At 43.9% G+C, this 71,562-nt stretch overlaps 3 protein-coding genes across 6 annotated transcripts; 2 read left to right on the top strand and 1 right to left on the bottom strand.

Moving 5' to 3' along the window:
- The first annotated feature begins 5,083 nt into the window (after window positions 1-5,083).
- LOC146584484 (olfactory receptor 10AC1-like) lies at window positions 5,084-6,094 on the top strand. Its single transcript, XM_085324604.1, has one exon. It carries the CDS (start codon window positions 5,084-5,086, stop codon window positions 6,092-6,094), a length of 1,011 nt encoding a protein of 336 aa, XP_085180730.1.
- Window positions 6,095-17,945: 11,851 nt separating this feature from the next.
- Window positions 17,946-53,390, top strand: EPHA1 (EPH receptor A1). Its single transcript, XM_085324709.1, has 18 exons — window positions 17,946-18,151; window positions 21,453-21,520; window positions 32,864-33,139; window positions 34,786-35,176; window positions 40,797-40,952; window positions 41,154-41,486; window positions 42,675-42,799; window positions 42,903-43,062; window positions 45,651-45,747; window positions 46,554-46,609; window positions 46,886-47,008; window positions 47,112-47,297; window positions 47,739-47,800; window positions 48,179-48,388; window positions 49,859-50,008; window positions 50,739-50,932; window positions 51,249-51,404; window positions 52,351-53,390. The coding sequence occupies exons 1-18, from the start codon at window positions 17,959-17,961 to the stop codon at window positions 52,427-52,429; spliced, it is 3,015 nt and encodes a 1,004-aa protein (XP_085180835.1). The 5' UTR covers window positions 17,946-17,958; the 3' UTR covers window positions 52,430-53,390.
- A 2,728-nt stretch (window positions 53,391-56,118) lies between these two features.
- ZYX (zyxin) lies at window positions 56,119-69,000 on the bottom strand. 4 transcript variants are annotated; one of them, XM_085324687.1, is made up of 10 exons: window positions 68,912-69,000; window positions 65,063-65,323; window positions 62,306-62,487; window positions 61,081-61,173; window positions 60,283-60,783; window positions 59,800-59,941; window positions 59,547-59,716; window positions 59,220-59,398; window positions 58,262-58,382; window positions 56,119-57,826 (listed from the first exon to the last, which is right to left on the bottom strand). In XM_085324687.1, exons 2-10 carry the CDS (start codon window positions 65,310-65,312, stop codon window positions 57,716-57,718), a joined length of 1,749 nt encoding a protein of 582 aa, XP_085180813.1. In that variant the 5' UTR covers window positions 65,313-65,323; window positions 68,912-69,000; the 3' UTR covers window positions 56,119-57,715. The 4 variants fall into 4 exon arrangements, with proteins under 4 accessions (XP_085180813.1, XP_085180815.1, XP_085180814.1 ...); XM_085324689.1 differs by lacking the exon at window positions 68,912-69,000 and adding an exon at window positions 68,637-68,754; XM_085324688.1 differs by lacking the exon at window positions 61,081-61,173.
- Window positions 69,001-71,562: the final 2,562 nt, after the last annotated feature.

The following is a 71,562-nucleotide window of genomic DNA, read 5'->3' as shown; positions in this document are numbered from 1 at the left end:
AAAATAGTGCATATTACTACTGACTGTGTGATACTGGTCAGTGAGTATGTGCTGACTCATCTAGATTCACTTCCAGTCTGGTGGTAGAAAGAGGCCAGCTGAAGATGAGGCTAAAGAAAGTTTTAACAGAGTAGTCAAATCAGTTCTTTGTAATTATTTTTATAATTTTATCAAGGTAGCATATTTCCTTCTATAGTTTATGTCAGAGAAAAGAACTGAAAGAAGAAATGGCACTCAACCCCCTAGATTTTATTTTATAACAGAAAGAGAACCTAAATCTGAGATTAATCAGCTGATGTTCTGAAATTCTCACAATATGGAGCAACCATAAGGTTGCTGGATCAACCTTACCCTGTACAGCATTTGACTGAAACAGACTTTTCACTGTTTCACTTTCATTTATATTCTACCAGATTTGTCAGGTGGAATTACAAAATAACCAGCTCCCAGTTCTTACTCCTGTTACAGCTGCAGAGACAACATGCCACAGAGAGATGCTTCAGAATTGTTGTTTTATTTGTTATTATACAATTAAGAATTTGATTTTCAAACACTGTTAGGACGTTCCCTGCCCAGAATAGTTTGCAGCATCTTAAACAGTACAAGTATAAGGGGAAAGCTGAAATAAAAAGAACATATATTGAAAATTAAGGAAGGGAATTGAGGCACAAGAAGAGACCCCACTGACATAGCTTTATTAATTCCAAGAAGTTATGTGACAGGTTTAAAAAAGAGAGTAAACTTCGGCATTTAATTTATGTCTAATATCAAAATTACGGTGCTACAGTATCCCACTTAGGGTCTTGGAGGGACCTAAACTCCAGAGGTATTCTGGTTTGTGACAATAAATTTCTTTAGTTCTGCTTCTGTCCATACTGGAAGTCTGATGAAGCTTAGGCAGAATCATAGATTCACAGAAATATTTAAGTGAGAAGGAACCTCTGGAGGTGTCTAATTCAAACCTGCTCACATCACCACTAACTCCAGAGCTAGACCAGGTTGCTAACGGCCTTGTTCAGGCAAGTTCTGAACATCTCCAAGGATAAAGACCCCCCAGCCTCTCGGAACAGCTGTTTCAGTGCTGAACCACTCTTGTGAGGAGAAATATTTTTCCTTTCCAGTAAGATTTCCCCTGATGCACATTTTCTGACTGTCTCATCRTACACCTCCGAGAGAACTCTGCTGCCTTGTCTCTGTAACTCCCCATCAGATAGCTGAAGTCATCAATTAGAGCCCGTTTTGGCCTCCTCTTCTCCGTGATGAACAAACCCAACTCCTTCTGCCTCTCCTTTGACATCATGTGCTCCAACCTTCTCCTCATCTCTGTGGCCCTCTCCTGGACTCATGCCCATTTGTCACTATCTCTCTTATAGGGAGATTCCAACAATATATTCAATATTACAGATGTGGTCTCATGTGTGCCAAGGGAGAAGAGTCACTGTCTTCACCTGCTGGCTAATGCAGCTTGGTATGCAAGTAGCCATCCCTGCTGCAAAGGCCCCTTCCTGGCTCACGTTTGTCTTACTTCCCACCAAGGACCCCAGGCTCTGTTCTGCAGAGCCTCTCCCAGTGCAGTCAGTCCTTAGACTGTACTGACACATAGGATAGCTTTGTCCCAAACTGACTATTCCATATAAATAAAATACGATAGAAAACTACTTTAAAAGGTAGCATTCTTCTCAATATATTTCAAATATTTCAGAATATCATATTTGCATACTCATGCCAAGCTGGGTTAACAGAAAATAGTTCCATTTTAGCAGTCAAAAATYTTGACTTTGCCTCTTGTTTTCTACTTACATAAGCCTACAGATCTCTTTAATGTTTTCAGTGTAAGTGGTCAGGAATGAAAGTAGCAACGGCCACAGACATAAACTGGGCCCAAATAATCTCAGTCTAATGCATTGGTGAACAGTGATTTCATCTGAGTCAGTCAAACTGGTGAAAACTCTGCACTACTTGCACAGGTTGGTTTAAAGATCTTTATATCTGTTTTCCTTTGTCTATAGAGTTACTCACAAACTATGAGTTCAACTTACCTAAAGATTGACAGAGCGATCTTGCTTTAAGAGCAGCGGTGCATTCTGCTAGGCAAATCATTGTTGTTTGGGGTATACACTTGCTTTATGAGTGATCAGCTCTTTCCAGCTGCTCCAGTGGAAGGAGCAAGAACCTTTCAAGAAAGGTTTCTCTGGAGGTGCACTTACATCCTCTTGCTTGATTTATGGAAAAACTGTAACCTCCCTTTCCTCGGGAGKGATGGAACTGCCTGTCATTCATGCAGGGAGAGTAGGGGCAGTGAGGAAGGAGGAAAGAGCTCTATTTTATATTGTATATAAGGAGCTGGTTCCTGCAGAGTAGAAGAGAGAACGTTTATGAAATGCTGACAGAAAACTTTGGCTCTAGGGAACACTCACAACCAGAGGGACCCCAGACTGGCAGAGAAACAGAACCTCAGCTGAGACTGAATCGGGCGCATCATTGGGAGGAAGAAGTCTGTAATTTCCTTGTCTTCTAACCCAGAGAAGGTAAGTTGTCATGAATTAGCTCTAAATGAAAGGAAAAGAAACTCTTGTTTCCTTCCTTCTCCTTTTTCTTCTCCTGTTTAATGGAATCCTGTTAAAATCTCATTACTTCTGCTTTCTGTCAGGACCTAYACTGTATCAAGAAAGCTTTATAACCAGAGTAGCTAAAATAGCTGTTAGCCAGAGTTCTGGAGCAGTAACAGGCCGATATAGGAGGTGGCCATGGCTTTACAACCACTGGGAAGTGTGCTGAGCCATGTTCTTGTTGAGCTACCTGCTTTTGTGGTACAACTGTTCTCTGACCAGCTCCCTTTTGGTCTTTACCGACTGTCCCTGATTTTGTCTTTTAGCTTACGACAAGGTTTCTTCCTAACTTTGTCATTTGCTGGTTTATGCTCTGCAGGACAGATATTTAAATCCTAACTTTTCACCTCTGGTAGAAGAAATGTAGACTTTTTCATTATTCTCCTGAGTCCCCAAATGTTTTGAATCCTGCTGAGATACTGGATCACAGGAGCAACTTGGGCAGAAAATTCCAGAGACTGCAGTGGCAAAAATAAAGGCAAAGGTGTGTAGGCTTATTAGATTCACTTCCACTACTTTATTGATTATTCCTTTCTGGAGCTATTTTGAGAAGTCTTCTTTCTTAGGAAAATCTCTCTCACCACCAATATTTTTTTGTCATTGACTTCCTAGTCTTTCTAGTTATCCTACATGAAATGAATATAAAATGTTCGAGATGAGAGAATCTAGAGGATTTAAATAATAGCATTGGAATATTTCATGTAATTTTCTACCTCCTTTATCCTATCATACTGCAGTGTTTTTGATGTGAGCAGAAGCCTTCAAGGAATCTCAGCTCTGATTCCTGGTTTACAGTAAAGTATAGAAAGAGTTGGAGTTATTCCTTGTAATAGGTATCGTATTACACAATGCACATATGAGTAATGAGAACTAATTTCCTGTGACCAGTAAATATAGTTTATTATCCTGTTTTTTATGTTCTTATCTTTACGAGATCTCTACAACTTACACAATTTACATCACTCTGTATTCCTGCACTTCATTGTTCACATGGTTTTTATTCAGTGCCATGAGGTCTTGCTCAGGTGCTAGCCCAGTGTTCAGATTTGGTCAGGTTTTGATCCAGGATAGAAATCTATCTCTCAACTTTGTGCCTGTTCTTAAAGGTAGATATAAACTATGCCTTAGGGCTTTTTGTCAATGTAGGCAAAAGTCAAACCTTGTAGAGGAAAACTAAAGCATGACTGGAAAGGCAGCTGAGAGGAGCAAGGTCAGGAAAAGGAAGAGGAAAATATCTGGGGTATATGGGGACCTGAGAATGGTGATGGTGGTGGGGAGTGGTTCCTGTTGGAATCTATCTATTTACTGTAGCTGCTTTAAGAAACTTCATCCCTCCTAGTTTCCATTTGTTCTGTTTTATTTTTCCACTGCTCACTTTTTTCTTCTGATTGTGAATTTCTAATTTAATCCCTTTTCAAAGAATTTCAGATGTCTCCTCAAAAATCCCTAGGAACTTTGCATCCCTCCCATGATAAGCACAGTCGCATTCTCTCTAAATCCAGGGTATTAGCTTTGTGTTTTTATAAACATTTTGTTATACAGAGTATACTGCTAAGGACATCTTTGATTTTGAGTCTGGAAACATGCTTGCTTTAAATCTGATGCCACAGTGCTCAGCAAGGCATAAAGACATAAGAAGCAAAAATGTTGAGTTAGAGTTCACAACCCTCATGGCTAATCACTGACCCCTTCCATTTGAAACTATATCCAGTGTGGACTTTGAGGCAGATCCATGATGGGGAAGAGAGGAGCCAGTGAGTGAACATCTGAAATCCCCATTAAATGCTGTCAGAATATAAAGTAAAAGCTCCAGCCCACTTTCTGCTTCTCCTTGAACATCTTTGCCACAGATATAGAGAACTGCAATAGAAATGTTAAAACTGGTGTGACTAGAGAATGAATGAGTCTGCTTGGGAGTGGAAGCAGCGGAAGGAACAGAAGCAGGAGGTGTCTAAGTATACAGGTCTGACGGCACTTAGATTAGCAGGTCAGGATCCCAGCACATCCAAAGGCAGCTTCTTAGGACACTCAGATCAGGAGAGAGAGAGAACAATGAATAAATCCTGATGACTTTCAAAGGCAGGACAGGATGGAGAARCTAATCACTGTGGGGTCCTAAAGGGTAACTAAAGCATATACAAAACCTGTATGTGGTTACCAGCCTCAGAATAACACAGAAGTGATGAAAACCCAGCAGCTGACATTCCTTGTCAACAGTGTCATGGTGAAGAATCCTGGGTAGATCATTTGAGCATAGACATCTTGCTGGTTGTAAGAATATGGGTCTGAGAGTATGAATGTGAGTGAGGGAAACCAGTTTTGTTTTTAAATAAAATAACCTTCCTCCCCATAAAGTCCCAAACTAAACTTCACTACACTGTTGCTACACTATTGCAGCATTATTTCCAACATAGAGCTGACTGCCAAGCATCAAGTCAAATTTAACTATCTTCCTTCTGTTTCTGTCCCTGTAGATGCCATGTGAAGACTGCACGGAGAGGGACAACAGAAGCACCAATGCAACTATGGGATTTCTCCTGCTCGGATTCTCTGAGCTGCTTTCTCTCCGAGCCCTCCTCTTCCTTTTTTTTCTTACTATCCATCTGGCTACATTGACAGGGAATGTGGTGATCTTCATGGCAGTAGTTATGGAGCCTTCCCGTCCTCCCATGCTTTTCTTCCTCCATCAGCTCTCTGCCATTGAATTCTGCTATACTTTAGTCATTGTTCCGAAGGCACTCCTCAGCCTGACAGCGGATGGTACCACCATTTCTTTCATAGGTTGCGCTGCCCAGATGCACCTCTTTGTGGCACTTGGTGGAACTGAATGCTTCCTTCTGGTGGCAATGTCCTATGACCGTTATGTTGCCATCTGTCAGCCTCTTCACTATGTGGCAGTGATGAGTGACGGGCTCTGCCTCAAGCTAGCTGTGGCATCCTGCCTGGGTGGCTTTGCTGTTGCCCTGGGGTTGACAGTGGCTGTTTTCCACTTACCTTTCTGTCAGTCACATCACATCAATCACTTCTTCTGTGACGTCCCTGCTGTGCTGCACCTTGCTTGTACTCAGAATTACACCCTAGAGCTGCCCTTGCTGGCTGCCTGTGTAGTCCTCCTGCTCTTCCCTTTCCTGCTAATCCTGACTTCTTATGCTTGTATTGCTACTGCTTTGCTGCATGTCCGCTCCTCTATGGGAAGAGGCAAGGCCTTTTCCACCTGCTCTTCACACTTGRCCATCACCTTTCTGCACTATGGATGTGCCACCTTCATGTACATCCGTCCTAAGTCCAGTTACTCACCAGCCCGAGATAAGATGGTATCTCTGGTCTACACTAACATCACCCCATTACTATATCCCCTCATTTACAGCCTGAGAAACCAGGAAATCAGAAAGGTCCTGAGAAAAATGTTGAAGAGGAAGAGAATAGCTCAGCTAAACTGGGGTACTGTCAGGGCTGTTATGTGTGGGTGTGATAAGTTTTGGTAGAACAAGCRTGTGCTTGGTGGAAAACAGCCTTACGACTAGGTTAGGACCAGATTCTCTCTAGACTTCATAAGGGTAAACATCCAGGCAGAATTCAGCAKGCATCCGTACATCTCTGACAAGACTACATCTCTGCTAAACATAAGGTCTCTGACATACGACTTTAGCTAAAGGGAAATATCTTTACCAACTTGTGAGGAAGAAGAGCTTTGACTAGTTTGTAATCTCATTTCTGTAATCACAGACACGCTTAGCATGATCAAAAAATCAGCATAAATTTTTTTACGCTGCTGTACTGTTTTCACTATTTTTCTGTCAAATTGAAAGTAGATTTCAAAATGAGAAGATGATAAATATTCTTTGATTGTTGTTAAGGTTTTCAGTATAGAAAACATAAAGATTGTTATTGGAAGTTTAAAAGAAGAAAGCCAATGCCTTGAAAGAAGCAGAAATTAAGCTGTGAAATGAGGCTGTATTCTAGCATCCCATCACAAGTGAAAAGATCATTAGTATAAATTCATCTTACTTTGAATTATTCAAAATAATGACATTGAAAGTGGATATGGATTTGACAAGAGTATGACTTTGGTGTCATGGAGGGAACCATCTTTTCTTGTATAGGAAGATACTTCAGATTTGTATTGTTCTTATGGCAGCATAAGGATAAGATGCTGGTCTCATCATGCGACTTTTATCATATAAATAAGGATGCCCAAAGAGTGTTAAAATCTATTAGCATATGTCCAATGTAGTTGCTGCAGTTATTGTAATTTCTTTAAGAATACCAGTGAGAGTTCTGGTGCATGCTAGACTGCAGCAGAGGCAGGAATCTGAAAGATGCTAGTCAATGTTATTTTGAGTGTTTCCTACATTTTGGCAGAACGGGATGATTCAGACAAATTAGTGAAGAACAGTTTTGGACAGGAACAGGGAAAAGAAATCAACTTCAACAGTTTATTTAATACTTCATTCCCCAGTAGCTTTTCAAAATACCAATCTCTTTATATACTAATTATTAAGAAAAAATTAAAAGGCTTTTGTTTCTCCGTCTAATCCAAAGGAAATTCAGCACCCTAGCTGCCCTCAGATCCTCCCGATGGCAGATTGAGAGAACAGAGTGATATTTGCTTTCTTTGGGCTACAACCATTAAAAGTTATGGTAAGTGGCTTTGAATAATTTAAAAAAACATTGTCACTGTAACTGAGGAAGTTAATTTGGTGCTATCTGACAAAAGAGAAATGCAGAATTTAAAACTCACATTAAAAGTGATTTTACAGTTGACAGTCTACTAGGCTAAAACATTAACACAGAATATTGGCTCTCATGTCAATGAATATTTATTAACTGCTATGAGCAAAGGTTTAGCTGCGTTATTTAAAATGAACAAAGTTGTAGAGAATATTTTAATCTCCTGCCAGGTCTGATAAAAATGAGAAGGGGAGGATCTCAGCAAACACATTAGAGAACTACTTTGAGGCAAATACTACTACAAGATTTAAAGACAGTAAATAATTGTAATGAGCATGGGACAAAACTAAAGCCTCAAATCTTGTCTAGTCCTATGGAGCTTTGAAGTTAACTCTGCTGTAAGCAATGGGCTGGACTAGGACCTCCAGAAGTCCCTTCTGAGATTGCTAGGATTCTACAGCAGAAATTTCTAACTTGCCTTCTAGAAGCTATTGATGTGTTCATACACATGACAATAAAAGTAAGGGAGGAAAAGGCACTGAGATTTGTAATGCTGATAAGGGCCTTGGAAGGGGTCCTCACATTTTTCTGTCTTCTCTGGGGATTGGATAGCAGACATGCAGATATTGGCTGCTGCTAGACAGAGAGGGTAGCTGGGCTTGTCCTGAACTAGAGAAGTTTCTCAGTGACAGATGCTGGTTGAAAGCACTTCAGCAGACCTGTCCTCACTGTGAGGATGTGGATGATGCCTTTGGGAGGGATGACATGGCTGAAACAGCAGCCAAGTTAGACTCTTGACTTCAGTTCTGAGATACTTGTGAGGAGAACAACAAGGAAAGAAAGCTTTCTGTGATAACACTGTTTCCACCCAAGGTCCTTGCAAATTAACTGAGGGAGGAAATATTCCTGAACCAAAGACTGTTCCCCCCATCCTATCCCAGCCAGTATTCCCATACCATCCACAGCATTCTCAGTCCCTCCTCCATGCCTAGCTGGGCTAAGTGGAGGGTTTTGCTATAGGTTTGCTGTGAGGATCTGAAGAGAGAGTGAGAGGAGGGAAACTCAGGATTCGAGCAGCATATAGTTTATTACCTCCAGAAACCAACGTGTATCAAAGGTCAGAACTTGTCTTTCTTTAAACATTTTCTTCACAGCCCCAGACGGCACCTGAGACCCCTTTCCTCCACCCTTCCTTTTCAAGTGGCTGATTCAGTCCTGTTGGCTTGACATAGTATGTTGAGAGCTGGAGAATGCCTAAGTGGAGTAAGGCAGCAACATCCCTCAGGTGCAGGACAAGCACAGAAAAAAAAAGAGATTTTTGAAGTCTTTTCTTAGAATTTCACAGGAAACACCAGGCTCTAATCATTCTGAGGACACTGATAAATTGGCATCCAGTCAGGCAGTGAGTCTGACTCATGGCAGTGAGACAAGTGTGTGTTCCCCTTCTAACCAAAGATGGATATGGCAGAGTTATCTGTCCATGTGCATCATAATTTTTTGAATTGGGTAGGGTCTCAAGACCCCCAAGTGTATGAGCATGGCTGGGGACCTGCATTCTATGAAAGGTCCTGTCCTTTCTTGGAAGGAGAGTGCCTACAGCTACAAATACGCAGAGGCTGGAGATCTGTCAAACACAAGTGTTATGAGATTGGCCAGTGGAACTAGCTGAAAAAAATGTGAGCCTCCCTTAATGCTTTACAGATCCATGTCAACAGAGAGTTCACCCCTGCAGTTGATTTTGTTAAGGATACCCTGGGGAAGACACTGGATAAGAACACAGATCTCATCAGCGTTTGAGCAGAAGAGCAAAGGCCTGTAAGCTCTCATCAGTGTTGTCTAAGTGTTCAAAAATGAAGAGGATTTGGAGGATGATGTCAGAGACCTTGAGTACCACTTAAAGAACTCAAGGTCCAGTACCTTGAGTGGTACTTGTAGGATACCACTGAAACTTCCTTTTCACTGATGTAAAATCCGTGAAACCTTCACCCTGCTCCCAACTTGCATATTTTACTGGTAATCCAGACAAAAAAATTCCTAAAAATATTTCCTACAAATAATCCACCTCCTAAAAGAATTACATATGCTTTGGAAAAAAAAAGAAAATTTTCTAGGAGCCTAAATACAAAAAGCTCATTAACAGGATGTGTTTCTGTTATGGGTTAGAGAAGTTGAAATTCTACAGAAAATTCAATCTGTCAAGAACACTGAGGAGATTTTAATGTAACTACCTGCCCCAGACTAAAGCATATTGTCAGGCTATCTGTCTTGGCTTACATGCAAAGGGAGTCCACCAGCCTCCCTTGTTTTGCATTCTTCAAAAACTTAGAAAACCTGCAGATAATCCTATAGTTATCCAAATAGCTTCTTTTGTCCCTTGGTCTGAAGCAGGAGGAAAGCATCAAGGTGAAAATAATCTAGCTATTTACAACAATGGAGTTGCAGCCAGTGAAAATGAATATGTGGATAGCATTAAATCTAGACAAAGGGCATTGCTACCATGAGGGGTGAAAGTTGCCAGAAATTATGATTTGCTATTTATCACAGAATCACAGAATGGGTAAGGTTGGAAGGGACTTCTGGAGATCATCTAGTCCAACCTCCYCGCTCAGCAGGGTCACCTAGAACATGTTAGACAGGCTTGCATCCAGGTGGGTTTTGAATATCTCCAGAGAAGCAGACTCCACAACCTCTCTGGGCAACCTGGTCCAGTGCTCTGTCACTCTCACAATCAAGTTCTTCCTCATATTCATGTGGAGCTTCCTGTATTTCAGTTTGTGCCCATTGCCTCTYGTCCTGYTGCTCAGCACCACTGCAAAAGAGCCTGGCCCCATCCTCTTGACATCCTCTCTTAAGGTATTTGTAGACATTAATAAGATCCCCTCTCAGTCTTCCTTCTCTGGGCTAAACAGGCCCAGCTCTCGCAACTGTTCCTCATWGGGCAGATGCTCCGGTCCTCTGATCATCTTCGTAGCCCTATGCTGAACTCTCCCCAGTACCTCCGTGTCTCTCTTGAATTGGGGAGCCCAGAACAGGACACAGTTCTCAAGATGAGGCCTCACCAGGGCTGAGTAGAGGGGCAGGATCACCWCCCTCGAYCTGCTGGCAACAGTCTTCCCAATGTACCCCAGGATAMTACTGSCCTTCTTGGCMACAAGGGCACATTGCTGRCTCATGGTCAACTTGTCATCCACCAGCACTCCCAGGTCCTTCTCTGCAGAGCTGCTTCCCAGCAGGTCAGCCCCCAGCTTGTACTGGTGCATGGGGTTATTTTTCCCTACGTGCAGGACTCTGCACTTGCCCTTGTTGAACCTCATGAGGTTCCTCTCCACCCAGCTCTCCAGTCTGTCCAGGTCTCTCTGAATGGCAGCACGGCCCTCTGGTGTATCAGCCACTCCTCCCAGCTTGGTATCATCAGCAAGCTTGCTGAGGAGGCACTCTGTCCCTTCATCCAGGTCATTGATGAAGAAGTTGAACAGGACTGGCCCCAGTACTGAGCCTTGGGGGACACCACTAGCTACAGGCCTCCAACTAGACTCTGCACCCCCGAGCGTAACCCTCTGAGCTCAGCCTTTCAGCAAGTTCACAGAATGGCTGATATTGGAAGGGACTTCTGGAGATCATTCAGTCCAAACCCCCTGCTCAAGCAGGGTCACCTGTTCTCAATRCACCTCACTGTCCACTTCTCTAGCCTGCACTTCCAGAGYTTGCCTGGGAGKGTGTGATGGGAGACAGTGTCAAAAGCCTTGCTGAAGTCATTTACACAATGTCCACTGCTCTCCCCTCATCTACCCAGCCAGTCATTCCATCATAGAGGGCTATCAGATTGGTGAAGCATGATTTCCCCTTGGTGAATCCATGCTGACTACTCCTGACCGCCTTCTTTTCCTCCATATGCTTGGAGATGACATCCAGAAGGAGCTGTCCCATCACCTTTCCAGGGATGGAGGTGAGGCTGACAAGTCTGTAGTTGCCTGGGTCCTTCTTCTTGCCCTTTTGGAAGACTGGAGTRACATTGGCTTTCTTGTAGTCCTCAGGCACCTCTYCCRTTCTCCATGACCTTTCARAGAYGATGGRGAGYRACCTAGCAATAACATCCGCCAGCTCCMTYAGTRCCCGTGGATGCATCCCRTCAGGTCCCATGGATTTGTGAATGTCAAGTTTGCCTGAAAGATCTCTAACCCGATCCTCTTCGACCAAGGGAAAGTCTTYRTTTCTCCAGACTTTCTCCCTTGTCTCCAGGCTCTGGGATTCCCRAGGGCTAGTCTTAGCAGTAAAGACTGAAACAAAGAAGGCATTCAGTAACTCTGCCTTCTCTGGATCCTTCATCCCTATYCCATTCATCAGCAAGCCCATATTTTCTCTTGTCTTCCTCTTGCTTCCAATGTATTGGAAGAAGCCCTTCTTGTTGTCCTTGACATCCCTTGCCACATTTAATTCCATACGGGCCTTAGCCTTCCTCATCRCACCCCTGCATACTCTGACAGTGCTCTTGTAATCCTCCCAGGTGGTCTGTCCYCTCTTCYACATTCTGTGTGCTTGCTTCTTCTGTCTGAGTTTTGCCAGGAGCTCCYTGCTCATCCATGCAGGTCTCCTGCCCCTTTGGCTGGACTTCTTTCTCCTGGGGATGCATTGCTCCTGAGCTTGGAGGAAATGATGCTTGAATATTATCCAGCTCTCCTGGACCCCCTTCCTTGYAGGGCCTTAACCCATGGGATTCCTCCAGGTACTTCTCTGAAGAGGCCAAAGTCTGCTCTCCTGAAGTCAAGGGTTGCGATCCTGCTTATTGCCCTGCTTCCTCCACACAGKATCCTGAACTCCACCATCTCATGGTCACTGCAGCCAAGGCTGCCCCCAACCTTCACACCTCCAACCAGTCCTTTTTATGTTAGTACAAGATCCAGTAGCACACGTTTAGAGAAAGGATCATTGTTTTCTGTATATTTATCATCTAATGTGCCAAGAGCAGTAATTATATTGGCTTTAACATGATAAAAATGAGAATGCTATAGGAGTTCCCATGAAATCTTGCATATATATAAGAGGATAGACAAGTATGTCCTGATATTTTTTGTGCCATTATGTGAAATTTTCCAGCACACAAAATCTGATATGAGCCTACATAATTTCAAAAAACAAAGTCTACACCCCTGTAAGCAGGCTAAGAAGGAACAAATACTCTTAAAGATTCTGGCTTTCCCCTCAGAATCAAAAATATCTAGACTCTAAATGCTTTTCATTTTCCAGCTGGGAGGCTGTGTCGGCCTCCAGTCTCTTAAATGAACTGCCCCAGGGAGCAACTAAGRTGGGACTAGAAATAGTCAGGAGATCAAAGTGCAGTGGAGGAAGGAGGTGAATTAAGCTCTGTGCCAGCTGGTTTGTTTCAGTTTCACCCATTTCTGCAAGGGTCTCCAGATCAAAAAGCAAACTGAACTGGTTAGTGGCAACTCCTGCATTGTATCCCTAACCTAAAGCTCTTGTCTTGAAGTTAATATGCTACCATGTTCAGCTACCTCTTAGTAGATGTGGAGATGGAAARGTCAAGATCCACCCGGTGCATACCCTGGACTTGACTTGTATAGGCTCAAAAATATGACTATCTACAGATTGATACATAAAGCTGAAGGAAGACCAGATGGCTCAGCAGTATTTGCCCTCCAACCTAGTCACTGCTAAAAACCTGGACTCCCAAAGCCTGTGTTGTGTTTTACTGTGTTTTCAGGCTGCAGGTGCTTTCAGCATTCATTTCTATTTTCATGATTTAATTAAGAGTTCAAGCCTTCAAATTGCTGAGGATGAACTGGAAAGAGAGCTGACAAAGAGTTGGGAAGATGTTACTATCACAGTCAACGCCCTCACCCCCCTGCAAGAGAACTAGGTCTCTAACTCATATATTTTCCCTTCCTGTCAACACTGAAACCATTCAGGATGAACAAAGGTTGTCAGCCCAGTGACAAGCTGCAACTATTTAAGCACAGGATAGCAAGGGTTGGCAATGCCGCAACATCAAGAAATAAGGACAAGCGTATTGTGTTTAGATTGTTGAGGCATCTGTAATTTATCAACAGAAGGACCATAAAGAAAACTGCAGATTTGAAACAGAGATAAACATAAAAAAATCTAATTAAGAAATAGAAATAAAAAGCTTCATTAGCTTGCACATTCAGTTGTCAGTGCTGAAATAAATAATTAAAAATCACACTACCAAACTGATACGGCTGCTTGCTGTATGCTGTGAACACTAATATCTTTTTCTAGTACTGGAGAGGTATTTTCACACTTACCTCTAAGTATAATTAATCTGAGAGTGGAAAAGAACAGACATAAAATATGAACAAATGACAAATTAAAGAGAAATATGTACTTACTGTGCAGAGACTACTTTTGATATAATAATCTGTAAATCAATTCACTCCACTCCTAAAAATATTATAATCCAATTTGTCTGCAATCTACTTGAAGAGTTCATGAGCATCTCTAGTAGAAATCAAAGTTCTCTGGATCAAATCTTATGTTTATGGTTCACATGCTGTTCTGTTAGTAATGCTCAAAGAAAAATTGAATTCTGTTTTTTTTTCTTTTTTTTTTCCCTACAGGCAGTAATAGAAATAATAAAATAAGAAAATGTATGCCACCAAGATAAATACATATCTTCAAATATGCCCAGAAAGTAGATGWGCTGAAAAAGAAGCGGTAAGTGCAGAACTGTACTTTATTGACTTATTTATGTCTCTCTCTCTCTCTATATATATATATACACATATATATGTGTTCTTATAATGTGCTGTAATATCTGTTAGAAAGTAACTAACTCTTGTGACCCAGATTTGTATCACTTAAGACAGTTTTATGAAAGGGAATGTGAATGTTTGTTTATCAGATTATGTTATGGTTAGATTTGGTTTGCTTTCCAATGTATATCCAAAATGTAACTACTTAACACAACTAATGCTCTGTTTTGCTTAGACTTTTATAATGGATTCCTCAGTCTCTCATAGCCTGACTGTGGCCCCAAAATGCTAACTGAACATAAAAAACAAAAATCCTAAACATCACCAGAAAAAGCTGATTACMTCACTTGTAAACTATGTGGATTAATGATTGGGTTCCGCTCTGCTCCTGACAGAGCACAGGCACATCAGGAATCTCAACGGCTCTAGATCCATTTCACCACCAGGGGGAGTAGAACTGGGATATGAAGGAAAGGTGTTTTTCTCAGGCAATTTCTGGTGAGAAGAAAGGTCCTCCTCATTATCAGGATGGTACAAAAATTGAGTTTAGTCCTGTTTTGCAAGCTCAGTAAAAGCCTAGCAGACTGGATGCAGCATAGGTTATCAAGAGACACCAACCAGGGGATATGCATTTAGCTGTACTACAGCTTTTTTTAAAAGAAGTCTGAGTTTCTGTATGAAAAAAGTCCTTGTACAAAACTTAACAGTTTAAACCACTAGATGGTAGGAGTCTATCTTCTGCAAAAAGACTATCTGAAGTCAGCTAGTTGAACCATTCTAATTACTGGTAGCAGTAGAGCCATAACAGTTTCCAAGATAAAAAAAGAAAATATTAGAAAATTAAATTGTGTTCATGAAGGTGAGAATAAGAGAGAGAGGSCACAAATTCTCTACAGTGAATGAAACCATCACACAGAGTGTGCCTTATGTTCTGTGGAACCGAGTTTTTTTGTTTTTTTGTTTTTTTTGTTTTGTTTTTTTTTTTAAGAGTTCTAGAATTAGTGGATAACAAGAATAAATCAGAGGCCAAAGAATAAGGGTCTTCTTCCTTCTCCCAGAGACACCTCTGGGAAAATTCCTCTTTTAGACTGAAGTGGGGCTTGTTGCAGAACGTGGTTGAGACCTTGACGCTCTGAGTTATTTGTTACTACACTGTCTTACTGAAAGCCAGTTCAAGACACATGGATTCAAGCTAAAAATACGAAGAACTGACTGATCTAAGGATGCTTTGTTAATCTGGGAAGTAATATCAAGGGAGTGACTCCAGAGATTGTTCCTAGGTTCAGTTTCATTCATCATCTAGGAGGGCATTTAACAGCATGTTGTTGAAATTCACAGTTCTTTTTAAAAMGTGAGGAAACAATATAAAAGAAACCTAAGAGTATTGGAGTTCAGAAGAAGCACATCCAAGTTCCTGGATCTTGGGAGTGCCTTTTGTCCCAACAGGATATAAAGGCAAGACCCTGGTGCATATTCTTCCTCSTTACTTTCCCTACCACAAGTCCACATTTCTGTACGAGGAAAGGCCAGGTGTGTTGTCTAGTGGCATATTCCAGCAAAATACCTTGCTTCAGCAATACATGAAATTGAATAGTGGGAAACAGAAGGAAGAAAATTTGCCCTGCAATACAGGAATACTCAGAGGGACTGGAAACAAAAGAGGAGATTGAACCCAAAGAAACACTGAGAGTGAGTTTACAACATGCAGCTATTCTCATATCATCAGATGGCATCTCAGAGAAGGCTAGGAAGCAGCAGTGAAAGTAGTGAAAGGATTGTGAGGTGTGATGAGGAAGATTTTTTGAAATTATTTGAAATTAAGTTATTTCAGATTTTTTGTGTTAGACACATAGAGAATTAGCTTTGCACAATAGTTTACAAGAAAATCCAACCTTTTGATGCACATGCAGAAAGATCATGCCAATGAAATACTTAACAGAGCTGCACAATGATTTCACCTATAATATTCTAATTTATTGACTAAAGCCTCTGCCTCTGTGTAGAGTGTCTACTTTTCCCATTGGAGTTGCAATTCAACGCGAGGGACAGAAGGCAAAGCAACACAGCAGAACTCTTCCAGGTATCAGTAAAGTTTCAAGCATCCAGGATTTCTATTTTGGATAATTCCCACTTGTTACAGACTTGCTGAAAATCTTGATCTGCTGTGACATTAGAACATATTTTATCAGCTACCCTTCTGCATCTTCTGAGAGGCAGCTACAGCAGGTAATAAACAAAAAGTGAATCCCAGCCCATAGAATAACAAAATGGTGCATATGATTTCTGATTCTATCAGCTGGAATACCCTATCAAACAATGCCAAAGGGGAGAGAAGAGGAAAGTAAACCTTCCTGAGGCCATCTTGTCCAATAAGCCTAATGAATCTGTCCCTGCATATTACAAAAAGCTTAGACCAAATATCCTGAATATCTTCCAACTAACGAAACAGAGATAGAAAACCCCCAGATTCTTCACCGCAAGGTTCTTGCACTTTAGATATTCTATAGAGCTATATAATTAGAGACGGATACAAACTCTGCTAGCCCTGAGGAACTGCATGCAAGACCTGAAGTTTCAAGCCTTTTGCCTTAGAAAGGATGTAAGTTCTTAAGCTGTCCTAAAACCTTCCCTTCAGATTGCAGACRGTTCTTTCCCATTCCCATGTCTCTGTGGGCCTCATCTACATTGTCTGATCATGAAGAAAAAGCTAGCTATAGGTCCATCTGCTCCAGTGCTACATCACAGAATGAAGAGGGCCCAATATTTCACAGCTGACRACTGAAATGGATATAGCCCATTACTGCAAACTTAAGCTATGGGATGTAGACAGAGAAACTTTACAYTGGTGCTATGATGGAAGTGGTTTAAATGGAGGGAGAAGGTGGGCGTAAAAATTTGAGACTAATATAGCAGTGCAGACTGAGAAAGAGCACTTTAGATAGGCTTAAACTGGAATAAATTTAAGGGATAATTACTCTGAAAGACTTCAGCATCTGAATTATTTGTATTGACTATTTTACTTCATGTGTTATGTTAAACTTAAAGCTTAGTATTTTGGCTGTTTCCTCTAAAAGGAGCCTGCATTCCTCTTGCTTGTGTTCAACCTCCTTGGGGTAGTTTTTGGTTTTCTAAGATGTGTGATTATAGAATCACAGATTCTCAGAAAGATTTAGGTATAAGGGACCTCTGGAGGTCTGTAGTACCAACTGCTGTGCCCAGCAGGGCTACTCCAGCACTAGATCAGGTTGCTCAGGGCCTTGCCCACATGACTTATGAACACCTCTAAGGATGGAGATTTCCTAGCATTTCTTGGCAACTCGACAAATTCTCTTCTTCAGTCTTCCTAGAGGAGGAGGAAGAAAAGAGCAGGTGAAATGGAGCCCAACAGCAAGTGGAGGAATGCTACCACCTCTGTTTTATGGGATGAGGTATATGGGCAGAGTAGCATCCTTTACAATAGAACAATGTCAGAACGGCAGCAGAGATACCATAAAAAGATGTCCCTCAAGGAAGAAACCTGAGGTCTCGTGAAGTTTTCCTACAGAGAAAGAGAATCCTGGTATCTCAGTTGCTAGATTAACCACAGCAGAGCTGTCCGCAGAGCCAGGAGCAGAGCACAGAGCCCTGGGCAGGACTCCAGAACCTCGGGGAGCTGTGGGGCCAGCCCCAGAGAGAGCGCTGCTCTGAGGTGTTGGATCTGAGCAGGAGTAGGGATAGTAGCAAGGGTAGTCCAGGAGATGGCAATCGGGAGCCTCCTACGGGACTGGAGCAAAGGTAGAGGGAGGCTCCCAGGAAAAAGGGTGGCTGCCTTTAAGGTGGGTTTATTTGCCTGCCAGATGGGAAGTCTGTGACCAGCCCCTTTAAAACAGGTAAAGGCAGTAAGACTTCTCCACCCACTTGCCTTGATCTTTCATCATAACTGTGGGCCAGGCAGGGAGGTTGAGCAATGCATGCGCTCCAGTCAGGAGGGTGCGGGAGAGGTTCATGCACTGGGAGCAGGAGCCAAGGCTCGAGGGCCTGAGCTAGGAGAGCAGGCAGGGGCCGGCAGCATGGAGCGGAGGATATCAAGCAGCAGCATGGAGCTCTCCCTCGGCCTCCTTCTCTTTTGGGCTCTTCTTCCTCCTGARGTGCTGGGGAAAGAAGGTAAGTGGGGGACCTGGCGGTCCCATAGCTGGGCCTGGGTGGGGAGGGACCCCTACATGAGAGCCCCCCACCAAGGAGCAGGGAGCAGGGCCTGGCCAACTCGTGTGGGATTCCAGGGGCATCACGACCCGCCTGAGCAGAGGTGGCAAAGTGCTGCAGAGGTTCTGGTGTTCAGGGAGCAGAGGTTCTGGTGTTCAGGGACAGCAGAAAGGTGTGGGGAGGAAAGGGCAGGAACAAGACCCATTTGACTCTTGGTAGCTGTGTGTATGGAACTCCCAGATGTTCCACCTCTCCTTCCACCTTCTCATAACTGAAGCACAAATGCCTTGGCATAGCTAGTGATCCAGGAGAGATCTGCCTCTGTTTGCATTTAACACAACTGTTGCAGATAACAAGCTTAAACATAAACTCAGAAAGTCCTCCCCACCTTGGCAAAACACCCCCACAATTTCCTCCAAAAACTCTCATGAAATTACCCTTATAGGTAAGGATAGTCATTTTTTTCAGAGTCTGGGAAGGTGAGACATCCTTTCTCACCCATCTCAGTGTTAGAARGTAGAGCTGGGCTGCATAATTTCCTCCTCCACCTCCTCTCTTAAACCTCCTCTGCCTCCCTTCTCTGTCCCACTTAGTCCCTTTTGTTAGACACAGTAATCTTTTTTCTTCCGTCTTGGCAATTCTGCAGTGATTGTGAAACATCTGGTGAATGAGAATTTCATTAAGGAGGTGAGGAAGAATAAATCTCTGCTGTGTTCCCCACCTTCTCGTGCAGTTAATTCCTGCCAGAGACCTATTTTCAAATTTCTGTTTTGCACAGTGAGAGGTGTCAGGGACTTTTCCATCCCAAAGATGGTTCTCTACTTTGGCTGTTCCAGGCCCTCAGTCTGGAGGACTTAGTAAGAAGTCCTAAGTAGGAACTTAGGACCGGCAGTTCAGTCATGGGCTCATCTCAGACTGTGTGTGATAAATGCTCTTTTAAAGTGTTCTTGACTAGCATGTTTGTATTAAGGATTTGGCTAAATGGATGCAGCTAGTAGACATTGTGGAGAAGGCCAACCAAGGTGAGAAGTAATACAAGGTGGTTCCACACAGACTCTGGTTTCCGAAACTGTGTGACCAGTAGTTGGCAGTAACACTCAGGGACTTCTCCCTRCCAGTTTCTCACCTGTTCCTTCAGCTACCAAGTAACTGGAAGAGTAACCATCTCATTTTGGCTGTGCCTKTGATCCGCTCTTCCTGAATGTATCTAGCAGGGAGCAGCCCATTTCTCTTGCACCCTCTTTTATCTGAAGTTTTTCGTCTTCTGGGGAGACCTCCTCCCTTTTGTGGTTCAGCAGGCACAGAGAAATTCCTAGGAGTGAAACTGTGAGCCAAAGAGCCAGTGCCCTAGAGTATTCATATTCTCTGTACTCTCATATTTGCATACTGACTTAATCTCCTTTTTTTTTTTTTTTTTTTTTTTTTTTTAGCATCCCTGCTGGGTGTTTCATTTTGAGAAAGCTCTTTCTTTTGAATGGGCTTTGCCCACTCCAGTTACTTGGTAGCTGAAGGAATAGCTGCTGGAGGTCCAGCTGCATGGCACATGGGCTGTGGGAGGTCTCCTCCCTGCCTTTCCTGAGTCTCTTTCCTTCTGCTGTATACTAGAACTTGCCATGCAGCCCCTCTCACTTCCACATCACTGCTTTAGGCCTGAAGTATGTGGAATAGATATTATCTGGGTGATTGTTCTGGAAGGACAAGCTACCTCACCCTGAGAGTTTTTTGGAGCCAACAACACAAGAATAGTATCTCAAATATCTCAGGGAGATTGAGAGAGAAGTGAGTGAAGAGCCTTGCCTGGATGGGGTGTCTGTGGCTAGGAAGGTTTTGCCATATGACCATGCCAGGTGAGCAGCGAACCTGCAAAACCTGGATTCCTGCTTTTCCCTTCTCCCAATCCTGAGCGAGTGTTTCAGAGGTGAGAACAGCAGTGCAATCCCTCTTATCTCTGATTCTGGGCCCACAGCCTGCTTCCTCATTCCACAGGATTCTTGCTGATCTGCACTTTACACTCTACTAGTTGTAGTTGGCTGGCAGTATTTGTAAAGCAGTCAGATGAGGAGGAGGAAATCTGGTTATTTAAATGCCGTTTAAATGTTACCCCTCCTACTTTTCACCCCCAAATTCTTTTCTAAGAATTTAGAAATGACCTCTCTGAATATACTCACAGGAATCCAAAAGGGAATCCAAGCATTTTTTCCTGTTTCCTACATTCCAAAGCTAGGGCTGCAAAAGTGCACGGAAATCAGTAGTCTGTGCTGGCAGCACCGTGCTTAGAGGGGACCCAAAGCTGCACATCCAGCAGTGCAACTTATCTCAACTCTTCTCTCTCTTCTCTGTTGGCCTAAAAAGCAATACATTTTTAATTTATTTTTGCATCAAGACTTCAGGGCAAACTCTGATCATATTCTGAAATTTCTTTGAGGGCAGACAACAAATAGAAAGCTGAGTTTCTCCTTTATCACACAACTCCAGGAGCCAAATCATAATACACAGGCAAGAGGTGGTAATGCTGTGTCCTGGAGGAGTTAACCCCTTGCTGTCATAGGTTGCAGCTACCCATGGGGATGGAGAGGGGGCAGGGAGTGAAAGRATTTCAAGGCTGGGATCAAATGGTGCACAGCCTTAATCAGAGCTAGAGTGGTAGGCAGTCTAAGAAACTGAGAAGCACTTTATGGCTTTTGGGTACTGTGACACAGTGGAAAATCCCTTTTACAACTTCACACAGCCTCTGTACTTTCCCATGCTTCCAGCTCCCCAGCATTGAATAATACCTCTAGGCGACACTGATTGATCTTTTGTGTTGGTAATTTATTTGATCACCCTCCTCTTTATCCATTTTTTCTGCCCCTTTCCTATTGGAAGGAAAGAAGAGTTTAGGTCCTAATATTGGGTTCCYATCTGAGTAGTTTTAATCTTCTGCCCCCATTTGGGAGCAGCTTTAGAAAGTAGAGTAGATTTCTCATGTTTTAGCATGGAGCTGTGCTTTTGACTGTGCGTAGGGACGTTACTTGCTTGAGCAGAAGATAGAAGGCAGAGCGTCTCATACATTGGGAAGAACTTTTAACTAGTTGCATTGTCGTATCTCTTCCTATCTTTCCTCTGACCATGCTTTTTGATGGTAAAAGAACACAGTGAATGTGGGGTTGTGAGATCAGAAAGCATGTGTAGGCTTTGCTTTCTGTGACAAAACTAGGATGTGGCCACTACATGGGCCATATGAATCGGGTCCCTGATTTTGTTTTCCCCTTCCGGTTTTCAGTGAATCTCCTAGACACAAGCACTGCGCAGGGTGAATTGGGCTGGCTTCCAGATCCTCCAGAAGTGGGGGTGAGTATACACATTCCCAGGAAGAGGAGCCATTGGTAATACTATGTGATGGAAAAACATAATCCATGTTGAAATTTCACCCTGCCTCCCAGAATCAGCCTTCTTCTGCAGCTCTTCTGGGGGTTGCTTGCTTTGTAAGTCCTGCCTCCCTTGCAGCCCCTTCACCTCTGCAGTCTCACCTCTGGCTCTTCAAGGTCTGTAAATCTTCTGATGCATATTTCCATTCAACAGCTTTTAGCGATTCAACATGTCCTTGAAATATATTGTTTTCATGAAATAATAAACTTGAGTGGAGAAAGAGGAAAAATCCAATCATCATCCAGTTATTCATCCTCTAGTATGTTACAAATATAGCTTATGCCTCTTCCTCCTGGCAAATAACCATGGCAGAAACATTTCTGTGCATAAGCCTCTGAGGATTTAGAATCTTTGTCTGTTTAAGATTATTCTGTCTTTTTCCTCTTGAGTATTAAATTGAATGATTCAATTACAARTTTTTTCTTAATTCTTATGATCAGCAGCTGACTGAATAAATAATTGTAAACTGATGGGGCAGCAATCTGGCCTATCAGGTAGGTGTCAGCATTCCAGGACTTCATGTCCAGCCCTGATGCTGTGTCTGACCCACACAACTGATGAGTTAAGCATTTCCCTTTGTTTCYGGGCTGTAAAACTGAGTTGATGGAAGTGCTTCAAAATCTATTCCTGAAAGCCCAGCAAATTTGAATCCAAAAAGGAAGCTGAGCTTTCAGCTATTTTTTGTCAAGCAGAGATGAATGGTCCATCTAGCGCTGTAATTTATGTTAGTGAAAAGTTTGAAGATAGCCTTGCTGTGAGCAGAGGTTTGGAGTAGAGGTCCAGATGTTCCTTCCCACATAAATCTTTCTTTGTTTTTGTGAYAGTTTTGCATTTGTTTGTTCATTAGAATTGTGAGTTTTCATTTTTAGCCCAGGCACAAAAGAACCTCCCAGTTCTATCTGAGCATACATTTTAAACTGTATGTAGTATCTATCCCTATGGATTTGCTAAATCAATTTATATAGGTCTATGATAAAAAACATTGGGCAATACAATATTTGTGTTTAGTTGCTGCAATTATGCCACCCTTGTCTTGTGTGCCTATCTTGAAGTTTTCCTTTCATCTGCTTATTTCCAATTTCTTTCTTTTGGGGGAGGGGGAGGGAAATAGTATTTGCATAATCCAGTCGTATGTTCATGAGTATGTGTGACCAATTAAGTTCCCCATTTGTACTACAGGATGCTGTGTTGTGCCTTTCAAGATGGCATTCTGTCTCTAATTAGTTGTATGGACTGTAAATTAAACAAATTTATATTCCTTGGTGGCTAATAAGTTTTCTTGGGAGGCATGCTGTCACCTGCAACAGCCTTTGCTTGCAGAAGAGTCTTTTTTCCCAGTAACTTTAACATTGGATATCCATTTTTCAGAAACCACATGATCTCTGCTGCTCCTACTAATTGCCAAATCATGCCATCCTTATCTTATCAATGCGTATAAGTATCTGAAGGGAGGGTGCCAAGGGGATGGGGTGAACTCTTTTCAGTAGTGCTATGTGACAGGACAAGAGGCCACGGGCAAAAACTGAAACACAGGAAGTTCTGCCTGAATCTGAGGAGGAATTTCTTTACTGTGAGAGTGACAGAGCACTGGAAGAGGTTGTCCCAAGTGGTTGTGGAGTCTCCTTCTCTGGAGATATTCAAGGCCCGCCTGGATGCAATCCTGTCTAACATGCTCTAGGTGACCCTGCTTGAGGAGGGAGGGTGGACTAGATGATCTGCAGAGGTTCCTTCCAACCTTACCTATTCTCTGATTCTGTGATTTTTATTATATATTTAAGATTCAGCAATGCTTAGTTGTCAGCTTGTAGCTAGTTTATGGAGTTTATTTTTCCCAAACGATATATTGCATGGATCATAGCATTATTAAAGTTTCCAGATGATTTCCTAATCTCCTTTCTAGACTGCCATTTTTCTCTGCTTACCATGCATAGCGAGGTGAAGGACATACTTTTTTCTGCTTATTCCATACTCTTGCCTGCTTCCATACATACTTGAAAGCGTGGCTACCACTTAAAAACTTTCTACTAAATTTCCCAGTGTGAATGGCATCTGACCTGCTCAACTTCTCCAAAGCCTAGCTTCACACAGGACTAAGGATGTGCATGTAATCCTAGGGACCTAAAGTATCCCAGAGGCTACACATAAATTTGCTGTTGACTGGGGAAGAGAAGACTGAGGGGGGATCTTATCAATGTGTACAAGTACCTGAAGGGAGGGTGCCAAGGGGACGGGGACAAACTCTTTTCAGTTGTGTCATGTGACAAGACAAGAGGCAATGGGCAGAAATTGAAGCACAGGAAGTTCCGCCTGAATGTGAGGGGGAATTTCTTCACAGTGAGAGTGACAGAGCAGTGGAACAGGTTGCCCAGAGAGGTTGTGGAGTCTCCTTCTCTGGAGATATTCAAGGCCCACCTGGATGCAACCCTGTCTACCATGCTCTAGGTGACCCTGCTGAGCAGGGGGGTTGGACTAGTTGATCTCCAGATGACCCTTCCAACCTTACTGATTCTATGATTCTATGATTCTACAGTTATCATGGCTCCAAAAACACTTGAAAAACTTTAGTCTTGATGGAAAATCCCCTTGCGTATTCTGTGGCCCATAGTTTCACAGGAGGTTTGATTTTGATTGCAGCAGCTGCTAAAACTATGTGGATGCAACTCCAGCGAGCCGGTGCTCATATATACGTGTGTGTGTGTGTGTGTGTGTGTGCGTGTGCATATATCTCTATACACACACACACACACACACACACATACATGTATGTATGCATGTATATATATGCTTATATATACATACATATGTATATATTTGTATTTTTTGCATCTCTTATTTTTGTATTATATCCTAGGTATAGTAAAAATTATATTGGTCAATTATTTTTCTTTAGGTAACAGAATAGATAAATACCCATGACCTGTCAGCAACTTTTATATCATTGGCCACAAGATATTGTTTAAATGCCTTCAGGTTTTAGCAAGGCTAGGTAGTCCTCAGCTGAATTAAGATTTCCCAGAAGATGACTAGGTTCTGTTTTCACTATTCCTATTCAGACGCATATGCCTAGCCATGAAGGAAATAGGTGTTATGGCCCACAAAGCCCTCAGTTTGCAAGTGATAACAGCTTGGCACTTCTATTTCATTAAACCTAGGCAGCTTGCTTAATTAGACTTCTTCATATCTTACCCAGATAGCCCTACCTGGAACAAGCCTCAGACAGTCACCTTTTTGTAGCATCTAAAGACAGTGCAAAAAATAATCATCATAAACACTGCTGTGTGCATCTGTCCCACAGCTGCTGAGAATGAATATTCTTTAGGATCTAACTCAAAGGGATATTAGCACCTCTGAGATTCTGGAATAGAGTAGCATTATATACCTCAGCCTGCTCTCAACTTAAGTATCAGTAACAGCTTTGCTGTTGTTGATACACAGATTGGTGGGGAGACATGCTGATGATAATTCTGTTAAGTGGAAAAAAAAGTTATCTTTCGTGGATTTGGGAGAGAAAGAAAAAAATGTTACTCATGTCCAGGTATACTTTAGTTTACTCAAATATTGATCAGAGAGGTGAGAGAGGGAGTATGAAAAGTGAGATGAGAAGAAGTAAACTATAAATTAATAACTGCATAGTGGGCCATATTGCAGAAGCCGTAACAGATAGCTCAGGATGAATTTACTGCTCCAGAACCAAGTAGCAATCTCAGCTACTCAACTCAATTCTGTGACTTGAAGGGGCAGAAAAGACCATGCTCTGAGCCAAAGTGAGGATCCTGTACAACCATTACATCATCACCATAAAATCTCAGGCACTGAAATGATGACAGCCATGTTGCCTAGCAACTTCAGCAAGCTGATTCACCCTTTTATAGCTGTTGAATGAGAGTGGACAGAGTTCACTGAACTTCCCTAGATCAACAGGAAAACACCACAAGGCAGCTGGAGCTTAAGACCAAAGACTATTTAAAGTTAACCCCCCAAAAAAMTTTTTATTTCAATATTGAGTGGAACACTTGATATAAAATAGTCATGGCTGAGTTTGCAGGCAGGCAGATTACAAAGGAAAATGCCTTATATCTCTTGTTGCCTGCTGTGTCCTTGCTGGGTGAGCCCTTGCACTGAAGTGTGATTCTTACCACCTTAGGAACTGAGTTGTAGAAAATGTTGCACTTTCACTCTGATTTCTTAACGGGTTATTTCCACTTCTAAGGCCTGATTCCTGGCTTCTCCGTGCTTGAGGTGCAGGCTGCCAGCTCCTCACTGTGACTTCCATGCTACCACCTGCAGCTTCTCTTCCCTAAGCATATCTGATCATCCCACAGAAAATGCAGAATTATGCTATGCCTGTGTGGAATTCCACCCGATCTGTTGCTCATCTTTAACAGACACTAATATAAACGGAGAACGTACTGTCCATAACAAGCAGACTTGTGTCCTATTTTCTCTAGAAATATTAGAAGCGTACTTGACAGTAAAAGTGACAAGTTATATTGATATTTTGACACCATACAAGGCCTTTTCCTTGAAAAAAAAAGTCACTTCCATTTATGGTAGATACTATACAACATACACCACAATGCATGAGTAACTTGAAAGGTATCAATTGCTTTATTGGAAATATGACTTTAGCTATCAATTCTGAAATCTTAAGATGTACCATGTGGTTTTTGCCTCCTCTCATTTTTGCAGTTATTGAAATCGTCAGTGGTATTACCAGAACAGGTACATGAGACTTCTAAACTACCTAGATGAAATCTGCCTCACTGAGTAGCGTCTGTTGCAAGCAGAATTGTTTTCCTTAATGCAGCCAGACAGTTCAGAGAATCAGCAGACAACAGAACCTGAATTTGATAAACATGTTATATAATCAATGCACTGGAGTCTGTATGCTTTCCACAGGGGCATAAATACAAGTTAAATTTGAAGCAGATGAGTGGGATGGAGACCTATGTACTAGTGCCCTGAAGGACAATTAATTACCTAACAAAGTTGCTCCTCCCCGAAAATAATCAATTGTCAGAAAAAATAACATCTCACCCAGAAAGATATTGCAAACATTGTAAACATCACTTCTATGTTCAGTTATATCAAAGGCTCCAGGATGATGTGATGAAATCAAACTTTCTTGACCATTGTCAAAAGACCAAAGAAATAAAAGCAGACTCTCTGCTGTTCTCAGATCTAAAGTTATACGACTCATAAAGTAGATAAGCTCAGGAAGTGTGGGTTAGGTGAGAGGACAGTGAGGTGGATTGAGAACTGGCTGAAAGGCAGAGCTCAGAGGGTTGTCCTCAGTGGCGTGGAGTCTAGTTGGAGGTCTGTGGCTAGTGGTGTCCCCCAAGGCTCAGTACTGGGGCCAGTCCTGTTCAGTTTATTCATCAATGACCTGGATGAGGGGACAGAGTGCCTCCTCAGCAAGTTTGCTGATGATACCAAACTGGGAGGAGTGGCTGATRCACCAGAGGGCTGTGCTGCCATTCAGAGAGACCTGGACAGGCTGGACAGGCTGGGTGGAGAGGAACCTCATGAAGTTCAACAAGGGCAAGTGCAGAGTCCTGCACGTAGGGARAAATAACCCCATGCACCAGTACAGGCTAGGGTCTGACCTGCTGGAGAACAGCTCTGCAGAGAAGGACCTGGGAGTGCTGGTGGATGACAAGTTGACCATGAGCCAGCAATGTGCCCTTGTGGCCAAGAAGGCCAGTATTATCCTGGGGTGCATTAGGAAGACTGTTGCCAGCAGGTCGAGGGAGGTGATCCTGCCCCTCTACTCAGCCCTGGTGAGGCCTCATCTCGAGTACTGTGTCCAATTCTGGGCTCCCCAGTACAACAGAGACACGGAGGTACTGGGGAGAGTCCAGTGTAGGGCTACGAAGATGATCAGAGGACTGGAGTACCTGCCCTATGAGAAACAGCTGCAAGAGCTGGGCCTGTTTAGCCTAGGGAAGAGAAGACTGAGGGGGGATCTTATCAATGTGTACAAGTACCTGAAGGGAGGGTGTCAAGAGGACGGGGACAAACTCTTTTCAGTTGTCCCGTGTGACAGGACAAGAGGCAATGGGCAGAAATTGAAGCACAGGAAGTTCCGCCTGAATGTGAGGGGGAATTTCTTCACAGTGAGAGTGACAGAGCACTGGRCCAGGTTGCCCAGAGAGSTTGTGGAGTCTCCTTCTCTGGAGATATTCAARRCCYGCCTGGATGCAACCCTGTCTACCATGCTCTAGRTGACCCTGCTGAGCAGGGGGGTTGGACTAGTTGATCTCCAGATGACCCTTCCAACCTTACTGATTTTATGATTCTATGATTCTAAGTGTCACCACACTTCTTTTATCATCAATATCTAAATTGTCTTCTATACCAGCTAGGAATGTGCAAGAGCATTGAGAAACTTAGGATGAAGGGTCACAGCAACTTAATTCTGAAATATTTTTGTGACACCAGTGTTGTGATGGTATTTTTGACTTGCTGGTCTAGCATTATCGACTGACAGATTTTTGTGAGATCTATTCAGCTAAAGAGGAGCTGTTCACTGTATCAGAGTAGGTATCAGCAATATGCCTCTATTGTCACAGTCTTTTTCTCTGAGACACTGAGGTAGTATAGCAGGGTCTGTAATGTATGGTTGGCCTTCAACCCTGAATCTCTCCCAAGAAGTAGAGTTAATGCAACTGTTTTTTTGTCATGATGTTATGCAAATGCCATACAAAATTCAAAGACACTCTATAGGCAAAATGCAGCCATTTCTCTCCTGTTTCTGTGCAAGCAGGCGAAGGAGATTGGAGCTCTTACGTAATGTGTGTTCTGTTAGGGGGTTGCAGGCTTGAGACAGAGCGATGTATCATTGCTGAGAAAGATCGTTCTGAGAGTTTTCTTAGGGAAGAAAGTTCATGGATTAAAATAGTCCTTTGAATTCTGTGGCAAATTAAATGGKAAAGATGTAGTTTGATAAGCCTAGGTAAATTGTAGCAGGCTGCCCTACCTCAGACTGTCTTTTGATCTTAGTACTACTCTCTAACCCAAAGTCAGACAAGTCAGTGTTTTTCAGTATATGAACTCCTAATTTTTCCAGACATGCATCTTAGTTTAGTAACTTTAGCTCACTCTCAAGATATTTCCTTTGTTCTTACCTTTTGTAAGTCCCTTAAAAATATCTCTGTGCCTCTCCCCAGGGGTCTGCAGGCAACAGCTGGGTCATATGAGGCAGGACCTTATCTGAAAGGAGACAGGGCAAGTTCCTGGGAAGCCAGAGATGCAGACAGCATTACTGTGGCAATGCACAAGCTCTTGTGACTCCCATCTGAGTCTGTAAAGATTAACAGTACTGTCACAATCATCTGCTGCCTTTGTCACTGGTAGCCTAACACTTTATATCAATGATGAAATTTTTATTCACCTTCATAAAAGTCTTTTTTCCGTAAAAAAGACTACAACCAAAAGAGACCACCTTACTGATGCCTGCAGAGACTCAGACAGTTGCCCCAACACATATGAACTGTCTCAGTTCATTTCCATCTTACTGCATACCCTAAAAACAATAGCTCTCAGATGGACGGAGGAATGATAGGTTGTCTTATACAGGCTCGTTGACCCAGTCCTAATCTACAGAAAGCTCATAGTTAGAAGAAATAGAGTAGCCCTTCCTTTGGTTTCAGAACTTCAAACTGTATTGTCAGTTCAGAGTCAATCAAGACAGATATTAAAAGGTATGCACAGGGCCCTCTCTTATCTTTGGACCTTTACTCACAAGGCAGACCAAACAGATACTGTTTACACCACATGTCCATTGATGCCCTTCCAGTTTATTATTCAACTCATTCTGAACTGGCCTCATAAAGACAGCTCCTCTTCTCTATTTCTTTCTTCATATTGAATCTGACCTAGCCATGGAAGAAAGTGGCCTTCCTTTTCCCTAAATTTATGGTACTCTGAGGTCATTGAGATAGCACTTTTGCTAAACTATCTTTGAGGTTTTTCATTCACTTACTGCTAATTGCTGTACTAAGTTGTTTTAGCCTGATTTGCTACTAGAATTGTTTTACTCTGTATTATACCATCAGATTGTGACTATTAAGAAAACATCTCTGGAATTAAGTGCCTGTGTTAGTGTATGGATTGATGAGAAGCACAAAGCACCCTTTTAACCTCAAATCCAATGGCCACATTTTTAGGTTTTTTAGAAAGTCAACCTACTAATTTATGACCCTTTTGAATGCATTGGCCTTCGTTTTCTTAGCAGCTCTTTAAGAATTCTAAAAGTTTAAGAAGGTAAAGAGCAGTTTAAAGGCAGTTTAAATTTGAACTTAAGAAAGAATTTCAATTTAAAAGAGTTTAAGAGGAGTTTTAAAGAATAGAATTTAAAGAGGTTTAAGAACTTGTTAGCTGGCTTGGAGAAGGGGATTGGACTAGATGATCTCTAAGGGTCCTTTCCAACCCAGATCTTTCTATGATTCTGAGTCTCATGAGAAAGTTTTCTGTAGCATCATAAATCCACAGTTCACTCACTGCTAAATTTCCCATCTGATGACAAAATTGTGGCAATTCAAGTAAGGATACAGTCTGGAATGAAATGGGTATAAAGTTATATTTTCAAGGGAGATGGATTCAATATCATTGGCAGAAAAGCTGGAGAGTCAGGCAATTCATACTGACTGAGCCAAACTGCCACACACTTTCATTAAGAATATTACATTAAAAATGAGAGGTATCCATTTTGATTTTGCAGCAGATTCTTTGAGGATGTGAGACAGTTGCCTAGCAACTTCTGGACTCATCACTCTTTCATTAAGTCTTGTATGTAACAGTTCTTCTCTACTACTTTGAATTTAAAAGCTTCACTGATGAATGAATAGAAGTCACAGGCATATTTAACTATCATTCTGTATTGTTAGCATAAATAATATCCTCTTTTTACTTCCTATATCCATCAGTAGCAGAGTCTAAAAGAACCAAGTCTGACTACTGTATTATTTGTTTGCACCACGCTGCATATGAGACTGTACAAGTGGACAGTGGTAAGACTCTGCCTGAAGAGCTCAATTTGGAAGAAGTTGAGCTGAGATGAGCTAAGAAACGCAGGAGTTAGCTGCTAGATTTTTTCCAGTACAGAGTTTACAGTAAATTTTTCTGCTAGAGATGTAAGTCACTATTGAAAATGAAACTTTGATCTCATGTCACTTTTGAAAGAGGTATGTTCAGGACATGCATCACATCAGCTCACATTTTTGATAAGTGATATTTGTTACAAGACCAGACATTCTTCTTTCTATGTAACATATTTCCAGTTTGGACTGAGGTTTAATGCCTTTCTAGTCTAGTGTTCAAAACATACAAAATCACTCAGCTTTCTGGTGGCTCTTCTCTGTGGCACTGCCTTAGGACAACTTGCTAATGGCAACTTGTCTAACTCTAGGCCTTAAAATGCAACCATGCATTTCCCATCAGCTTGGTGGAGGCAGACATCCATGGAAAAATGCTTCTAAAAGACAGTGTTAACATCAGCAATTTCTTGTGAAAGCTACTTTTTTCTTGTACACCTTTATAATTTCATCTTCTCTTCTATTTCAACATACTTAAGAATGTCTTCTAAATTCAATTCTGTAGCACTTTCCAGACTTTTTACTGTGAAATGATGCAACGAGTAATTAACTGATTACCTCTTCTGACAGATCAATTTAGATCAGTCTATTTCTCTCTTGTGGTATCATAAGTCCTATGATCTATGTAGGTAAAATAGGTGCAAATCCCATGTAGTGCAGATCGTATTAACAGGGCGGGATAACACTGGAGATTAATTACATGGGGAAAGACGAAACAAGAAGGGACACATAGATACCATCTGCAGAACTTCCTGGGAGGAGATTGCTAGTATGCATTTAGGTAAACGGCTGTAAACAGCTAGATATGAGCCTATGCTATGATCAGGGCTTGCAAGCTTGGACAAAGCACTAGCAATTTTCAGAGTGGGGCTGCACAGGAGGTATGCTCTAAGTCATGGCATAAAACCAGAGCCTTTTTTGCCACTCGGTAGCTCCATCTCTCAGACTCCACTAGTCAGCAGAGTGACCTACGGGCCTGCATCTGGTCTGCGCGATAGCAAGCACGGTGAGAGGCTATAGGGCTGTGCTGTGAGTGCAGGAGGTCATGGTGCTAGAGAAAAGAAATGTGTGAATCTCACGCTCAGCCCATGAGACTCGATAAGCCTGAAGTAATATAGAGACTGAGGCCTTGTTTAAATTGCATCTAACCTGGGGTGCAATTTAAAATTAAGAAGTTTAAACTTGTGCCAGCACTTATGTAGGTACTTGTTTCAATTTAATTTGATTAAACATTTAAAACATAATGAAAAAAGCACTCTTCATATGGAGGTAAAAAGAGGATCTAAGTTATTTTTCCTGTTGACAAACCTTCCTTTCCAAGTTTTGAGTTCTCATGTGTAACTTTACAGTGAACACTCCTTCCATTTCATACCTGATCTGTAATGAGGAAACAAAACTAGAAGCATACAAAATTGAGCAAAAGTGTATATTAAAATACTTATCAAACTCTACTGGACTCATACAAATAATAACAGCAAGGTCATGTGACTGGCTGTGCCTATGTCTTCCTCCCAGCCAATATTTACCTGGAGTAGAGGCAGAGCCTAGTATGAAGTTAGGAAAATCAACTGAATTTTAACAGGTAAATTAGGGTTTGCAAAATCTCAGACTTAATGAGTACCTGCTCTGGCATGGTCCTCCCAGAACTGACCTACCCATTGTGGCAGGCCATCTCTTCCCTTACCTCAAAGTGTTGTTGTCTTTAGAAGATGCTTTTACACCTGGTCCTTCTGCAACATTATTTTCAGAGGCAGATAAGAATTCTGCTCTGGCATTTCCTATCATATCCTTTGAATGTAAACAATGGGAGAAAGATGCTGCCAATACATAGAAGCAGGTGGATCTTTTTCTAGTCCTAGAATGAGAAGAAATAAGCCAAGGTAGGATGAAGGGATAGATGAGGGTCCATGCACTGTGGTCCCTTTCAGTTTGTCATGAGTCAGGTTCTAATCACAGTGTCCCCTCTGCTCCTTGTGTAAAGAGTTTAGGCAGGTTTGGGCTCTGGACTAGATGAAGCTTTTGCTCAGCATAAGAGACTATTCAGCTAGACAGACTTTGAGCCCAGGATGCTATGGGAATGGATCTTGTAGGCTGCATTTTGTCATATTTGAAGCGCAACTTGTCTCAGATCTGTCTAACAATGTGTGTTTTTTTTCTGCCCTGGGAACAGTGGAGTGAAGTGCAGCAGATGATAAATGGTACCCCTGTCTATATGTACCAGGACTGCAGTGTGCTTTCTGAGGGCGATACTGATCACTGGCTTCGCACAAATTGGATCTATCGGGGTGAGGCAGCCTCCCGCATTTATGTGGAGCTAAAGTTCACTGTGAGGGACTGCAAGAGCTTCAAAGGTGAAGTGATCACCTGCAAAGAGACCTTCAATCTCTACTACATGGAATCTGAGCAAGATGTTGGGATCCAGTTCCGACGACCCCTGTTCATCAAGGTCTGTAGTGCTGGGGGTGAAGACTGTTTCAAATCTTTCAGCTTAAACTAGGTGTGTCTTGCTGACCAGAAGAGGCCAAGGGAACCAGAGTTGGAGAGTGGTAGGGGAATGGATTGTGAGCATTGTTCTTATAATAAGCTCTGTCACCAATGCCTCACTGTTATACTCAGAGCAGTCTTTGCCACAGGAGGTAATAGTTTTCAAATGAGATCAGACTTCTGTTCCACTTAACCACTTGTTTAATTTGACACACTTTATGTAAGGATTCTAAAGAGTTATAACAACGTTAAATTTTTACATCAATTTTTACAGATAGAAAGCAGAGACCAAAGAAATTTGACTTGCTTTAGGTAATAAAATAAGATTAGACCAAGAGAACCAAACCCAATTCAGGTCTCTGGACTCCTGATCATTTGCTGAGATTGTTATAAGATATAGGGTGTTTTCTATAAAACTGGAGCTGACAGCTTGTTATAATGAAATTCTCCCTTGTGTAAAAGTATTTAGCTCCCCTATATTCTACTTGCTGTACTTGCTGCCCTGATGTGGCCTCTTGCACAGAAACATTTAAATTCCAGAACAGGGAACCTCAGCTTTTTTTCTAGAACACAGTTCTGTCCTAAAAGAAGCCACAAACCTAAATTATTTGACTGCCATTTCCTCTGTAGTTTAAAAGACATGTTATGAAAACAAAAAGCTCTAAAGGCTAACACAGGAAGAGCAAGACTCTTGCATCTGATGCCCCTCCTTCCCCAGTGCTTCCATCACCTCCCCTGCAGCAGGGGCCTACCATGTGAATTTGTGTGATACTTCCACAACACCTAAAACTACTCTGTGATCCCACTGCCAGATGCAGCTGCTGAACAAATCCTTTAATCTGCTACCCAGCTATGGAGAGCAGGTGGTGTTATGTAATGAGGAGTGGAGTGGCTCTRTTAGCAAGCTGGCTGAGAAGGAAGGCCTCTCCATTTGCAGCCCAACTCTTCCACATAACATGATGCCGTTGAGGCATTCCCCTCTCACCCCAGCATATGAAGCGTATCTCACTCATTCTCATTCTTTCTTTGCTGAGGAATGTAAGAGCTTAGAAGCATTTTTCACCTAAGTGAGAAATTATCTTAGTGATAAAATGTGTTGAACACTGCATGACAACTGCCTTGGTGCAGAAGACCTGATCTTCATGAAGTGCAGTCTGGAAACAGATGGCTGTAATTCACTGGTCAACTCAACACAACTTTAATGGTTGTTGCGATTTTACTGTAAACAATTTGTAAACGAAGAATAAAAATGTAGCAGAAGAGAGATGTACTGCTAATTTGGTCATTTCTGCTGAGGCAGTTCCTAAAGACCTCTGAGATCAGAAATCCAGAATATGGAATACTCTGTAAGACCAAAGAATGATTGCATAGCAATTGAAAGTAAATGGTGGAAATTATGGATGCAAGAGAGCATGGAGACCCATTGATATATTAACGTTTCTTCCAAGTGCAAAGAAAGACAGCATGCAGTGCATTGGCATTAGAAGTAGTTKATCATGCAACCTCTAAAGGGCCTTAGCATAAAAGAAGTTTGACAGTCATTGCTATCTTAGAGCTGCTGTTGCCTGCTCAGATGCTGAAGTTGCTTTCTTTTTCTCTTCTGCTTAGCTCAACACCGTGGCAGCAGATCGGAGTTTCACAAGCAGAGACATTGAATCAGGTGCCATGCAACTGAACACTGAAGTGTGTCCCATTGGGAAGCTGTCTCGACGGGGTTTCTACTTGGCTTTCCAGAACTCTGGAGCTTGTGTGGCAATGGTGTCCGTTCGAGTGTATTATAAGACCTGCCCAGACACAGTGCGGGGCCTTGCCCATTTTCCAGAGACTCTGGCAGGTTCAGAAGGGCTCACAGAGGTGTCTGGTACCTGCGTGGAGTTTGCAGCTGAAGAAATGGGATCTCCCCCCAGGATGCACTGCAGCACCGATGGGGAATGGCTGGTACCAATGGGTCGATGCCTCTGTGCTGTGGGGTTTGAGGAAGTCGACGGGACCTGCGTAGGTGAGTTAGCAGACAGACACTGGCTGAGGGCCATGAAAGAGATTCTAGGAAGCCAGAGATCAGAGCATCTGTGAGCATAAAGTGGGATCGGGGGGTTAGTGTGGTCTACCTCTCTTTTTTGCCAGTCCTCTGTGCTTGCCAGACATTTCTCACACCTTTTCTTCTCCTTTAGATTCTCTTTCTCARTTGTGATGAGAATGAGATCCTCCTATGTCAGGTGTAAGACCTGCACACACCTCTCCACTCCTCTTGGGCTTCATCCAGGAGCCTTCAGCTCTGGAGCTGTTTCTATGAATTGTAACCGTGTGATTGACACTGACTCACTCAAAAACTGGTTCCCAACCCTTAAATGGCAGCCTTGTTCTCCCAGGGCAGATGGGTCAGATGCACAGAACAGTATATTTTTCCCATGACTAGAAAGCTGAGAGCTGGAGCAGGATAAGGGCAAAGTTTCTCCTCTGTATCGCCTTCTGCTTGGACTGGGATGGTTCCTCTGCCATGGGAAACTATGTAAAGCACATTGCACAATACCATYGGTGCCTGGCTCATTTCTGAGGAAAAGCAATTAGCAGGCTTTAGGACTCACCACACTGCTGGAGCCACAGGGTGAGCCAGGGTTGTTTGAGCAAGCAGCACAGGGTTCTCCTTTTGCCACAGAGAGGAGAGGATCCAGCTACATACTGCAGATTGATGGGTATGTCAGGGGAGAGGATGTGTGGTGTTATTTGGAATATGTATTACTGCAGAAAGGGAGGTAAAAGGATGGCACATCTCTGCTCTTGCTGTCAGAGCCATATGGCACAAGGTGGGTTAGTTCAGAATACAGAAAAAGGAATCTGTGCATCGTTCTCAAGGTCAACGGCGGGGAGAGGGGGCTGTCTCTGCTTTATCCTATCTTTGCTTCAGTACAAGGATCTGGTGTCTCTTTCAAACCGTACTGCTTGCTCATTGTGCTTGGAGAGCTGGCAAAAGCTGAAGTACAAGATCCTTGGCCATCTCCAGCAATCCCCTTTCCTTCCACAGCTCAGCCAGTTTTTCCACTTAGGCACCGTAGAACTATCCCCGCCCTCCTGAAGGGCTTCCCTGCCCCATCCCTGCCTGGGAAGGGGCAGAGAAGCAGTCATGCCTGGACAGGCCCTGACTGCTATCACAGGACAGGTTCATTCTGCATCTGTGCTTTTCTCTCACTCCGCCCAAGTACAGCTGCAGCCGGAAGTATCTTTTGTAGGATGAGTAAGGACTGAGGAGGTCTCCCAGGAGAGGAAGGGAAGAGGGGAGAACCTAGGTAGGGTAGGGAGAGTCAACCTCATAACCAGAGCGGTGTCCTACTGCAGAATCAGAGAAGAAGGTGAATGTAGATTGCCTATTGAAGGACATCTTGGGACCCTCTCTAGGGGAAAGACCATGCCCTGTGCAAAGGACTGGGAACAATCTAGGTCAGGATAAAGGCTGAGATCAGGGCTTCTACTTCTGTGTTCAGAAGATAAAGGGCTTCCCCAGGAAACATGAAAAGGGGGAAAGGGTGGAGGACACAGACTGTCTGGCAGAGTCCTTTCATTCAGATTTTTGCCCTGAGCAGGAACAGGAAAAAAAAAAAAAGAAGAGAGAGAGAGTGAGCGAGCGAGCGAGCTGAGCTATGACCTTTGCCCCATAATAGGCAGGACAGTCTGACCTCTGTCAGGGACAGGACAGGACAGGGAGCAGTGGAAAGCCAGAAGTCCCAATTCTGAACTAGTTTGCTCAACCTCTGGGTAAATTTCCAAGCACATAAACCTCTACTGGGTTTATGGATTTAATGGCTTGGCTGTCCCATGCTTGCAGAAAAACTGTGCCTGCCCACAGGGTTAAATCTCAGCTTCTCAAAGTATTGCAGACTTTGCTGCTGACGAACCCAGCTCTCTGTGATTAGCTTCCCCAAGTCACGTAATTTACCTAGAACAGAGACTGGCTGTGCCCCGGCCTAACTGCAGGTATCTTGATGGGCTCTGCCAGTGGGTGAGTGGGTTGTTCACACTGAACTCTCCCTTAGTTCAGCTCTGGTGTCTGAAGGCTGCCTACTGCTTGCTGGCATCTCCAGATGAACACCTACAGGAATAACAAATAAAGGGAAGGCCCCAGCCATCCTCTTTGCCCTCTGGTACCTGGGGAAAGCAGTGCTGAAGAGGCCCTTTCCTAGGCCTGTTTTTCTCGTGTTTCCTGGGAGGAGAAGGTCCTTGGGACCGAGTGCCTGGGGCGAGAGAGGGGCTCAGCTGCTGCTGAGGCTGCCGACTTGCAGCTTTGCTGCCTGGGTGAATGCTTGGGCTCACTCCTGCCTGGGTGAGCTGAGGGCACAGGCTGCTTTCCCTTCTGCCTAATGAGCCTCGTTAAAGGAACTGCAGGGTGGGACAGAGCAGCATGGGAAGGAAACCGGGCTCTCTGGCCCGCGGCCGGCCCCCGCCCCCCGCCAAAGAGGGCAACTTGCCAGCGCGGCAGGCGCACCCCGGGGGAGCGCGTCGCCCTGCGGCTACCGCTCCCGCCGGCCCCGGGCCTGGCGCGCGGAAGCCGGACCCGGCCGGAGCGGCTGCCTCGCCGGCGCAGTGCAGCCCCCTGGCGGCGGCGAGCGCTGCGGCGGCGGGCGCGGGGAAAGCGGGGCGCGCGGCGGCGGCAGGACGGCAGCGTGGCCCCGGCGCCGGCGCCCGCGCAGGACTCGCCTCGGGGAGCCGCGGCGCCGGGGTGGGGGTTCCACCTGTGGGCGCCACAGCTGCTCCCTCTGCAATCCCGGGGGGCTCCTCTGGGCTCTGGGGTTCTGCTGTGTCCTCTGCTCCACTGGCCTAGGTGGGCTTGTAGGCTCAGCTGCTTGTCCATTCTAAACTGCTTGTTCATCACTCCAAACTGAGCRGCCTCATTGCCTGGTGGAACAGTCACTGACTGTCATGTTCCTCCAAAAATACCTGGGCCAGAAGCTGGCTGTCCACAAACAGAAATGTACTAGAGGCATGCAGTGCCTAGACAGTACAGACAGTTGTGTGCTATGACTGCAGCCTGCAGCTTTCAGCCTGGTTCTAGTTTACCTTAGTTTGCTCTAGACATAGCCTAAGGTGACATGAGCCTGTCAGGCTGGCTAGTGTGTTCTCTGTTACCTCCTAGGTTTACCCCTCACTCAGATGTCCCCCACACAATTCCCTCTCACTGCTAGGCTTGTTGTCTTCCTCTAAGTTAGCTCTCCCACTTAAAGAAATTCACCAACTCTGCTGGGTGAGGCAGAGGCCCAACAGAGGCTGTTTTTACTCTGTGCAACAGATGTGAGCTGAGGGCCTGTAATGGCATCGATATTCAGGCCAAGTGGAACAGAGGAAAATTTTGAAGGATATCTTGGGGTAGGAGCTAGGAGCTTGGAAAGGTCCCTAGCCCCAAATTGCCTTGCCAAGTTTGGCTTAGCTGGATAATAAACAGGTGTGTAAGCTGCCCTATATTCATGGCAGGCACTATTGTCCAGGGAACACCAAAGTAGCTGTGTTATATTTATCGTTGGCTCTTTTCATTTTGTTGCTGTCTAAACTCTTCCAATCCAGACTGATCCACTGTCAGGAAATTTGAAATCTTATACTGGAGCAGTTGTATAGAAGGTCACAGAGTTTTCATCTTGACTCCACCRTGTACAAATACTCTCAGTCATGAGCACTTTAGAGACCAAAGTAATTTTTCTTTTTCCTGCCTATTTCTGAAGGAGGTAATTTGATATTAAATAGAATATAAATGATTCTTTGGGCTAGTGATCCTTTGGCAGTGGAAATGTGTGGAGGAAAGGGAAAGAATGAAGACTGTCACCGGTGAGCTTCAGCCTGTTGGTATCTATCAGTCCCACACCCACCAAGCAAACTCTCAGTGTTGATGGCCCATCTTCTTGCCATAGCTCCTTTGTAAGCAGAAAGAAGAGATTAAGAGTGTGCATTTTTTACTTTTTAGGCCTCAGATTTTTCTAATCCCCATCCTCTGAAATATTTTGTTCAAAGAAAGGACTGTGCTGTTTTCACTGGTAGGCTGCCTACCAGCGAGAATTAATGTTTCAGCCTTTTAGATGTTTTAACAGCCTTTTTTATCACTAGCCACATAGTTGCATGATTCCTTTCCAGTTTGTAGGTAAGGATGATAGTCTCTTTCATAAGTGGTCTGTTATTTCCTGAGCTCAGAAGGTACAGGTTGCTTATACTTCTTGAGATTATTTCTTATTTCTGTGCTCTTCAGGGTTCAAATCCTTTTGGTCTATATGTATTGGCCAGATAGTTGTGTGACRGCATAAATATGTAACCAGTAGGCCAGTCAGCATCATCCAGTGCAATGGCACAGTTTTCCTGCCATTCCAGAGCAAAATAGGAGACCAATAGGAATGAGGTGTAACCACTTCTCCGGTGCTAATCTAGAGAGAGGTCTCCACGTAATGTGAGGATAATGACCCTTCCTGAGACTAATAGAGAGGAGTCGTGTTTGGCCTTTGTTAATAGAAATGTTTTTAGGTTCCTCTATTGTTCCTCTTTGTCGTAAGAGTAGGAATAGCTGGAGGTTTTTTTAATCTTCTGCATAAAAGATTATTTTCTATGCTATGCACCAACACAGTAAAATTTCTCTCTGGCTTCTAAGCAGATGGATTTGGGATGGTCTCCATTGGGTCTGGTGAGGGATTACACAGAATATTGTTGCTGTCATGGTGCAATGTGAAAAAGTTCGTTCCCTCTATGCTGACGTTAAATGCAAGGCTGTAGCCTGCACAGAATATCGGTTTATCTGTCCCTCTGCCATCTGATTAGTGATAGTTTTTGYTTGTTTTTAGTTTAATAACATTTGATAGATTCATTTAGTTACTGTTCACAGGTTGATAGAACATTAAATTGGCAGGATGCTGCAACTTGCYTCATTCATTCCTTCCTTGTCACACTCCCACAGAGGTGGAGCATTATCCTTAAGATGACTGAATAGAGAGGCAGACAGATCAGAGCTTCTGTAGCTGAGGCTAGTAACACCGTAGTAAAGACTGAGCATCAGATGTTACAGGTAGAAAAGGATGTGGCTGCTTACTTTTTCAGGAAKCACGTGGCATTTGTCCTCTGTGATCTGTACTGGCACTTCATTCAGTGCTGTTAGGCAAACTGACACTTACCTGGACATTCTCCAGGGCCCTGCTGGGTGATGTCCTGGTACAACACTTGAAAAATCAGGAAAGATGCTTCTGCTATATAGTTCCTAGGCTAGCACATGTGACATCAGTATGCAGAGGATTCTCAGGAGTACAAGGAAMGCTTGAAGGGGTAAGTTGAAGAACAGTCTGGGTTTAGGTTGTAAGGACTCTCTAGGACTGGCCAGCTTCTGTTTTTGTATAGCACCCTTGAGGAATGAGACCCCTGATCTGCAGTCTACAGATCCTACCATAATGTTGATCCTACCTTGAGTTTGCACCTCCTATCTATCTGCTCTGAGCAGGAGGCTTCTCTAGGTAACCTCCAGGAGTCACTTCCAACCTAAATATTTCTGTGATCTAAGAGAATGGAAAAGGAGAGCAGGAAAATAAAGGMGTGCTTAAGAAGTTGACCAAAACTGGCGGATTGTTTCTTGCTAATCTTAAATTGATTCATCTATCTCTCCATAGCTTGCCAGCGAGGATTCTACCGTCACTTCCTGGAGACTAAACGCTGCCTGAAGTGCCCCCCAAACAGCTCATCCAATGAGTCAGGGGCTACATCTTGTTCCTGCAATGCAGGCTTCTACCGGGCACCTTCAGAGGGACAGAACATTGCTTGCACCCGTGAGTCAAGGCTATAAAGAAAAAATAAAAAAAAAGAGAAAATTGGGAAAATGGAGATTGGGAAATGGAGATAGGAGATCAGGGAAGGAGAGATTGGGAGGACAGAGGGCATGATTTGAAATGCATCAGCAGAAGGGAAACTGCCTCAGTACTTTGGGTATTAACATCTGGATCTAATACTTTCTTCTGTGCTTCTTGTAGGCCCTCCCTCAGCTCCCCGTAATGTCAGCTTCTCCCTCATTGGCACACAGCTCAGTCTGTGGTGGCAGCCTCCCAGTGATCATGGTGGGCGGAAGGACCTGACTTACACAGTCTTCTGTCAGCGCTGTCTTTTCCTGGCATGTGAGCCATGTGAGGCTGGTGTGGTCTTCTCCCCCAGTGCTTCTGGTCTCACTAAACCTACTGTGGATGTGGACGGCCTAGAAGCTTACACCAACTACACATTTGCTGTGGAAGCTCATAATGGTGTCTCAGGAATGGGCCCTGCTCCACAGAGGACTACTCCAGCTGTCTGGGTTGCAGTTGGACATGCAGGTTAGCAAAAGCAGAGAGAAGTTCTTCTTGCGCATCAGGAAAAGAGGAATCTCTGAATTTCTTAAGTTTTTCCCATCTTCTTCTGTCTTCCATGGTGTGCCTCTGCCTCTGGCATTTAAAGTCCATCAGTCATTTTCCTTGCTAGTCAAAGTAGCAGAACAAATAGCTCACCAAGAGCTATAAATCCACCAAGAACTTCACAAAGGCAAGGAGGACAAAGCCCTTCCTGTGATACACTGGTGTAGTCCAACTGGCTTGTTCCTGTGACAGAAGGAACAGGGCCTATGGCAAGAAATATTTCTTGTGACTCAGATTTTATAAAAAATGAAATGAAGGAAAATAGAAATCCTGATGTAGTGGAAAAGAAAAGCTTTTTAAGCAGAGAGAAGTGAGGATGCTAAAAAAATGCAAGTTCTCCCTGACAGATGTGTGTATAGTTTAGCTTGAAGTTGGCTAGTCTGACTCTCTCGTGAATACTTTCCATGTGCTGCAAAATGCAATTGTGGAGAAGTGTCATGTCAGTGCTCAACAGGCCTTGATGCTTTACCCAATTTTGATTTACTGACAAAATAAGACTTTTTCTGACTTTTCTTTCTGACTCTAAACAGAAGCAGCACAACTCAGAGCTAGGAAAGCTACTTTTGATTCACTTCCTAGTGATTATGAAAAAAAAAGGAGAGAACCAGGCTTGACTCTTCAATCCCTGCAGATCATTAAGAATTACCTTTTTATTCATGAACAGTCCATCGAGAGATTTTGAATGTGGAATCTCATAGTCAGCACCTTTCTGAAATGGAGTTGCATTCATAAATCTTACAGGACAGTTGTGCTACAGCTGCTTTAAGAGCTGAAAATATTTACATCTTGTTTTCAGACTGAACCCTTTCAATACAGTGTTGCATTAAATATAATTCCTTGGAACTGTGATCTTGTTTTGGAGGCCAAACAGAGTTATGCTTCTACTATTGGGGTATTTGTGCAATACAATTATTTACAACTGGAGACCTCATTTACCTTTCACTGTAGTCAAGAAAGATAATGGAGTAGAAATTCAGCAGTGGCAGTAAGAGTCAGTTCCAGTTGCACGATATGGCCAGAGTAGGAAGGATAGAGCCTCAGGTGAAGAGAGGGCCTAATTTGCATTACATTTGTATCTGCTCCTGATATTCTCTGTTCTCCTCCCTGCAGCTCCAGTGACAGTGTCCCAGTTTATCCTGACACAGAGAGATGACAGTAGTCTGTCTGTTTCTTGGCTTGCTCCACGGCAGCGCAGCCGGACTTCAGTGGAGTACGAGGTCATGTTCTTTGAGAAGGTGAGACCTGCTTCATCTGTTCTTCCCCTTTCACTTAGAGGGGTAGAGAGAAACCTATTTGTTCCATATRTGTCTGTTACATGACCCTATTTGATTCCTGTAGGGAGAGGAGGCACGGTACACAGTGAAGCACCTTCTTGAGCCAAATGTCACTCTGACAGATCTGCAGCCGGACACAGCCTATCTTCTTCGTGTGAGATCCATCACACCCCTTGGGCCTGGGCCATACTCCCAGGAACAAGAATTCCGTACCCTTCCACCAGGTGAAGTACAACCTCTGGTATCTCATTTGTGATAAACTCACAACCCTATCATTGTATATGTACATGGTACATGGATCTCTTTTGGTATCCTACCAGCTGTAAGGCAAAGAAACTATACTGTTGAGTTCCTTATCAACTGGGCCAAGCCTCTTGCTTTGTCAAAAATGCAGAACAGGGAAAAGTTAGCCTGTTCCCTTACTGTGATACAAAATACTCCCCTATTCGGTGCTGACTGGTCCCAGGTTTGTGTAATGTACTGTTAAATTACATACTGTCCCTTCATCTAGTTCTCTTGAATGATTTTTTGATTCTGGCTAGTTGTGTTTCTAATTTTGAGTGTTAGCRAAATGATTTGCAAATGTGCCTTTTTGCATAGAAGTTACTAATGAAAAGAAAGGGAGACCTCAAAGAACTTCATTGCAATTTTTTTCCAGCTTTCTCATTTCCGCTATATATAATCAAGCCCTTGAATGTAATTCTAGTGATGACTCTGCCTAAAAGATGGTATATGCTGCTGAAAAAAGTAGTTCTCCCCCAAGTACAAAGTGTAGGCCAAGTTACTGAAGCCACCAGAAAGACCTCTCTCCTCTTTCAAAACCAGCTCATAGAGCCCCCACATCCAACCTCCTCTATCCCAGGGTTACAATGGAAATATTCTTTTAAATCTCTTCTCCAGAGATTTCTCCACTATTAAAAGTCTTTTATAATGGAGTTTCCTCTGTCTTCATTCCATGAATTCACAGATTCTGCTGTTGACCCTATGGATGTTCCTAGCAATTGTAGAAATATGTTAATTGGAATGATGCCTAAGAAAGGCTAGTTTTATTTTAATGAACAAGGACACAGAAGAAAACAAAAGCATAATTTAACGTGACTAAATAGTTATGTTATCTGAGTAAAAGATAATAAGGATTGTGTCACTGTAATTGGAATTAAATTTAAGATTGTTTTTTTTGACACCAGGAGTTTCTGTTCTTGATATTCTTCAAGATGTTCTTGAAGTCACAGTACCTGTAGTGATGACWTAAATGATATTTAACCAATAAAATAATTCTGTGGAAACATTCTGTGGAAAATATGTAAATTAAAAAATAATGTAGATGGGTTTGATTTTAGGACACATTAGAAGATTTTTTGCAGCTTTTCCCAAGATGATGCTTTTTTTAAACAAATCTGAATAATCTCATCCTACCAAGACAAGGGTATTTTGAATATGAAAGGGATAAAAAAGCTTACAGGCAAAGTTTCATTTCGTAGGAGTGCTTCTTTGATTATAGCGGAAGCATTATTTAGTTGTAATGGCCTAGGAATATTAGTGGAACAAGATTTGTAGGAAGAGGCAATACTTTTTTATCTGAATTTGAGAATTTAGATCCCTTAATTTCCTGCAAAAGAACTATGTAYCTAAAAGCTCATTGATTTTTTTGAGTTGGTTTAGTAAAAGATACTACCTCACCTTCCAATTCTTGCCTCTTTGGTTTTAGCAAAAAGGAATGTTAACTTTACCTCTTGATTTCTACTTAGCTAAGCTGGTTATTTTTAATAATTTTGGTGGGATGAGTCAGCATCAAATTGAGCAAGGATAATGAGGTAATCAGTGAAGCTGACTATTCCATTGAACTGGATGTTAGGATGTTAGGACAAATTGTTATGCAGTTATTCTTTATGAAACAATTTCTTTATGAGTTTTCTTTCTTCTGGATATTTCTCTAAATGTCTTCAGYGAAAATATTAAAAAATGTAGATGGACATTAGATAAGTATAAAAAAACTTTTTTTGTATTTTGAAAATATTTTAAAATTTTCTTTAAAGCTATGAGAAATAAAAGAGAATACACACTTCACCAACTGAGGTTATTTAGCATTAGTTCTGATAAATTCAAATATACAATATGGAAGTTAATGGCTTTAGCTTGAGAATATAATTGAAAGAACACAACACAAGTTATCTGAACACTATCCTCTCATAAAATGAACCCATCTGAGGCTTAGTTTTGAGAAAGTAGGATCATGACATTAGATTTTAAGTTCTTAAGTCAGTACCTGCTAAGCAGCCAGTGTTTTCTATCAGATTTTGGTAAGTGAGGAAAGGGGAAAACAGAATGAATTGCATAAACAAGAAATGAGGCAAGTTAAACTGCCAGGAAAACTCATGTTTTGTTTATGGTAGTCTGAAATCAGCTACTGAACAAGAGAAGGCCTGATCTGAAGGAGTAGTTGGAGAGGAATGGGAGGGAAGAAACAGCAGTTCTTGGTTTTTGAAAGTGTCACAGATTTATGTGGAATGGACCTCTGGTGTTCTCTAGTTCAGCCCACATGGGGCTTATTTGGAAGCTAAATCAGGTATAGGGATAAATTATTCAAGTTTAGGATCAGCATCATAGATAAGTCAACCACATACCCACCTGAAAATGCACAATGCACATGAATAACAATGCCAATAGGAATCAAATCTAGTGGCTCCACTACCTGGAGGGTCAATGGCAATAGCTTGTCTAATATTATTGGCTGGTAGAAGCTGGTGGCTACATTCCAGCAAAATAGTTCTTAGTCTTTTGCATGATATGGCCTGTCTCTTTGTCTCTGCAGATACAGGAGCTYTGTCTGGTGGAGTCATAGTTTCCATTGCTTTTGGAGTTCTACTATTTATGGGGCTGCTTATGGGACTTTTCATCTTTCGGCGAAAGTAAGTGCTTTTTTGGAGTTGAAAAAAGTGCAGATGTAAGGGTAGGAAAAGCTGAGCTATGGGAGCTTGAGAAGGAGTTAGGAAAGGAGGACCTGATTTATCACTGGAAAATAGGATGGGTGGAGGTTAGAGAAGAAAGAGGAAGACCAGCATGCTGCAGCTAGATGGAATGAGTCTCAGTCAAGAACTCTGATTTGCAGGACTGGAGGGGCTCCTATGTCTGTAAGATCATACTTGCTGCCGAGGACAGAGGAAAATATGGTGATTTCTCATTTTTTTTTATAATCCAGCACTGTCATACCATTGTCATCACAGATTAATCAAAAATATTCTTATGACACAATTGTTTGTATAGCTACTGGTCAGTTAAGCAGGTAATATGTATATCTAGTCATATCTAACCATTTTCCATATACTGTTACTTTAGTAGTTCTCTACCCAGATTTGAAATTCTTCTACATCCTTTCTAATTATCTACAAGGCTGTTATTGTTTTAAGAGGATCAGATATTGTGTTGARAGTGTATAGAAAACATTAAATGAATAGAACTTCATTTGTAACTCAACAAGCACAGGAATGAACAAAACAAACTACATGGAGGCAAAGCTCCATCTTAACTGTAACTGAAACCACAGATTTTCTTGCCAGCTATACCCTATCACGTAGGTGCAGGACCTGGTTCTACTTTGCTCTGAACTACTGAGAACTCTGATCCTGACCGACTAGGGCAGACATTCTGAAAGTTTTGCTTTTCTCTTTGCTGTTTGTTGGTCATTCTAGTTTCCTGATTATTTCATGACTTCCAGGCAGGCTCGTCGGAGACAATCACGGCCAGATTACAGTACTTCAGGCTTTGATCGAGGTGAGCTCAAAGTGGATGTGCTACTTGCTAGGGACAGTGGAACCAGGGAAAAGCCTGGAGTGGATTGGAGGAAATGAAAAGAAATAGTAGTTTCAAACAAGACACTGGTTTGGATTTTCTGATGTGATTTATCTCTTTCCATAACATATTTGGTAGATTTGTCCACTGCTCTTGTAGCAAATCTATGGATTCAGCTCTACTTCTGTAGCCTTGCCCTGCAAAGCTTGTCCAAAAAGTTGGCYGGTTAATTTGCTCTTTTGTTTCCATTTGCCGTAGAGAAAGTCTGGCTAAAGCCATATGTGGACCTGCAACCATATGATGACCCAAGCAGAGGGGTACTGGAATTCATTAAGGAACTGGATGTCTCTTGTGTCACCATAGAGAATGTAATTGGGGAGGGTGAGTTCATTGTCTCTCTCCCCATCTTTCAGCTCACCTACACTACTATCTGGCTTCCAGTTCCTGGGTTCCTTTGTGACTTTGTGTCTCTGCTTGTCTGCAGGGGAGTTTGGGGAAGTCTATCGTGGGTCCTTACGGCTTCCAGGGAAAGAACGCATTGTGGTTGCCATCAAGACCCTGAAGTCAACGTATTCAGACTCACAGTGGTGGAACTTTCTGCGTGAGGCAACAATTATGGGGCAGTTTAATCACCCAAACATTGTGCGTCTGGAAGGGGTTGTCACCAAAAGTAAGAGTTCATAGGAGAGAGTTCTGGAATAAGAGCAGAAGGTAGCACATTCCTAAAGCCTTTCCTAGATAGGGTGCTGTCAAGGAGGCTATGCTGGGAGAAGACAGGCATTGTCATGTGGCAGAGAATGAGGAGGGGAGGAGAGGTACAGATTTCCAACAGAATCATGAGGCTCTGTTAGGAGAGGTTTTCTTGGGCTGGTGAGTGGATGAGGAGATGAGATAATTTAAGGGGTGATTTTAGGTCATTCGTGTGACAGAGAGAGAGAGTACAAAATCATTTTAGGAGGTCTAAGGAGGAGAGGGCTGCCAGCTGTGCGCCTGGAATGGGTATGTTGGCTGGGGCTGGATGTGGTTCTCTGTTTTRGGGGATTGTGGAGAGTGCTGAAAGGCAAGAGCAGGAGAAATGCAAAAAAGATGATGTCTTCTTGTCTTCCTCAAGGGAGGCCAATGATGATCATCACTGAGTACATGGAGAATGGAGCGCTGGATACCTTCCTCCGGGTGAGAGACCCCAATCTGTAATAGGCCTGTATGCTGCTGGAACTTATACTTGACCTGTGTTTAGGTCCCTGGGAGAAGACTAGAAATAATATCCTGACCGCCACTTAATTTCTGCTCACTAGCAATTGCATTTCCAATTTCATCAGCTGAAGCTTAATGCCTTCCCATTTGCTCAGTGTCCAGAGTGCTATCTTTGATAGCTGCAGTACAGGTGCCTACAGATGATTCTCCTAGTGAGAACCTGTGGGGTCCTTGTAGAACAAGCCTTTCTGCTTGTTCATCAGTGTCCTCTTTTGCAAGTTGATAAGGCCAATAACAAGAAATCAGCAGATTGATGTCACTTGACTAGAGTCTTCTCTCATTTCTTCTTCCTTGCAGGAGAATGAGGAGAAATTCAGCCCTGTGCAGCTTGTGGGCATGCTGCAGGGAATAGCCTCTGGCATGACCTACCTTTCAGAACACAACTATGTGCACCGGGATCTGGCTGCTCGCAACATCCTCGTAACACGCAGCCTTCAGTGCAAGGTTTCTGACTTTGGCCTCTCCCGAATATTGGAGAATGATGCAGAAGGAACCTATGAAACCAAGGTAATGAAAAAACAGTCTCTGGAGAGATAAGATCTCAGTCTTGTAAGTGAAATTACAGTCTCAGAGGGATTGGAATTCTGCCAGGTAAGAATGACAGTGTAAGTAAGTTAGGCCAAGTCCACCTCAAGTGTCTGTTCTCCAGGTTGAACAGTCCTGGCTCTCTCAGCCTTTCCTGGTATGAAAGATGTTCCAATCCCTTAATCATTTTGGTGGCCCTTTGCTGGACTTGTTCCAGTAGCTCCATTTCTCTGTTGTACTGGGGAGCCTACAACTGGATGCGGTACTCCAGGTGTGGCCTCACTAGGTCTGAGCARAGGGAGAGGATCACCTCCCTTGACCTGCTGGCAATGCTCTGCCTGATGCACCCCAGGATACCACTAGCCTTCTTGGCCACMAGGCCACATTCCTGGCTCATGGTCAACTTGTYRTCCACCAGMRCTCCCAGGTCCCTTCTYTGCAGAGCTGCTTTCCAGCAGGTCAGCCCCCAATCTGTACTGGTGCATGGGGTTATTCCTTCCTAGGTGCAGGACTCTGCATTTCCCTTTATTAAACTTTAAGAAGATTCTCTCCACCCAACTCTCCAGCCTGTCCAGATCTCTCTGAATGGCAGCACAGCCCTCTGGTGTATCAGCCACTCCTCCCAGTTTTGTATCATCAGCAAACTTGCTGAGGAGGCACTCTGTCCCTTCATCCACATCATTGATGAATAAATTGAACAGGATTGGATGCAATATTGACCACTGGGGTACACTGCAAGTTACTGGCTTCCAACTAGACTTTGTGCCATTGATCACAACCCTCTGAGCTCTGCCGTTCAGCCAGTTTTCAGTCCTCCTCCCTGTCTGCTCATCTGACTCATACTTCCTGAGCTTGTTTATGAGGATGCTATGGGAGACAGTGTCAAAGGCCTTGCTGAAGTCAAGGTAGACAACATCTACTACTCTCCCCTCACCTACCCAGCCAGTAATTCCGTCAGAGAAGACCATCAGGTTGGTGAGGCATAATTTCCCCTTAGTGAATCCATGCTGACTATTCACGATCACCTTCTTGTCCTTCATATGCTTAGAGATGGCATCCGGGATGAGCTGCACCATCACCTTTCAGGGATTGAGGTGAGGCTGACTGGCCTTTAGTTCCCTGGGTGTGTAGTTCCCTGAGTTGAGCTTTCAACCAAAGCTCCTGTGATTCTAATATCTGGTGTCATTTGAAGGAGGACTTTGATCAGTACCAGGCTCTTATTCCTACAGTAGTGCTTAAGTGTAGCATTTGACAGAAGACAGGGCTTAAACTCATTTATTTTCCAAAACTCTTTCTGTCCTATTGAGAAACTTCCCTAGAGATGATTACACATCACTTGGAATGACATGGTCCCAATCTGTGGAATACTTTGCAAGCTCCTTGTATGAAAGCACTGGAAAAATACAGCTCAGTGATAAGTGCTGAGTAWGCTGTGTCTCTGCTCTTTCACAGGGTGGTAAGATTCCCATCCGATGGACTGCCCCAGAGGCCATCGCCCATAGGATTTTCACCTCAGCCAGTGATGTCTGGAGCTTCGGAATTGTCATGTGGGAAGTGCTGTCTTTTGGTGACAAGCCATATGGGAACATGACCAATCAAGAGGTAACAGACATTGAGCTGAAGTGTGGATTTAAGGGGATAAAAAAAAAGCATGTAGGCCCAACTTTTGTAGACTTCCCTCTGCCTAAAGGCTTGCCATCCTTCTGAATGTAAGACTGTTCTATCTCCCTTTCTGCTAAAAATCAGTGCAGCCAAGCTGAGAGTGGTAAGTTTCTTGGCCCCTAAACCAGGTTCAGGTTTTGACAGCAATAAGCCAAATTAAAGGCTGAGTATACCAGCCAAGGCCTTTAGGCCTGGAGTTGTTCTCTACTGGTTTCTTTCTTGCCTCTTCTTCTGTGCTCTATAGTATTATCTCTAGCCTCATACTMCTCCCAGTTAGGTTCAGCACATCTGTGAAGTTAGGATATGCTGCTGAAATTAATTCCCAGAACCTGGTTCCCCTTTCTCACTGGGCCAGTGACAGGCTCTCTTGGTCCTCACTTCTCATGAACGGCTTTTTGCCTGAATGGCAAAAAAAAATATATATATATATATATATATATAAAAGGACTGAAACCAGTTCTGTCTGCTGCTTAACTTTCTGACATCCCCTAAGTGTCCTGAACCTTTGCTGTACTGCCCAATATCTTACTTTATACGCATGTAATCTGCTTCAATCTGCTTCCTCACTGCAGACTGCAAAATGTTACTGTCTGCTCCTYGCCCCTGAGCTCTCTGATTCCTCTTTCTTACCTGCTCTTCTTGTCCATTGTTCACTCTATCCTTTGTTCAGGTGATGAAAAGTTTAGAGGATGGGTACCGGCTCCCTCCACCTGTGGACTGTCCATCTATCCTGTACGAGCTCATGAAGAGCTGCTGGTCACATGATCGGTCAAGGAGGCCTCATTTTCAGGAGATACGAGCACAGCTGCAACACTTTGTCTCTAGTCCACAGCTCCTCCGACCTGTTGCAGACTTTGATCCCAGGTAACCATGCTGGCATTGAGGAGGAGAGGTTAACTGAGAGATTTTCATCTCCCTGGCTCCAACAGAAGAAAAGATAATGCTGGCAATGCAGGCTGGCAAGAGGCACCCTGAATGCTCTGTGTGAAGAAGGTGGTAGTAATCTCTCTCCTGTGATGACGCAGGGCACAGCCATTGCCCTGGGCAGTCTGATCTCCTGTACAGAAAGCAGATAAGTTGGCCTAGCCCTGACAAAAGCCGTTTGCTCTCTAGCTACTGTCTCATAGTATTGGCCATTTAAGGTAGTTGCCTGGCTAATGAGCACTTTCTCTGTCTCCAGGGTAACGCTTCGGCTCCCTAGCTGCAGCGGATCAGATGGCATCCCCTATAGATCCATTCCTGAGTGGCTGGAATCCATTCGCATGAAACGTTACATCTCCAACTTTCGTACTGCTGGCCTTGACACAATGGAGTCTATCCTGGAACTCACTGCTGAGTAAGGGCAAGCTAGGGTCCTGCAGGGCACCCTAGGCTATGCCAATAGCTGTGTTCTGTCTGAACAGACACTCATAGTTACCTGTAAAGTTTCATCCYACATCCTCTGTGGAGTAAAATGGAAGTAGACTGGCCTCTTGCTCTTAAAGGGAAGAACCACAGAACCATAGAATCATAGAATCAGTAAGGTTGGAAGGGACCTCTGGAGATCATCTAGTCCAACCCCTTGCTCAAGCAGGATCACCCCAAGCTGTGGGACTAATTCTTTAAATATCTATGCTTGAGGCTCTCCAGGGGCCTGAGCTGCTTTGCGCTCACATCAAACACAAATAGTAACAGGAAGCAATAGACGGCAGGCAGTTCTCTAACCTGACCATCTGCTCACCCTAGTAGAGCTTTATAAAGAGAAACTGCTTCCCTTGAACTCCAGATTGGCATTGACATTCACCCATATCAGCCTGGCACTGTTCCATCCTACAGTCCAGTCCTTCTGGACTTCTTCAGAAGAATTCAAGTCATATATTTATCAATACARCTCTTAATATGTTATTTGGTCAAGGATGTATGGCTAGCTCCAACCAGGGCAGCCACATAAAAGAAAAGTGAGCAGGCACAGCTTAGGGGCTGACACTACTAAAGAGTTGAGATGTGGCCCGTATCACAGCTGAACTGGATGCAATCCTAATTTACTGGGAGCATAGGCTTAGCTTCAGAGGCAGCAGAAACCAGCTGACTGGATCTAGAGAGACAGCTATTCTCTAAGGAAGTAGAGGAACACATGGAGGTTTCTTCCCTCCAGGGAAAAAGTAGGAGGTAGTAGGTACTGAGGGGATGAAACTGTCTGAATTAATGCTTGATAAATGTTTCTGTCCTTCCCCACATCCTAGTCTCCAGGAAATAAGAACAGCTATTCATTTTTTCTTTCTTTCTTTYCCTATTTCCTTCAGGGACTTGAAACAGATGGGAGTGTCACTTCCAGGCCATCAGAAGAGGATCCTTTGTAGTATACAAGGCTTCAAAGAGTGATCTGTCATTGCTCTCTTAGGCTTCACAAATGTCCAGTCCTAGCAGATATCACTTGGAATCATTCCTATGGCAATTGTTTCCAAATGAGTGACTGAAACAAGCAAGGCAAAACAACCAGGACTGAAAGGACTCATGGGACAACACGACCTGCTCTCGTTTCTGTTCTCCTTGCTTTAGCGCTACAGCAGCTGTCAGTGTCTTTTCAGGGCACTGGTCTTAGAATCCGTTCCTGGACCTGTCTTCTGTAATCTGGTCTGTGCAGCACTAAATAATCCCTGTAGTCCACATACTGGAGTTTCAACGCTTCAGTGAATCATACAGAAACATAATACTATAAGCAATTAAAGGGAATAATGTTTTAAGATGGGAGATGAGGGTTCAGATAGAATGGACCTTCAGGGAATATGCACAAGAACACAGACCTGTGGAGACTGGGCCCGTTCACTTCCTAGCGTCCTTTCTTCTTCATTTCAGCAGCCTTCCATCTTATTTCACAATGGGAATATCATAGTCTTGCACAAGGCTGCTGATAAGGGATATATTTTTATATTTTTAAATTCGGTTATTATTGCTTTAAATACCACCAACTCATGCTGTACTGCTATTATTTTATTTTATTTTATTGGAACGAAGAGAAGACAGGAAGTAGCAGCGCACCCTGCTGTAACTCAAGTGATCATGTAACCTCAGCATGTTGCTGTCTTGCACATGTACACTTCACCAGAGAGATTTGCATCTCTCTAACTGCTTAATATCTTTACTTGTGCCRTGACACAGGAACCTTTAAGTACCCRTTTTTCTCTGCCCCCTTTTAAAAGAGGGAATAGCATTGTTTGGCTGCATAGGGTATTTGTAACACATGCATAGGTAGTCTGTACTATTCCTYCTCTATGGAGGAAAAGTTATTATTTATCAGAGCTCAAGACAGAGATTCTATAGACTGTAAATAGTATTTTGTAAATAAACTTGTGGCAGAGCAAGCTGTGTTAGAGTTCTTTGGCTTATCTCAAGTACAATTGGGAACTTTGCTTTAGTATATATATAATAAGCTCTAGTGGGGTGCTTACATCCACATTTAGGTTGTGCAGCCAAGCTTGTGTCTGACAGCCATTTTAACTGCAGTTTTAATGTGCAAATGAAGTTGCAATAGGACTAAAGGATGCATGTGCAGCTGATCGCTTTAGGGTTTTTTTTTTTAAACTCAGTTACAGTTGAATCCATCCATTAGCCCAGTCCATCTTTGTTTAGCACTTGTATTTACCTCTAAACATTGATAATACTTCCAGCTGTTGCAGAAGAGACTCTTCAGGGGGAAGGGGAAAAAATTATCACTCTTTAGTTCCTAAGACTGTTTCAAAAAAAACCCAAACTAGGTGTTCATATCCTACCTAGGAAAAGTCAGCTGCACTCACCTAGAGAATCATTTTCCAGCACTTGAGCTAAGTCTAGGCTGGTGAAGAGGGTGAGTACATCACAGTGTTAGTCATTCAGCAGTCAGTCACTGYTGTAGATGCATGTCAGTGATTTCATAATTGAATAATGCTCCAAAGCCTTAAGGGCATAAATTAACATTCTTGCTCCTGGGAAGATCTTGCTTACCCAGAAAAGATAAGAAGTAACTTAAAGCAAGAAGGAGKTTTTTTTCTATTCACCAGAAGAAGGGCATACACAAGGAACCATTGGCTACATGCTCTAGCTCAGCTATTCAAATCACTGCAACTACAGTAAGAAACACAGCTGATGAGATTTGCTATTATTATAAGTCTTGTCAGTGTATCAGTAAGTTCAATCTTGCTAATAGGTGTCTTGAACATGAAGTATAAAGCGGCTGCATGGGAGATACCAAGGCTAGGAGATAAGCTCCAATGGCACTAACGCAAGATATGAGCATGACTCACACATATATAAACTTTGCCCTAGCCTTGCAGATGATACAATATTGGGAGGAGTGGCTGATAGACCAGAGGGTTGTGGTGCCTTTCAGAGGGGCCTYAACAGATAGGAGAATTGGGCAGACAGGAATCACATGAAGAAAATGCAAAGTCCTGCACCTGGGAAGTAACTCTGCAGAAGAAGACCTGAAGGTCCTGGTGGACAACTTGAACACGAGTCAGCAATGGGCCCTTGAAGCAAAGAAGGCCAACAGTATCCTGAGCTGCCTTACAAAAATCATCTCCAGCAGGCCTAAGAAYGTGATTCTTCCCCTCTGTTCAGCACTGGTGAGACACAGCACCTGGAATGCTGTTCCCAGTTCTGGGCTCCCCAAKATAAGGGAGACATGCACTCACTGGAGTGAGCCCAGCAAAAGGCCACTAAGATGRTTAAAGGACTGGAGCATCTGCCATACAAGGAGAGGCAGGTATATTCTAGGATTGAGAAGAGAAGGCTGTGTGTGTGTGTCTTACCACTGTGTACAAACACCTGATGGGAGGGAGTGAGGAAGACAGAGGCTGACTCTTCTCAGTGGTATCCCATGAAAGGAAAAGAATCAGTGGGTCCACACTGAAATGCAAGAAATTCCATTTGAACTTAAGAAAAAAAACTTTACTATGAGGCTGTTTGARCACTGTAACAAGTTGCCTGGTGATGTTGTAGTGACTCTGTCCTTGGAGATACTGAATTCTGACTGCACCTGCTGAGAAGGGGTGTTGGGCTGGTAGGTCATCAGAGGTCCCTTCCAACTTTTGACTGTTAGGAGCTGCTAAATCCATAGCTGATAGAGTTGAACCTGCCCAGCTCCATGCCCTCAGGTCCAGCCAGTAGCAAGTCTGAGCATGTATTCCCAATGGGCACATATGCACACACTCATATATTCATATACTCAGATGTATATGCACACACACACACAGCTGGCCACATAGAAGATGCAGCACTCATGCAAATACAGAGAGCACAAATAATCTGTAATCTATTCCTTTCTCTAGCTGATCAGGATGAAGGCCTGTTGGTGGAAAATATATACAATATGCGTCCCTCTGAGTAGCTAGACACTCAGTCTATCCAGTGGCTGGCACCCGGACCCCCGGTCTACCCAACTGCTAGCATCTCGACATAYAAACCCTTGAGGCCTACAACCCCACTCAAGTAGCTGGTACTCAGACCCCCTCATGCATGCATACGCACACACACTATGGAGCCATCCAGTAACTGGTCTTAATCATTCATTCTACCCAGTACTGGCCCCGTAATTCCCTGGACTCCCAGATGCTGCTTGCATGCACGCACGCGCGCGCGCACACACACACACACACAGTCTTCCTGGTAGCTGATCCAGACTAGTGACCTTACCAGTAGCCAAACTTCAGACCCCAATGTAACTGGCTTGGATCTCCTGGCCTTTCCAGCAGTTGACTCAGACTGTCTGGTGTTCCCAGCATCTGTCCCCAGACTTATGGCCACTCCAGTACATGGCTTTTCCTACATCTCATAAGCAGTTTCATACCCATGTGAGCAGTAACTCCCCCTCAGTCTGCAAGGTGAGCCTCTCCCACTAACTGAGCTTAATGGGATTTRCAGGCAAGTAAGGGAGCTGACAGTACTTCTGCAATAAAGCTGGGAGGTGGGTCAGGATGCTTCTCCTCCCAMTTGTTAGTGTCTTTCACTGCACCTTTGTGGCTCTAGATACCGGCCTCTAATCACATAACCTAATATCAACCATTCTAGGTAACAACAAGAATTCAGAGAATAAATTAAAATGAAAGCAAATACACAAATCTGTTTATTGTTCGCTCATCCTATAGGGAATTTCCAGGCATTTACTGGATAAATTTGCAGCATCATTAAAGACTGCTCAAAAAAAATGGCAAGAGAACAAGAGTAGGGCACAGTAATGTCTGTTTGGTAAGCTTCAATGCTCCTACACTCCAAAAAAATGAATTTCACATGCAGTTATGGAGATAGTAACATGCTTAAAACATAAGACTGAGTAAATATCAAGCACAAACTTTCTGTCTGAGTAGCAATAGTTAAGGCAAAGCAAGCAAAAATCAGTACTCCTGATTACTTGGTTCCAGTCTGGTGCAAATGGATTGTAATAACTCGTCTCCCAGTGATGCACCAAGCAGACGACGGTCTTGCTGTACTGACATGTAGTCTTCCATTTATTTAATTGAGGAAAGCTACTCTCCAGGCACAGGAAGTTAAGAAGGAAACTAAACAACTTGCAAAGGAGACCAAGAGATGTAGACAGAAAAGCTATTTTCTGATTCATAATACCCCTGGAGGCTGGGTAAAATAGCAACTATAAATTCTCTACTGCCTAAACTAACAGTTCTCATGGGCAATTGTATGAATACAGAATAAAGTCACATTAATGAAAAAAACAACCCCTACCACACCCACATTTTATTAAATGCACACAGTGATTGGACAGTATATTCATCCAGAAACTTGTTCAGTTTGAGAGGTTCTAACCCAGGAAATGGGGCTCCATACAGTAAAAAGTAGAGCCAGACAAGCATGTTGCTATACTGAAGCTTTCATTGACAGCAGTGAAAGTACGCCCACATTGGGAAGAGGAGGCATTCTTCAGTCTGCTGATTTTTCATCCATATATTAGGCATCTCCTTACCATGTGCTGCCAGCTCTTTTGACAGTCTTTATTTGTAAACACATACATTCTTTGGACTGTTTTTCTACTCTGGTGCTCAGCCTGGCTGTCCAGAAAACCACACTGGGAAATAATTCACTTCTGGAGAGAAAAAATAGAAAAGCTACTGGAGGTTAGCTTTTTCCAGCAACTAGAACAGAGATTCCCAGTATGCTCTGCCTCCAACAGAAAAGACAAAAAAAAAAAAAAAAAAAAAAAAAAAAAATCAAGAAAAGGCATCCTGCTAATGAGGTGGTAGAAGAAAAAGAAAAGCAAAGACAGAAGCAGTGCTGAGACATTAGCAGTGCTAATGTCAAATAACCAGTCTTGGCTCCACGGAGTACAAGAACGCCCAGCCCTGCCCAGCACCTGCCATTCTACTTCCACCAGGTGGTGGTAGAGATCTGGTCTTGGAGCAAGACCTTTAACACTCCAAGAGTGTTAAAGGAACGGAGGTCTCTTGTCCACCTCACTCAGTCCCCAGCTTTGAATACACTGAGGCCAAGGATGTGGTGACTGGAAAAAGAGTGCTTCCTTGGCAGGTGTGCAGAGTGAAGTCTAGGATTGGTGAATCCTACATGAGGAAAGGTACCTCCATAAGGTAGGATCTGCCTTGCCAGGCAGAGGAACAGGACAGTGGTGGGGAGGGGAAGAGTATTGGGTGCAGGGGTCTAATGGGTACACCCACTCCAAGCTCCTCAGCGTGCTGTTTTGGCACGAGCAGTGTGACATTTCATACACAGTACATGCCCATCCAGTGGAAAGCAGCCATTCTCATCTGCCTCGATGGACAAGGGCCTCCCACAGTCCTAAAGAGGGAAGAGAAAGAAACACACAGAACTCAATGATAGGCAACAGTAGYGTAAATGTGGTCATGGATGTAAAAATGCCCTATCAGGCCAGGCTAATGGCCCACGTAGCTCAGGTTTCTCTGACAGTGCTAATGGAAGATGCTATTATGAGAGAGCACATGAGTACAGCCCCTTTTGTGATCCATTCCCTTCATGCCTTCCCTGCATAAACAACTGTTATACTAGGGATGTTAAAGACTATGCAGGTTTCTAGCCTCTGTTTATGGACCTGAGGTATGCAAATGTTTAATCCTTTTCTGAACCTGCTTCAAAATGTTCCTAGGTAAAAGGGACCTGACGCAGGGTAGACAAGATCAAAGGTGTCCAGTTGGTGAGGCTGGGGATGGGGGGACGAGGGAATGAGAGATATAGGAGAAGTGGGACCAGGGTTACCTCGCACTTGTAACATTTCATGTGGAAATTTTTCTCCAGTGCTACCACACGCACTGTCTCATCCTTTCCAGGCTCTGGCATGATAGGCTCGCTACAGACTGAGCAGCGTGGAGCATATTTCCTGCAACACACACAAATGCAGAGACCATGATCACCATGATGGCATTCAACGCAGGTTTCTCACCCTGATACAAAAGGACCACCAGAAGCAGAATAATAAATCAAAGATTTAAATGGAAAAAAACTCTCCATATGTCTCTAGTCCAACCCCCTGCCCACAATAGGGCAAACTTCAGAGCTAGATCAGGTTGCTCAGAGCCTTGCCCAGGTGATTTCTGAACATGCCCAAGGCTGCAGATTCCCCAGTCTCCTGGCACTTGCACCAGTGCTGAATGACCTTCAGCAGGGAGAAGTTTTTATTTATGTSCAGTAAAAATTTCCTTTGCAACTTGTGTCTGTTGTCTCTTGCCCTCCTATGAAGGAATCTGGCTCCATCTTCTTTACCATTCCACTACTCAGCAGCTGAAGACAACAATTAAGAGCCTCACTTCAGTGTCCTCTTCTGCAGGCTGAAAAAACCCATCTCCTTAAACCTCTCCTCACATATCAGGTGCTTCAGTCCCCATGGTCACTGCAGCCCTTTGCTAGAATACCTGCAGGTCATCAACATCTCACCTGAACTGTAGAGCTTCATTTGGGAATAGCCTTCCAGACACAGCCTCACTAGTGCTAACTAGAGGGCAATAATCACTTTCCTCACTCTGAAGACTTTACTAATACAGCCTTGTATATGGTTAACTTTCATTGCTACAGGGCACAGTGCTCACTCATTTTCAACTTGATGTCCAACAAATCACAGGGACAACGCAGCCCAAGTCAGTTATTTCTGCAGCAAATTTAAACAAGTCTGAGAAAATCAACCCTCTTTAGACACCTCACGTGTGAGTTCTCTCCATACCTGTGGTAGTCATCCACACAATGAGGTTGGTTGGCCTGGTCCACAATAAAGGAGGCCCCTTCAAGAGGAGTGTGGCACATCACACAYGTGAAACACTGAGGATGGTATGAATTACCGGTGGCTTTCAGCATACGGTCTGTAATGGTCTGTTTGCAGACACTGCACTTTTCCAAGGTCCCCTGGGCCCAAAGGAAACAAGCAAGACATTAGTACACTCTCCCACCTCCAGAATACCACACCACAGACAACTGAAAGGTGGAAAGGAAAACAAAAGAGATCAGCCACAGTGAGCTTAGCTCTCCAACAACCCCCATGCTAGTTACTCACAGCATAGCAGTCCTCGCAAAAGGGCTTCTCATCCACATTGTAGAACTGTTGCCCCTGCAGCTGCTTCTCACATTTGAAGCAGGTGAAACACTCCACATGGAAAAGGCAGTCCAGGGCTCTCACAGCTGGCTGGGTTCGTGATAGGGGCTTCTGGCAGAAACCACAGAGCTCTGCCAGTGGAAGGAGAGAGGGATAAGAGATAGGAAAACCCACCATAGTCTTGGTCCTGCTGCTGTCTACTGAGGGAACGCACCAGAAATAGTGGCTTCTGCAGGAGGTGGCTGCTCCATATCCTTCATTAGTTTCTGAGTCAACATCTCCAGTTCTTCTACCTCTTTCATGGTCAGAGAAGAATTTCCCCTAGGGGGATCTGCATTGGAGCCTATGGGTTTATGCTAAAGAAAGAAGAGGCATTCAATCCCAAAGATACATATGAACAGGCCCYCTCCTACCCTTTTCCTAGTAAACCTATTTCTCTCTCCTTTACACCTCCTCCCTCTCCAGAACAATCTGCCATCCACTATGCCTGTTTCTTTCCACCTTCATATAAAGCTATGTCCTCTTCCACCACTGTGCCTAGTTCCACCTCTCAAAAAGCTAATGAAAAGTGCCATCTTTCAGATGGAGAACAACTCCCCCTAACCAGCAACAGACCCTCCATCCTTCTCCTCTAACCTCACCCCCCAGTGACACTGTGCTTATCCAAAGATGCTAGTCCTATGGCTCTGCCCCTTACCATGTTTTTTGCAGCAGCAGGCTGTTCTGCAGGACGTGGTTTCTCCTGCACTTGGGGTCTTTCCCACTGCTGGGCATAGTTGAAACTGGGAGGCTGTGAGGAAGGACCTGTAGGTGGAGGGGCTGTGAACTGAGTCTGAAAGGAGGTAGGGTATCTTGTAGAGTTTGGGAGAGCAATGGGAATGCTGGCACCTGGTTTGGACCCAGGCTTAGGAGAGCCAGCAACAGGAGGTGGGGTGTACTTAGGGGTAGGCTGAGGAGGAGGAAGAGAGGGGGGTGGAGAGACTGGTGCCAGGGGCTCTCTGTGCTGCTGTGGGGCTGCCCAAGGGGCTGGGGCAGGGACTGCATCTACTCCGAGGGACTTGGAAGATAAGTTTCCACTTGGCTTTGGAGTGAACTTGGAGGGAATGGAATGAGGAGGATCTTTGGGTGCAGATGGAGTTTCCACATGGCCTTTTGGGGCAGACTGTTTCTCCAGAGAACCCATGGATCCTGGAGACACCTGTAAATGGAATAACCACAAAGAAACAGGCAGTCATCGACAAGGAGGAAGATAAAAGAAGCCCTCTACAGCAGCAAGTCAGTAATTATCCCAGACCCATGATAAGAGCTCCCACACTGCTACTTATTTAGCAGTTCTGACAAGTTGCAAGATCTAGGCTTTCCAGTCCTTCAGGTAGGCTTCTCATTATGATTTATCTAGACATTTGAATCTGCAGTAGAACCTTGTCCACTACCTCTGTTCAGCAAACCAATCATCTCTCCTTCAACCTGCAACACACTCTGGAGAGCAGCTCACCCGGGATTTGAAGGGGTCATTCTTCTCCATGTCATCCAACATTAAGGACAGTGAGTCAATCTCAAGATCAATGCTGCTCATCTTGCCACGTACCTATACCACCATCCATGAGGAAAGAGGGAGCAGAGCATATTACAGGCACAGCCAGAGAYGCAAGTGTACCCCTGCAACAACAGCTTTTGACTTCTGGCGCTCTGGTACAGATCTCCTGGCCTTCAGCAGATATCAAATGGGCAAGAATGAACAAGCATAATCACCAGAGCCTACAAGTAGCAGGGAAYGTACAGTCTGAAGAGGCTCATAGAAAGATTTATATGGAGATCTACATTTCCCTAGAGATCTGTATTCCCCTGATCACGGTAGGGTTAACCTTTCAAATCTAGGTCATGTTACTCAGGGCCTAGTCCAGGTGTTTTCCTAGCATCTCCAAGGATGCAGATTCCGCAGCCTCTCTTGGCACCTGTGTCATGTGAACTGCCCTTAGAAAGAACAGGCTTTTCTTCTGTCCATCAGGAATTTCCCATACTGCAACTTGTGTTCATTGTCTCTTGTTCTGCTATGCCTCGGTAAGGATATGCCTCTGTCTTCTCTTAACCCTCTTTTAGGTATTGAAGGCTGCAATTAGATCCTACCTCAACCTTCTCTTCTGCAGGCTGAGTAAATCCAGCTCCCACATAACATGCTCCAGCCCCCCAAAGATCTCTATCATCCTTTGCTGGACTGCTTCTAGTTCAATATTCCTCTGTGGGTATTATAAAGAGACACTCACCTAGAAACAATCTTCCAGATGCAGCCTCACTAGTGAGGAAGAGGGGGGAAATAATCACATCCCTTGCTCTGCTGACTATACTTTTGCTAATGTAGCCTAGCCTCTCACTGGCCTGCAGTGCCACAAGGATGGATTTCTGGCTCACGTTCAACTTCCAGTTCACTAGGCCTTATCTGCAAAGCTGTTCCCTGGCCAGCTGACCCCAGCCTCTACTGATACACAGGACAGTTCCATCCCAGACACAGAACTTCACATTTGTCTTTGCTGAACTTCCGCAGCTTACTCCACAGCATCCTACGGAAAAGGACATTGCAGACCATGAGAGGGTGAGTAAACTGGTAGCACCTTCCCAGATCTCATGCTTCCTGCGGCTGAGTTTAGAGACTATTGAGCAACTGTTCCAACTTACACATCCAGAGCATCACAAGTAATTACACTTCCCCAGACATCACTCACCTGTGGGGCTGCTACCTTGCTCATAGGCCCTTCATCAAACATTGGTGGAGGAGGAGAAGGAAAAATATCTTCTGGGGCTGGGGGAAAAGGCTCCTCAAAGGGTGGTGGAGGTGGGGGAAATGCAGTGTTTGAGGAAAGACTTGCCTCATCTCCTGGAGGGGGAGGAGGTGGCAGTGGTAGCTCTATAGGGAAAAATGAGAATAAAAGCAGGTTTGAATAACTTCTTACTGAGTCAGTCTCAAAAGAATTACTGGAAGTATTACAGCAAGGGGTCCTCAGTACTCATAAAGAACCGAACTCTATAGCCTGGATTTCACCTTGTCCAAGCTATATGCCATCACACAAGCTTTCTGAAACAGCTGTTGCAGTTAGTCACTAGAACCAGTCAGCATTGTATACATTCTTTATTTGGGATATATGCCTTAATGTGCCCTTCCCTACTCCTCCTCTCATCCTTTGGTCCTTAGCCATGTGCTTCTCACAAGTGAGTGCCTCAGATTGCTGAATCCATAGCAGCACTTGAAGGAATGACAGCTGACAATACAAGGGCCAGAAGAGCCTATATTATTATGGAGAAACAATCTGGTACTTTGCAGCTGGCTACTAAGCACTGCAAGGAACAAATGGGGAGGGGGAAGGACCCAAACAAATCACATCAACTGCCCCTCCTGCATATAGAGGATCTTTGAAGCCACTTCATTCTTCTAGCAGATGAAAGCAGCTTTCCTTTTGGAGACTAAAATGTCCATATGCCTGGTATAGATTAGGACATGAGAAAAATTTTCGGACTCCTTTCAAGCAGTCTGAAAAGCATCAGAGTGCCTCTGCCTCCTATAGAAAAGGACCTCTGTTGCTTCCAGCTATTTGTATTAGCTTTCCACAACACAGTCAAATTCATATATGGTGAAGGGAAGAGGATTCATATGTGAGGAATGTGTTCTCTTATCATCCAAGCAGCAAAGAACGGTGAAGACAAGCAGGTAACTCCTATATTCCTTCTCCTAGATACATGGGAACACTACTCTTCCCAGCTAACCCTGAGCAGCAGAATGGTAAGAGTTCAGCACTATTAATGCTCCATATAAGCCTCCTGACAGCAGACATCAGATTGTCTCATTTTTATAACCACTTGTTGACCAYAGATTTCAACAGGACTTCTCATCTGTAGCCTGAGGGAGAGGATATTGCCTGTTTCAGAAAATGAAAGCTTAAATCTTATTAGCYAGTGGAATGCATAAACTGCACTAGTATACAGCACTTCTTTTTGTTTCACCTAATTTCTGTTTATGGGGGAAAAAATGTAAATAAGGCTAGTATTCCTTATTTGAAACTACAGTTTTAGATCAAGTTTGTATATTTTTGGTTTTTTGGTCTATTTAAAATAAATCTGCAAAAATGAAACCCTAATCTGCTGACATAGTTTCAAACAGATGTGCTACAAGCCTGTTTCATGAATTATTCACATTCACAAAAGCTTCCCATAAAGTTAGTGTACCAAATTTATAGAATGATCAGTATTAAACATGGCATTCATACAGTGATATTAACTCTGCCATTCAATACAGAGAGACCAATTACTACGGCTTTACATTATACTACATAAAACCTAAGATGTGACCTTGGATTACAGATGTAAGATTCTAGCTAAAAGCACAAAATAGAAAGGTTACCCAAGTTAGCACTTGGGCCTCAGTGGGTTGAGGCCTCTGTCTCCTAGAAATGCCCAGGTGACTTGTGCAATGGAAATAATGGCGTAATTGTTTGCCGCCTCTGAGTGCAGGACCAGCCTTTCTAACATCACATCAGCTGCCTGCTAACTTAACTCACTAACCTGAAAAACATTAGTGTTGCATGGTCTACACTAGACAATGAAAGAGAAGACATTTAATACAGCAGTTCCATTATCCGAATATATCTGTCCTGGCTGAGATGCTTGCTGACAGGGTCCAGAGGTAACATGCAGCATTAAGCACGAGCAATAGGTCCCTACTGAGACTTCCAGTGGCCCCACACTGACCCATTCCAACCAGGTGGCTATGCCACCAGGACCCTTCTGCTCTTCGGAGGTCACAAAGAGGAAGAGCTTTTTTTTTTTTTTTTTTTTTAAAAAAAAAAAAAAAAAAAAAAAAAAAAAAAAAGCAAGAAGTCCCGCTACACAGGAAAACACACCCAACCCAAACCGCTAGCAAAAAATACAAAACTCAGCCATGCAAACACTAAGTCTCACTTCCTGTTTATGAAAGCTTCAACCCTCTTTTCATGCAATTACTTCTTCCCCACCTCCAGCAGAGAAGATGGTAAGCGCAGAAAAGGATCTCCACAGTCAGAGACAAACAACTTGTGTTGAGATGAATCAACAAGAAAGGAACAGTGTGATTCATCACCACCAGGGAACAACTTCCCTGCAACATATTTGCTCGTAGATATGCTGGCCAGAATCTGACTGCAGTTACACAATTGTACACTTAGTAATACCACTAAATACCCATTTAATTCCTCCAGCCTTATTAAAACACCAGTGCAATACAGGATCATCTTCCCCACTCCTTCCCTAATGGAGACATAATGTATTTTGAGACGAAAGAGGATGGAATTATTTTGTCCACTTCACAATCCTTTTATCTCTGGACTCTGCTAGCATCTACAGGAAAACTATCCTTCATTTATAGCTGTTATGCCCCTATTTTCATGTTTAGCCTAGTTACAGATCGCATATTTTGAAACACATTCACACCTGTCATTCCAGATCTCACCTACCTTCTGCCAGCATGGATGTAGCAGCTGATGGAATCTCCCCCACCTTCCCTATYTGAGCACGCTGGGCACCAGCTCCAGGAGGCTGTGGCAACGATGACTCTGATACACTCCCAGTCTTGAAGGGGTTTACCTTGGGTTTTGGGGCAACCACAGGTGCAAACTTCTTCTGTGGGTTGTAGAAGGATGGGGTAGAAATGTTGATACTGACTGTGGATGTCATGCGGGTCCCTGGGGCACCTGAGGAGGCCATCTTCTCAGCACCTGGTGCAAGAAATGAGAAAAGAAACAGATATGAAGTCATCCTCAGGACAGAGTGGAAATTAATACACAGGAATATGTGAAACAGAGGGATAAAGGAGTTTATATCAGGGCAAAGAGTAAGGGGCCTAAGCAGAACAGTACTTCAGGATCAGCACAGGAGGAAAAAAAAAGGGGGAGGGGGGGAGAATAGAAACTACAGATAACTCAAACTGAACCAGAACATCTTACTATCTCTACTCAATATAGCACTGACCACAGAGAAGTCCTTGTCAGACACACAGTCATAGAGAAAACCAAGCACTTTGCTGAATGAGAAATCCCCATGCATATGCAGAATGAAGCTTGTCACCAGCAAGTCAGTCATCTCCTGAGCCAGCCTGAGTTGTACACCTAGCTCCACACACCTTAAGGAGGGCACCCTCGCACACACTGTCTCAAGGCTCACTCTACTCCCCCACCCACCTGACTGTGTCACCTATTTCCTCCTGACCTCATCTGTGACACCTCTGGTAACATCCTCCTCAACTCTTCCAACCATGGCATGGCATCTGCCTCCTCCATCTCAGCCCCTTTACCTTGAGCCCCTTGCATGCTGGGGAAGCACAGGCAGCTGTGACAGAAGCAGAATGGAAGGTAGGCTATGGGGCTTCCTGGTGTCACACTCCCTGGCACAGCCTTCTGCTATCTTGCTAGTCCCAGTGCCTTGCTCTCCTTCCTGTCACTAGAGTCAGTGACAGAGGCTCCCTCTGCTCCTCACTGGCTGAGCCAGCCACGTGCTCCGACTCTACCAGGAAGCAATTCTTAGATGTCTGGCCAACACTTCTGGAGTCATCCCCTCAGCAGCCTCTGCCGTGCACACAGCGCCTTCAGATCACTCCCTTTTGCTTTGCAATCTGTTCAGCGAGCGTTACTGCAGAGAGTGCTCAGTTCAGGCACAGCAGAACTGTAAGCRATGCAGCCACAGTCCAGCTGTGTGCAAGGACAGCCTGTAGGATGCAAGAATAACTCAGCTGAGTGTGTGTGAGGGTGTGGAAGGGTGTTAAGTACTCCACTCACTACATGCAGGCATGTAAACTCCCCCTCCTTTCTACCACCAAACTCGAATAGCCAGTGGGCAGCCCCAACAAGCTGGCCACTGCAGAAGCCACAGGTCTCATGACAAGAACAACGTTTCTAGGATTCCTACATCCTGGAATCCAGAACAGAAATCTCATCTGCACTAAAAATCTCCATGAAGCCAAATGCTTTGTTGTAACCTCCAGCATGCCTATAGCCTTCCTAACATCCAGGCACAATAGTGCTTCCGCCAGCATGGGAGCTCTGTGCCAGTATTTTGAGTTGGCATGTTTGAATCTGTATCCTTCCACAATGCCAGCCTCTCTCACACAGACAATAACAGCTGCTAGGACAGCCTTGGCACTACAAACAACTGCCCACTGCTAATTCACCCATTGCTGCTGAGACCTGCATGCCCATTTCCAAGTATGTAGCTACCTGTAACAAGTACTCCAGATTGCAAGTGTGTGAAGACAAACTAACGTTAAACCCACGATGCTGCATTTTTTGTTTCCTCTGGGCAGGGCTGGTGAGTTAAATGCAGCTTGACAAATTGTGCTGCGCTACTCAGAGTGTGAGAGATTGTAATAGAAAGCAGCAGCCAAAGATCAGTGCTCAGCATACCCTGCATGACCCAGCATGGAACAGGAGCCAAGGCAGAAGGGTAATTAGCAAGCTCTGTCCCCGATCCCTCAGAGTGCCAAGGGATCAGACGTGCACATCAGAAGGCACAGACTCCCTCCCTCAAGCCTGCAGCTTCCATGCAAGCTAGAGTTGTTCTCCCTCTCAAGAAGACCTTCAGCATTTCTTCAGAGACTCCAACTGATGGAGGCACTTACTCTATCTTGTGTTATCCTCTTCCACTGTGCAGTAATGAACCACTTAGCAGTTCTAGTGGAACTAGCTGTCTTATGTTCTTGCCTGCCTGTGATCGGAACATCACAGCAACCGTCACTTCTGATCACAATGTATACAGGTGTCAGTCAATGCAAAGACAATCTRGGGACATCAGCTGCTTCACAAAAAAAGTGCTGTCTTCACTACCAGCAGCTGCTATCTCCCTGACCCCAAAGCAACTCATTTCTCYGTATGCTGTCAGGCTTAAGGGCCTTTCTGCTCAGAGCTGTCTCCATCCAGCAGCTGCCCCTGCTCATCCTCACTTCAGTTTGTCTGTCCACCCCCGCACAGACCAGACAGGCTGATGAAGGCTGGCCTTGCTGAGCTTTCCCCCACTGCCAATACCATCTAAGCCTTGCCAGAAAATCACATTTTACACGAGTCTTGTGGCACTGTTTGTAAAACATAGTAGAGGAGTGTAACACAGGCAAACCTAACCTCAAATCCACCTCCTCACACTTTCCCTGAGGGGAGAGATTTCTTTTTGCTGCAATGGCATTTAGATGACTCAAGTGGAGCTATGAAGAGAAGCGAAGAATGCAGTGAGAATACCCAACTGCTTGATGCACTAGTTCTCTCTAGCAGAGAGCAGAGATGAACCAGGGCAGAATCAAGCACCACCTTCCTCAGCCAAGTAGGGTCACCACTTAAAAGGTCCCCAATGCGTTGGCCACCTGTTGTACACCCAGGCAACTTCACTTTTCCTGCCCCAAGATTCAATTCCAAAAGCTCAGCTCCTTCCCTAGGGTAGGGAAAGGAGAAGAAACACAAGGAAAGAGAGTGCTGAGTGTTGTTTTCCAGCCATGCATTTGAGTTACATTTATTTTCACTGTCTCATACAGGCTAATTCTGGAAAGTTCTCTCAGCCTGACCACAAGTTACAGAGCTTCAAAGAGAGCAAAGTCCTACCTTATAGCTTGCATAGCTGATAGAGCCTGAACARAACTGGGAGGGGGTGGGGGACATTCAAGCTCCAAGCTTTTGCAGCTATCCTGGGCTTGCCTCCTCCCTGGGCTCCCTCTGTACAGGGAAGGCAGGTAACCCCAAAGCTATGCAAACATATTTAAAATGCTAGGAAGTTCCGGGAATTTGCAAGCATTTCCTTCTTCACCTTCTCAAGGTGCTCCCAGAGAGAAAGAAACTTACAAGTTAAACAAATTTCATGCACAAAGGCTCCCAGATTTCTTCCTCTTAAGCACATCTGGAAAAAGGCTCCATAGGTGTCTCACTGATCCATAGGCACACAAAAGAGGGATTGTCCCGACTAAAACCAGGCAACACCCCCTCCCTCTTCCTCAATGCTAGAGCTCTACAAGAATGCTTAACTAACTCAGTTTCACCGGGAGGGAAGAAAACTCACCACGCACACGTAAACCCCTCAAAGCTGAGCAGCTCTCTGCAGAAGAGAGAGGGGAAAACTGGGAGGAACGGAGGGTACGACCACAGATCAGTGCTAAAGTCACCAAGCGACTTTGTACAAGGCAGGCAACTATGCCGGCAGGAGAGGCAGCCTCCGAGCCCCAGTGGGAGTGTCAGGAAGTCAGCATCTCCCCCACGCTCACCGCAAGTGCATTCCGGGCTTGAAGGCACGATTGCAAACAAAGGCTTTTCTCTAAGCAAAAAGAAGAGACTCACCTTTGGGGACGGGGCTGCGAGGGAGCACGAAGGGGAAATACCACCCCTAGGACAACAGGTCACCCCGGCCGGAGGGTGCGCGTCTTCGGGTGCGCAACCGCTGCTCCAGGGGGTCGGCGCCTGGCTCCCTCTGCCCTCCGCAGGGCCGGCTGCCCTCGGCCTGGCTGCCAGAGAGCCCGAAGAAAAGAAGGWTGGGGGAGCTGCTGAGCCCAAACACTTCCTACCAACTCGCAAAAAAGCCTCGCCCAGGCAAAGTTGTTTGACCATATAAGGAGAGAGGCTGTGTGAACAGCTGAGCTCACTCGTTAGGGAATGTGGCAATGAGGTAACGGGGGAATGAGCGCGCACCGAAAGGGGGACGGGGTTTGCGCAGGCAGCAGTGGGAGCCCTCGGCTGGTATCTCATGTGCCCCCCGCTGTGTTTTACACGGAAGGGGTTTTACTTGTCTTCCCGCCAGCAATCACGAAGGAGAAGTATTTCTTCGGGTTTTCCCACTCGCCCCACTCTCGCCGCCTTACTGTGGCCTCGCAGCGCGGACCTGCGCCCAACGCCTCTCCCGTCCCTTCCCGTCCCGTCCGGGCCACCCGCACCGCGCCCCGGCCCGGCCCGGGCTCGCTTTCTCTGGCTCTCGCAAACCCGGCGCTCCTCCCTCTTTCCCTACCTCCAGAGCGACCCCCACCCCGTGACTTCACTTCCAGTCACTGAGCTGGAGTTCAGGAAGAAAACTGGCAACCCTGGTGAGTCAGGGTTCCTGCTGGTCTGTTGCTCGCATGGACCAGCTGCAAAAGCATCTGACTCACGCTCCCCCGATCCTGCAGAAAGTAAAGCAAACCACAACTCCACAGCACAAAAAAGTTGCTTGTTCTTCTCATACTGACTGCAAGGCAAAAGACTGAACTCATTTATTTTAAAGATTAGCCACTTGAGCTTCTTCACAGGGTTGCCTATGCTGCACTTTGGTTTGATTTCCAGYGCTAGCTCGGATCTCAGTCCTGCTTTAGAGCCAAGAGAGCTAGACCCGGCAAAACAGGGCATATGATTTCTAATGCCAGCCTTGGTTGCTTATCCTAGCTTCTCAGCCTATTAGGAAATAGGAGCATCAAAGAGGGTAGAATTCCTGTGCTTTGTGTAATCGTTATACTTTGGAATTTGGCCTTAATATTGGGGTTAATACCCCTATTCTTGCAAATTCCCTGGAGAAATATTTTATTTGGTAATGTTCAGGAGATTTGGCATTTGTCTATTTCTAAGATTTACCTACCAACGTAGGTACGTAAACCCTCCAGTACTGGTAATTTACTTGCAGATGGGTGAGCAAGCCATACCTGTTATACTCCCAGTGTGCACTACTGCAAAATGTCTACTTGAGAGAATTATAAAAAATACAGGTTCAACAAGGTTTAAGAAATCCAATGTAAATAAATCTTTAATTTTACAAGCAGGCTTTGTACAAAGAGATAATATATTTTATTTAACCAGCTGACAGTTAGAAAAATTGGGCCCTCTGTGAAGTTTTTTATTTTTACATACCATATGAAAATGCCACCCATCGCATTGCATATCACTGAGCTCACTGTTTTGCTAGCTGTAATTGTAGGGGAACGATATCAGTGCAAAATGAAAAAGATGCTGTTGTAGAATCACTCACCATCCTCTGGAATATCACAGCATACCTCACACATCAGCTTGACCTCACAGTAGTCTAGTGCTATTCCATGGGTTACYTTTGACTTCAAAGAAAATAAAGAGTGTCTCAGGCTGAGATTTAAAAAGAGATAATGTGAATATATTATCCCCCCCCCTCTTCTTTCTGGACACCTCTCCATAAATCCAGATGCTTGTGCATTTGATTTGTGCAACATGGTGTATGTTTATTGCTGGCTGAATAGAAATGCTTTTTATCCAGTGGTATGGATATTTTTTCTAAAAAGAAAATGAAAAAAGAAAAGAGTCATTTTAACTAGGATCATTTCAATTATCTGATTTGCTGTTCAGTCTCACATACAATTTTAATGTAAAGACCGACAGGGCAGCAAACTGTAGTATGAATATGAACAGCAGAAACAGGCAATGAGGGCAAGCAGGATGGTGTGGGACAGACTTCTGAGTCAGCTTTGCTGCTGAAACCAGTGCACTGTGTAACTACACTCCAAATTCTTTCATGACCTCATGGCTCCCACAGGGATCTGCTCATGCACCAGATCAAGCAAAATGGGAATAAGATAAAGGAAAAGCACAACCTCTTAGACATTTGCATTWACTTGTCATATGAGCACTGATTCTCAAATCAGAATACATACAAGCAAAAGATGTTAAATTTGATTTCATGCTAGCCAGACACCTGATTTAAAGTTTGTGCTTTTGTCATTGGAAATTAAGCAGAGCTACCTTCCCTATGTTAGTTCTCATTACTCTAGAAGCAAAATAAGAATCTCCCTTATGCTAATAACCTTCCTTCATGCAACTCCTTCCTTGCTTGGAAAGGTGGACATTTTTCTGCTGCGAACTGAAGTTAGCACCTTGATACATATTCCATTGCAGTGAAACTCATTAATTGAAGCAAACTATGAATTCTGAGTAGGAGCTTAGCTGTCTGGGTACAGGGATGGATCAGCAGGTACACTCAGCTGCTTGTGCCAGAGGACATGTGT

The sequence above is a fragment of the Rhea americana genome, unplaced genomic scaffold (genome assembly GCF_003343005.1).
Source record: "Rhea americana isolate MKP2758 unplaced genomic scaffold, rheAme1 scaffold_92, whole genome shotgun sequence".
Lineage (NCBI taxonomy): Eukaryota > Metazoa > Chordata > Aves > Rheiformes > Rheidae > Rhea > Rhea americana.
The sequence above is the reverse complement of the archived record's forward strand: the minus strand, read 5'-3'. Positions and strand labels throughout refer to the sequence as shown.